Source organism: Panicum virgatum, chromosome 8N, assembly GCF_016808335.1.
Source record: "Panicum virgatum strain AP13 chromosome 8N, P.virgatum_v5, whole genome shotgun sequence".
Lineage (NCBI taxonomy): Eukaryota > Viridiplantae > Streptophyta > Magnoliopsida > Poales > Poaceae > Panicum > Panicum virgatum.
In genome coordinates this window covers 18,125,143-18,196,985 of record NC_053152.1, presented here as the reverse complement: position 1 = coordinate 18,196,985, position 71,843 = coordinate 18,125,143, and the positions used below count along the sequence as shown (strand labels likewise).

The window sequence follows — 71,843 nt, the reverse complement described above, 5'->3', positions numbered from 1 at the left end:
TCAGAAATTGCTTGCCTGAACATTCTCTCTTTTTATCCCAATGCACAAGACAAGCAGATGCTTACACATGTATATGCAATAACATCAAGGTTCAGACTACACGTATATGTCGTGGTTGATGTTGTCCGGCAGCCAGTTGGCGCCGCTGGGACCGGCGCTCCACCGGTGCACGGCGTCCCCCAGCGCCGTGCTCGCGTAGCTCCCCAGCGAGATGGACAGCCAGAAGAGCGCCGTGGCCGTGCTGCGCATGCTCTGGGGCGCCTGGTCGTACATGAACATGAGGTGCCCCTCGGAGGTGAAGGCCTCGGCCACGCCGTGCAGCGCGTACTGTGGCTAGGCGGACAGCGGGGACGTGCCGGCGTCCGCGGCAGCGGCCACCGCTGCGGTGGCGCTCCACGAGGCCGGGGACCAGGGTGGCGAGTGCGCTGAGGGCGAAGCCCACGCCCAGGCGGTGGAGGAAGGAGATGCGGCAGTCCATGGTGGTCGCCTGCTGCAGGGAGAAGGTCTCCTGCATCGACGACGCCGTGATTAACTAGTGTGTTTGGGAGGAGGGTATTATTGTTTTTTCCCCATAGTCTTTAACAGATCTGTTAGTGCATTTTGACAACAATGGCACGTAGGGGATGGAAAATTATAAATGATGGCATAAAAGGGATATGGTAATTTTTAATAGCACATAAGAGATGGGCTGTATTTTCCAATGGCATAGAAGAAATTGACTCTAGATAGATAGATAGGTTGTCTACTACACAGGGCCGGCTCATAGTTTTCCAGGGCCCCAGGGCCAACCCGATACTATGGGCCCTTTAGTCCAACTATTTTTTATTTGTGATGGTAATTAAAAATAAAATAGAAATAATAATAATATCAATATTACAAACTAAAATGGCAGTATATAAAACTAGAAATACCTGCAACCTGCTAGAGCGCTAGTGCTAGCGCCAAGACAGCAAAAGCTCGCGCGGGCCGCGGTGCCGCAACATCAGTCGGCCTGTGCGTGAGTGGGTCGGGCTCTGGTCTCTGGTATCGGTGTCTGGTGGAGAAGGAGAACACTCGGAGCCGGCCCCGGGCAAAAGCAGATGAAAATGAAACGACGAACTTCGAATTGCGATCGCGGTGCGGAAGAGCGGAAGTTCGGAAGACCGGGCGCTACTCGGACCCCGAGTGGATGTTAGGCAAGATGGGCCGAAAGTAAGAAGTTAGGTTGGTCTAATATATCAATTCATGTGAAGCGTCCCCTCATAAGAGAAGACTTAAATGTGTTACAAATATCAGTCCCAGGAGGCTGATGACACATTTATTACATCAGATGGTTCATTACCGTACAACTCTACGCGGTAGTGAGCAGAGAAGCGCCACTATCGCAAGGATTACAATCCACACACACGCATTGATATTAAATATGAAAAGAAAGTCATCAGAGTCTTGCGCCATGCGGTAACTCCTGCGGGTGACCCAAATCCACAGGCAAGGCTGGGTGCAGGACGGTACCCCTACTCAACGTCGTCAGGTACAAAGTCTGGATCTTCCTCTGTAAAAATAAAGAATGGGGTGAGTACAAATGTACTCAGCAAGTCCAACCACACCCACGAAGGGGGTATGAACAGAATATCATGCACATGATAAGTCAAGGATAGGGCTAGGGTTTGACTTGCGGAAATCAATATTTTATGCAGGGGTTCATTTGAAAGAAAGCATTTTTCCCAAAAACCAGTTTTCTTGTACCAAGTAACACGAGGGGTTGATCCCCACATGATCCAAGTTTTAAGCTGCTACCAGATTCCTCATCCGCCATAGCACACGGCACAGCTGCCGGACATATTTCCAATACAACTCACGCCAACCCATCCCACAATAAACACTAGTTATGTGACCACACCGTAACTCGCCCAGTACCGTGGGCACGACTATTCAAATAGATTCTTAACTCTGCAGAGGTGTGCAACTTTACCCACAAGCGGGGTACCGCAACTCGATCACCTTAGTGTCGGTGCAGATCCTAACAAAGCCATTACCCACCTTAGCTAGACCTGACTAGCCATCACGGGATGCACCAAGGGGTCATCGACCTTTCACCTAGGTTTAACCGGGGCATAAGTCACTCGGGGCTTATCCCTTCTCCTTAGTCACCCGTTGCTCTCAGCTCTCCTGGTGGCTATCAGACTAACTAGTGGGATTTATGCTAAGCCGTTGCCCATACAACGGTCGAGTGGTTTGCACGATAGTGGAGTTAGCTGAGATGTCACACCAACTCGGTCCTTAGTGGTGACAAGATGGATATCTCCCTTCCTTGCCCTGCCACACCGGCACGAGCACACCAAACGGCAAATCACAACGAAATGCCATCCATCCCGTCTAGACTCATCTTTCGAAAATCCACTTTTATCCCTTCCCACACACTCACACATTTGCCTATTATAAAACAGGTTGTATTGAGTATAATATCCTAAGCGTTCTAGTAGCGATTAACGTCCAAACAAAATCAGATATTAATCTAGGTGGTCAAGGAATGACCATAACAAATCAAGGGGTGGCTATCCAACCGTGTTTTCAGCAAGCAAAACATATGCAATTTTGTAAAACAGGCCAATAGGTTGTGTTTATAAAAACTAGGACAAAAGCATGCATCAAAGGATGGGATTGAACTTGCCATCTTCGAATCCTTCGGGGAGGTCCAGGTCGAAGCACTGTCCTTCGGGTTCGGGGTTGCGGAACTGGTCCTCGTTCACCTGCTCGTAGTACTGCTCGTCGACAGGCTCTCCTTCGTTCTCACCGTGGTCTACGACGCATACAAACAAACACACAATCAAGAAAAAAGAAATAAAAGTTTTATCGTTGAGCTCGAGTCGGAAATAATTAAGATATGGAGATAGAAGTAATATCTTTGGGATATTTCTCAATGGCATGGCCAACACTATATTAGAATAGGCGTGTTAAAGTTTCAAGTCAAACGAAGGTGGTTAGGCGCATAAAATGATAGGGCAACAAAGTGTTTAGGGTTAAATCAATGGTTCAGGGGCTTGTTTGTAAGTTTTTCTGGAATAGCAAGGGCTTGGTTATAATTTTTAAGAATATTTGGGCCTATTAGAAAGGTGCAGGGTTTATTTATTATTAAGTTTTTATGAGGGGAGGGTTTATTTTGAATTAGAATTGTTGAAAGGGTTTCTTTTGGAAAAAACCCATAGGGTGGAGGGGCTCTTTAACAACTAGCAGAAAGGGGAGGGGGCTATGGGCTAATGTGCCCCCCTCTCCTTCCTCCCGATCGCAGAACAGGGGAGGGAGGGCGGCTCGCCGGCGGCGGCCAGGGCCGGCGGCCTGGGGCTCGGGAGCGGCTCTGGAGTGAGGGGAAAAAGAGAGGGAGGAGGGAGGGTCCGATCCCCGGCCGCGGCTCGGCCCGAGGCGGCCCGAGATGGCCTGGCCCCGACGGCCGGCGGCAGCGGGCGACGGTGGCGCTGGGTCGGCGGCTCAGAGGCGTGGTGGCGGTCATGGAGGTGGGGGAAAGCACCGGGGGACTTCGTGGAGTCGATTACCCCGCTCACCTTGGGCAGGGGTGACGCGCAGAGGCGGGGTGACGGGAGAGGGTGGCGGCGTCTCTGGAGCTTGGCGAGGCGGCGCTGCAGGGCTAGGAAAGAGGCGGCGAGGGGCTGGGGTGGCCGTGGTGGCTTATGGAGCGGTGGACGGCGCGGGAGGGGGGGTCGCTTTATAGCTGAGGAGAGGCGGTGGCGAGTCCGGGTGTAGGTAGAGGCCGGCGAGCGGCGCGGAGCGCCCATTAATGGCATTCGGCCGTCCGCTTGTGTCGTGACGCGGCGTGTGGCGATGGCGTCGAGGGCGTCGTCGAGCATGTGGGGGAGATGCTGTGCAGGCACAGGGGTGATGGCGTGAGCGGTGAGGGCGGGATGCTACGCGCGGCAGTCCTGACGATGAGCGGCGCGGCGGGCGGTGCGGCACGCGGTGCACACGCGAGCGGGGAAGGGCGGTGGCGGTGCGTGCGCGCGGGGAGTTGGCTTGGCACGGCTGTGCGCTGGCGGCCGGTGCTGTGGGCGAGTGCGGCTCTGGGCGCCGCGGCGTGGCGAGCGCGTGCACGCGCACGCGCACGCGTGCGCACAGGCCGGCTTGGCGTGGCGCGTCGCTTGGCCAGGGAGGGGAGGCCGGGGGTGGAGCGCGCGGGCATGCGCGGGTGGCACCGAGCGTGGGCGTGCGCGCGAGGGGGAGCAGGGTGCGAGGCGGCGTGGGTGGAGCGCGTGGTGGCGGACTGCGCGGGAAAGTAGAGAGGAAGGAGAGAGGAGAAGGGAGGAAGGGAAAAAGAAAAAGAAAAATGGAGAAAAGAAAAGAAAATGGGAAAAAGGGAAAAAGAAAAAGAAAAGGGGAGAGGAAAAAGAGAAAAGGGGAGGCGCGTCGGCGCCGACAGCGGCGGTCGGTCGTGCGTGGCCGACCGGCGGTCGAGCGGCGCGGGATGGGACAGCAGCGAGGAAAAAGAGAGAAGTACGGTCAGTGGAAAAAGGGTGGAACGATGAATGAAGTCAGGTGTCGGGACGGCGGAAAACTCTGGGGAGGAATTAGGGTTTGAGCTCAACGATGAAAAATAAATTTTGAAAATAATTTAGTGTGTGATTTAATTAGTAAATTTTTCCGGGATGTCACAAACCTACCCCACTTAAAATGAATCTCGTCCTCGAGATTCGGCTGGCTCCTAAACAGATGGGGAAGTCCTTCTTTAGAGCGTCTTCGCGTTCCCACGTAGCTTCCTCAATTCTGTGTCTGCTCCACTGAACTCTGCAAATCTGTACTTCAGAATTTCTTGTCCTTCTTGTGACAGTGTCTAGAATCTTGACCGGTATCTCCTGATATCGCAAGTATGGCTGCAGATCTATTGCTTCTATTGGCACTTGTTCTGTTTCGGGTACCTTTAAACACCTTCTTAATTGCGAGACATGAAATATCGGGTGTATATCCGACATTGCTTCCGGTAGCTCCAGACGGTATGCTACTGCTCCGACTTTCTTCAGAACTCGGTACGGTCCAATGTACCGAGGGGCCAGCTTTCCTTGTACCTGAAACCCTCGGGTTCCTCGAATGGGTGAAACCTTGAGATATGCGAAATCTCTTGGGTTAAAACTTATTTCCCGTCTTTTCTTGTCCGTGTAGCTCTTCTGTCGAGACTGGGCTGCTTTCAGCTTTTCTCTAATCTCGGCAACTCTTTCTTCTGCTTCCTTTATGAGTGCGGGTCCGACTAGGGCACGTTCTCCAACTTCTGACCACATCAGAGGAGTTCTGCATTTCCTTCCGTAGAGAGCTTCGAACGGTGACATGCCCAAACTTGCTTGGTAGCTGTTGTTGTATGAAAATTCTGCTTAAGGTAAGCTTTGTTCCCAATCCTTGCCATAGGTAAGGACACATGCTCTCAGCATATCCTCCATGATCTGATTCACCCTTTCTGTCTGGCCATCCGTTTGCGGGTGATAAGCGGGGCTGAAATCCAACTTAGTGCCCATGGCTTTATGTAGACTTTTCCAAAACCTAGATGTGAACTGGGTCCCTCTATCTGAGATAATTCGGTTGGGCACACCATGCAGCTTTACTATGTTTTCCACATAGAGCTTGGCTAGTTTTTCCCCGCCGTAGTTGGTTCGTACGGGTATAAAGTGAGCCGATTTAGTGAGTCGGTCCGCTATTACCCATATGGAGTCGTGACCTTTCTGGGTCCTGGGCAAACCCACTAAAAAATTCATTCCTATCTCGTCCCACTTGCAAACCAGGATGGGTAGGGGTTGCAACAGCCCTGCTGGCTTCTGATGTTCGGCCTTGATCCTTTGGCAAGTATCACAACGGGCGACAAACCGTGCAATATCCGCCTTCATTCCATTCCACCAATATTTTTGTCTTAAGTCCATATACATTTTGGTGGATCCTAGGTGGATGGAGTAGGCCAAGTTATGGGCTTCATCCATGATTGTTTGCCTGAAGTCTCCTTTCCAGAGCACACAAATCCTGTTTTTGTACCACAAGGTTCCCTCATCATCTACTCTAAAATCCGGGGCATTATTTTCTCCAGTCTGCCTCCGGATTTCCATCAGCCCCTTGTCCAAACTCTGTGCCTTTCTGATCCTGTCCTCTAGTGTGGATTGGACGTTCAGCACTTGGCTAGAACCTCGTGGAACAATGTGCACATTCAATCATGCCATTTCTTCTCGTAGATGATCCTCCTTGGGTCCATAGGATTTCCGGCTTAGGGCATTATCTACCACGTTTGCTTTTCCGGGGTGGTAATGGATTTCCAAATTATAGTCCTTAACCAATTCCAGCCATCTTCTTTGCCTTAGGTTCAAATCCGGCTGGGTGAAGATATACTTCAGGCTCTTATGGTCAGTATAAATCTCGCACTTATTTCCAATCAAATAATGCCTCCAAATTTTAAGAGTGTGCACTACGGCTGCAAGTTCTAAATCATGGGTCAGATAGTTCTGCTTATGAGATCTGAGCTGGCGGGAAGCATATGCAACGACTTTCCCGTCTTGCATCAGTACACAACCCAATCCTTGTCGGGATGCATCACAATAGATGACAAAATCCCGATGAATATCCGGTAGGGTTAGTACTGGAGCGGTCGTCAGTCTCCGCTTCAATTCCTGGAAACTCCTTTCACACGACTCTGTCCAGGTGAATTTCTTCTCCTTCTTGAGTAGCTCTGTCATGGGCCAGGCTATCTTGGAAAATCCTTCAATGAATCTCCGATAATACCCAGCTAATCCAAGAAAACTTCTGATCTCACTGACGTTGGTCGGTTGCTGCCAGTTGGAGACTCCTTCCGCGGTCAGAATATGACCAAGGAAGGCTACTTTCTCCAGCCATAACTCACACTTGCTGAATTTGGCATATAGCCTATGCACTCTTAGCTTTTCCAAAACTACCTTCAGGTGCTGCTCATGCTCCTGAATACTCTTCGAGTAAATAAGTATGTCGTCGATGAAGACTACGACAAACTTATCTAACTCATCCATAAATATCTTGTTCATGAGGTTCATGAAATAGGCAGGGGCATTTGTGAGTCCAAAGGACATCACAGTGAACTCAAATTGCCCGTATCGGGTGACAAAAGCTGTCTTTGGAATATCATTTTCTCTGATCTTAAGCTGAAAATATCCTGACCTTAGATCAATCTTGGAGAAGTACTTGGCTCCTTTTAATTGATCGAAAAGGTCATCAATCCTGGGAAGGGGGTACTTATTCTTGATGGTAACTTCGTTCAGTGCTCGGAATCTACACACAACCTCATACTCCCATCCTTCTTCTTGACAAATAGGACTGGGGCTCCCCAAGGTGATGAGCTTGGTCTGATGAAGCCAATTCGTTGTAACTCTTCTAGTTGCTTCTTTAATTCTGCCAATTCAGAGGCTGCCATCCTATAGAGTCTCTTGGCTATAGGGGCGGTTCCAGGGACAAGGTCGATGACAAACTCTATATCCCTATCTGGTGGCATTCTAGGGAGTTCTTCCGGGAAAACATCTGGGTACTCATTTACCACTGGGACTTCATCTAAGGACTTGGCTTCCATGCTAAACACCATCGGATCTGATCCTCTTACCCGGGTATGGCAGCTTACTCGTACTCCTTCCGGGTTTGTCAGGTGTACCACCTTGTCCATACAACCTATGAGGCCATTGTGTCGGCTTAGCCAGTCCATTCCAAGGATCACATCTATTCCCTTGGACTTTAGTACTACTAAGTCTGCTAAAAATTCTACCCCACTTAAATTGATCCTTACCCGTAGACAACCTAGTTGACACTTGATGTCACCTCCAGGCGTCCGGGTTATTAGGGGTGTTTTTAGTAGTACTGTAGGTATTTTGTGCTTTTCCACAAAACTCGAGGATATGAATGAGTGTGATGCTCCAGAATCAAATAACACTGTTCCAAGGGCTGAGCTGACTAGGTACTCACCGAGTACTACGCCCTGAGCTCCTTGAGCCTCCTGTGCGTTGATGTGGTTGACGCGGGCTCGTCCAAATGACTGCTGGGGCTACCTCATCTGTTGACTGTTGTTGTTGGCGTTGCTGTTGTTGCGGATGGGCAGTCGGTTGGCACCCGACAGGACTGGCCTTAGTCCATTCACTGTATTGGAGAAGGTTGATGTAGCCGTCTTGTTCTTGGCATATGGGCAGTTGGCAATGAAATGCCCTGTCTCACGGTAGTTGAAGCAGGCCCTCACATTGCTGTTGTTGGTGGTGACCTGGCTTGCATTACTCTGCGGGGCCCTCATGGTGTTCTGGCTTCTGGGCTGGGTGTTAGGGGTCCGTGGTCCTGTCACTTGAGACTGAGTTCTGTACTGCATTGGGGCTTGGGACCTTGGTGTGTTGTAGCTGAAGCTTCTGGGCTTCTGGAAATGATCCTGCTGGCGGGCCTTGCTTTCCAGAAACTTACGCTTGTTATCCTTCCTTTCTTCGGTTTTGGCCCTTTCCGTAAGAATAGCCTTGTTCATCAGAGTGTTGAAATCCGGGTAGATTTGTGGGGTAAGCAGGGTCTAGAGTTCTGGGTTTAATCCTTTCTTGAACATATCCTGCTTCTTCTCATCGTCATTCACTTCTTCTGGGGCATATCGGGCCAACTCCATGAACTGATGGGTGTACTCTTCCACCGTCATGCTTCCTTGCTGTAATGCACGGAACTCATCCGCCTTGCGCTTCATGGTGGCCGAGGGAATATGGTAGCGGCGGAATTCCTTCACAAACTCTTTCCAGGTGATGGTGGTGGCATCTTCGGCAGCGGCACAATAATTCTCCCACCAGGCTAAGGCAGTCCCGGTGAGTTGGTGTGCTGCCAGAAGAACCATGTCCCGATCCTGGCATTCGAACGGCTCGAGCTTTCTCTGAATCACACGAAGCCAGTCGTCTACATCCAAGGGGTTGCTGGAGCCGGCAAAAGTAGGCGGCTTGGTCCTCAGAAAAGCTGTCAGCTTGTCATTCATGGCTTGCTCTCGGGGCCGCTTGTCGATGAGGGCATTGGCCAGTGTTTCTAGGATAAGGGTCTGGTTGTGAATTATCTGGGCCAGGTCTCCGAGGGGTGGTGGTGGTGGCAGTGGCACTTCTTGATTTTCCCCTCGGTTCTGACTCACTTCTTGTTCATCCTGGGGAGGTTCGGGCCATTAGGCTGGACTCCTGTACCAGCGACTATGGGGTTACGAATGCGGGAGGCCCTCGTAACGCTTCGGGAAGCCATCTGTAGATTGGGTAGAGTTTTTGTGATATTGGGATTAAGTGCTGTTTAAGTTGTCTAATTCGTATTTTTGAAAAGGCAGAATCTACCTTATGCCGATAAGCACACAACTAACAAGCACACAAACATGGCAAACAACAAGCACAAATAACTTCATTACCGCCAGGTAGGGTACAACACACGGACATGACTAAGACGCGTACTACACGTCCGGGTACAGGATACAACTTAAACCGTAAGGGTTGGAAGGGTACAACACTAGAATGGCATCGAACCCTTTACTCGCGGGACGAGCCTTCTTCTGGGGCGGATCGTGCTTCCAGGGGAACAGACGACTCGCCGTCTTCTAGGTTTCCGTTCTCCAGGGGTTGCGTAGCAGCTTCTCTTACGGCGGTGGCGGTAGATCCTTCAGGGTTCTCGGGTGGGGCTTGTGGGGTTATCACGAGCAGTCCCCATCCTATGACGGGTGTCCCGAGTAGAACATGGTCCTCCCTAATTGCCGGGATTGGGGTTCCACTTCTGGTCCATTCTTGCATACGCCGGTCTCGGGCTTGCCTGAGGCTCTCCTGAGCAACTGCTTCGCTGCTGACCGCGGCTGCGGCTCTTGCCTCGGCTTGGGCTGCTCGTACCTGTTGTAGTCTCACCGCGAGCTCTGCTTGCTCGGCTCGATGGGTCTGCTCCCTCAGAATGTTGGCTTGCTTGTCAAAGAGCTGATCCAAGCCAGCTAGGTAGGTAGCCACTTGGTACAGAGGGTCCTCTTCATGGCGGCGCCGTTCCAGACTTCTCATGCGTGCCTCCCAAACTGGGGTTCTGTTGGCCGGCGGAAAGAACCTCATTGGCGTGGGGACTAGATGTTCTTCGAAAATCCGGCACAGGTAACGGAGCGCCTTTCTGATGGCCAAGGGATAGGTGTCTTGGTGCCTAAATCCTGTAGCGGTCACTCGCCATGGCTGGATGTCGGGGTAGCGATCACTCCTGGCGAAGACCAGGATCACCCTGCAGCGGAGTGTACCATGGTGCTCGTACTCTCTGCTGTAGTACCTTGGGCGTTCCGTAACGCCAAGGCTTTCCAGGGCGTTGATCAAGAGGCTGGGGAAGCCAGGTGCAGCTTGGCAATCGCCCTGGGTCCACCCTTCCTCAGCCATCTGATAAACAAAGATTAGGCGAATCCGTTTTGCATAAAAACGGTTTGTGAGGTTAAATAGGGTTGGACCTAATGGGAAATGCTTGGAAAAAGGGGTCTCACTCCTAGGGGTCATGTCCTACGGCCAACCTATGGCTCTGATACCATCTGAAGCGTCCCCTCATAAGAGAAGACTTAAATGTGTTACAAACATCAGTCCCAGGAGGCTGATGACATATTTATTACATCAGATAGTTCATTACCGTACAACTCTACGCGGTAGTGAGCAGAGAAGCGCCACTATCGCGAGGATTACAATCCACACACACGCATTGATATTAAATATGAAAATAAAGTCATCAGAGTCTTGCGCCATGCGGTAACTCCTGCGGGTGACCCAAATCCACAGGCAAGGCTGGGTGCAGGACGGTACCCCTACTCAACGTCGTCAGGTACAAAGTCTGGATCTTCCTCTGTAAAAATAAAGAATGGGGTGAGTACAAATGTACTCAGCAAATCCAACCACACCCACGGAGGGGGTATGAACAGAATATCATGCACATGATAAGTCAAGGATAGGGCTAGGGTTTGACTTGCGGAAAGCAATATTTTATGCAGGGGTTCATTTGAAAGAAAGCATTTTTCCCAAAAACCAGTTTTCTTGTACCAAGTAACACGAGGGGTTGATCCCCACATGATCCAAGTTTTAAGCTGCTACCAGATTCCTCATCCGCCATAGCACACGGCACAGCTGCCGGACACATTTCCAATACAACTCACGCCAACCCATCCCACAATAAACACTAGTTATGTGACCACACCGTAACTCGCCCAGTACCGTGGGCATGACTATTCGAATAGATTCTTAACTCTGCAGAGGTGTGCAACTTTACCCACAAGCGGGGTACCGCAACTCGATCACCTTAGTGTCGGTGCAGATCCTAACAAAGTCATTACCCACCTTAGCTAGACCTGACTAGCCATCACGGGATGCAGCAAGGGGTCATCAACCTTTCACCTAGGTTTAACCGGGGCATAAGTCACTCGGGGCTTATCCCTTCTCCTTAGTCACCCGTTGCTCTCAGCTCTCCTGGTGGCTATCAGACTAACTAGTGGGATTTATGCTAAGCCGTTGCCCATACAACGGTCGAGTGGTTTGCACGATAGTGGAGTTAGGTGAGATGTCACACCAACTCGGTCCTTAGTGGTGACAAGATGGATATCTCCCTTCTTTACCCCGCCACACCGGGACGAGCACACCAAACGGCAAATCACACCGAAATGCCATCCATCCCGTCTAGACTCATCTTTCGAAAATCCACTTTTATCCCTTCCCACACACTCACACATTTTCCTTTTATAAAACAGGTTGTATTGAGTATAATATCCTAAGCGTTCTAGTAGCGATTAACGTCCAAACAAAATCAGACATTAATCTAGGTGGTCAAGGAATGATCATAACAAATCAAGGGGTCGCTATCCAACCGTGTTTTCAGCAAGCAAAACATATGCAATTTTGTAAAATAGGCCAATAGGTTGTGTTTATAAAAACTAGGACAAAAGCATGCATCAAAGGATGGGATTGAACTTGCCGTCTTCGAATCCTTCGGGGAGGTCCTGGTCGAAGCACTGTCCTATTTTAAGAATAGCTTGTTTGTAAGTTTTTCTGGAATAACAAGGGCTTGGTTATAATTTTTAAGAATATTTGGGCCTATTAGAAAGGTGCAGGGGTTTATTTATTATTAAGTTTTTATGAGGGGAGGGTTTATTTTGAATTAGAATTGTTGAAAGGGTTTCTTTTGGAAAAAACCCATAGGGTGGAGGGGCTCTTTAACAACTAGCAGAAAGGGGAGGGGGCTATGGGCTAATGTGCCCCCCTCTCTTTCCTCCCGATCGCAGAACAGGGGAGGGAGGGCGGCTCGCCGGCAGCGGCCAGGGCCGGCGGCTTGGGGCTCGAGAGCGGCTCTGGAGTGAGGGGAAAAAGAGAGGGAGGAGGGAGGGTCCGATCCCCGGCCGCAGCTCGGCCCGAGGCGGCCCGAGATGGCCTGGCCCCGACGGCCGGCGGCAGCGGGCGACGGTGGAGCTGGGTCGGCGGCTCAGAGGCGTGGTGGCGGTCATGGAGGTCGGGGAAAGCACCGGGGGACTTCGTGGAGTCGATTACCCCGCTCACCTTGGGCAGGGGTGACGCGCAGAGGTGGGGCGACGGGAGAGGGCGGCGGCGGTCTCTGGAGCTTGGCGTGGCGGCACTGCAGGGCTAGGAAAGAGGCGGCGAGGGGCTGGGGTGGCCGTGGTGGCTTATGGAGCGGTGGACGGCGCGGGAGGGGGGTCGCTTTATAGCTGAGGAGAGGCGGTGGCGAGTCCGGGTGTAGGTGGAGGCCGGCGAGCAGCGCGGAGCGCCATTAATGGCGTTCGGCCGTCCGCTTGTGTCGTGACGCGGCGTGCTGCGATGGCGTCGAGGGCGTCGTCGAGCACGTGGGGGGATGATGTGCGGGCACAGCGGTGATGGCGCGAGCGGCGAGGGCGGGATGCTGCGCGCGGCCGTCCTAACGACGAGCGGCGCGGCGGGCGTTGCAGCACGAGGTGCACGCGCGAGCGGGGAAGGGCGGTGGCGGTGCGTGCGTGCGGGGAGTTGGCTTGGCACGGCTGCGTGCGGGCGGCCGGTGCCGTGGGCGAGTGCGGCTCTGTGCGCCGCGGCGCGGCGAGCGCGTGCACACGTACGCGTGTGCACGGGCCGGCTTGGCGTGGCGCGTCGCTCGGCCAGGGAGGGGAGGCCGGGGGTGGAGCGCGGGGACGTGCGCGGGTGGCACCGAGCGTGGGCATGCGCGCGAGGGGGAGCAGGGTTCGAGGCGGCGTGGGTGGAGCGCATTGTGGCGGACTGCGCGGGGAAGGAGAGAGGAAGGAGAGAGAAGGGAGGAAGGGAAAAAGAAAAAGAAAAATGGAGAAAAGAAAAGAAAATGGGAAAAAGGGAAAAAGAAAAGGAAAAGGGGAGAGGAAAAAGAGAAAGGGGGAGGTGCGTCGGCGCCGTCCGCGGCGGTCGGTCGCGCGTGGCCGACCGGCGGTCGAGCGGCGCGGGATGGGACAGCGGCGAGGAAAAAGAGAAAAGTACGGTCAGCGGAAAAAGGGTGGAACGATGAATGAAGTCGGGTGTCGGGACGGCGGAAAACTCTGGGGGGAATTAAGGTTTGAGCTCAACGATGAAAAATAAATTTTGAAAATAACTTAGTGCGTGATTTAATTAGTAAATTTTTCCGGGAGGTCACATCTTGGTTAATATAAGTAAATTGAAATATTTTTTTTTAACATGGAACGATTTTTATTTTGCTGGAACAATAAATTGTTTTAGCATAAAAATTTATTCCATTATGTGTGATAGTTTGACTGTCAGTCACACGTGTGACTCCTAATATTTGCCGAAAGATCTGCGAGGCTAGCTACGTGTCTTGCTGCTTGCTCGTATACTCCGAGTTAGACCAAATAATACTACATACGATATACTAGATGTTGGGCCCCCTCCTCCGTGGGCACCGGGCCGTCGCCCCGGCTGCCCTCCCCCTTGAGCCGGCCCTGCTACTAAAGCACCTACACTAATGATGGTTTTTACCGGTCACTAATGAACTATCCTTTACAAAGGGAGGAAGAAGTGCACGGATCTAAACAGATATACTGTTAGGTTTTATAAGTGCTTGTTCAGTCCTCCCCGGCCGTGAATGAAGGGACCTGTGTGGTTGGTATATTTGCCAGTTTTGTCGTTGGTGCTCCAGTTTTATTTAATCAACACAATATTAGGGCATGCCTAACGGGTCGATAGGAGCTCTCTATAGCAGGTCCACGTCGAAGAGAGAAGGGGAGAGAGAGAAAGTGTCGCTAGGTCTGGCGACTCTCTACAGCACGCGGTTCGATGCTGACGGGCCCACCAACGCGGTTTTCGTGCCCCGCCGGAGAACGTGGCGTGCGGGCGAGCTCGCGAGAGAGAAGCTGAGGCCGACGAGCCATGGGTGGAGGCAGGCGAGCGGCAGCCGGCCGGAGCAGAGGCGGCGCGGCCCGGTGAGCCGTGTTTGGTGGCCGGGCGAGCGGCCGGCCGGCCGCGTGCGGAGGCGGCGCAGAGCCGCAGACCAGGCGAGCGGTCGCGGGCAGCGGCATCCGGCCGGCCGGGGGCGGCGCAGACTGGCGAGCCGGGGGCGAAGGCCGGACGAGCGGCGGCGCTTGCTCACCTGTCGCTTGCCGAGGATGAGGTCGCCCAGATTCGAGGAGATGGCTGCGCGATGGCGGGGAGCGGTTAGCTCTTGGACGGGGTCACGGCCTCACGTGGAGCAGGCCAGCGCGGCCCTTGCGGCGGCCGGCGGGGGCAGAACGGAAGAGAGCAGGGAGGCAGAACGGATGAGGATGACTGCCTGTTATTATTATTTTTTATTTGCTAGGGTTGCTGCAAAAGAGAGCTGATGGACAGGTTATCTTTTACTTTGTCTTTAGGTGACATGGCATGTGTTATAGAGAGTGTTGTGTCGTTACCTTTGCGGGTGCCCTTACATGGCGATGTGTAGTTGTTAGATCTTCTATCTGTGTAGTAGCATTATTTATATATTTATTACACTTGTTGTGGACGTCAGCATGAACAAATAGAAATTTAAAGGTCGGCGCCTGCAATCGGCTAGCTTAGCCTTAAATTAGTGTCGAACAAAGAAAGCTTTGTCGGACAGGGAGATGCATACATGATCTCAGTGTATCACTCGTTTTATCTGTACGTGCGGAAGGAGAGGAAATAGGGGAAAGTAGTCAAACCACGCCGGAAACTACAGGACTTGGACAGTGACCACTGTTTCTCCCGCAGTTGTTGGCGGCCACGTGCGATTGGTTCGGAGCATATGCAAGAGCTCGAACGGGCACTGGATTGGATACGGCTATCCGCACTCCCGTACGCGGGTACGCGGATACCGTATTTCCCCCCGCATCGGTCTCTCCTCTGTGACCTCCGCTATACAAGCTGAATAAGCCGCGTACGCCAAATTGAGTGTAGCAGCGAGGGTCCGCTACGCTCGTGCCGGCCCCACCTCCGCTCGCCGCTCGATGCCGTGCGCGCCATCCCAACCACCGCGCACCGCACCCTGCTCCCATTGCCGGTTCCCTTTGCCGCCGCTGCTGCCGCCGCCGCTGTGGATTCGACGGCAAGCGAGCGCTCGGGCTCCATCGGGGATTTTAGGCTCCGCGGCCGCCGCATTGCGCGGGCCTCCGCCGCCGCCCTCCTCCTCGTGTGTGCCTCAGGCCGCCGGCGGCCACCTCCGCCCTGTAGCGGGTGCCGCCCCGCACGCGGAGCTCCATTGCCTGGTGCAAGGGTGGCGGCGCTGGATCTCCGCCACCGCTGCCGCCTGCGCGGGCCTCCGCCGCCACTGCTCCCGTGTAGAGCCGAGGCGAGCCGCGTTGCCATGGACCCGCGCGTGGCCTGTTCCGCCGCATGCCCTGCTGCACTGGCACAGCAGGTCGAGCGGATCCGGCAGTGCGAGCCTTCGTCGGAGAGGTAGAGGGCGGACCCAGCCGTGCGGGCCTCCGCCGGAGAGGTAGAGGGCGGATCCGGCCGTGCGAGCCTCTGCCGGAGAGGGAGAGGAGGGGGGAGGGCGGTCTCGACGGTCGCGCGGCGGAGAGGGCCGGATCTCGACCGCCACGTGAGGGTCTCTTCCGCCGCGCGGCCTCCTCCACCGCGGTCAAGCTCGCCGGCATGGAGAGGAGGGAGGGAGGGAGGTGATGGGAATGGGATGAGGATTAGGGAGGGCCTCCACCGCCGGCAGCCGAACTCGCGCAGGCCCACCTGCCCCCCCCCCCTCGTCGCCACGCGCCGCCCGCCACCGCTGGGGAGGGTGGAGGGGAGCCGGCGGCGTAGAAGTTAGAGGAGAAGTGGGGGAGAGAGAGAATGGGAGGAGGGAGGGCGTCGTGTGAAATTAAAAAAGAGAGAGAAAAACTGATGCGTGGGTCCCACGGCTGGTAGTTGGTATAGAGAAGAGATATAGCGGATGGATGAGTGTAGGAGAAAGTAGTATAGATGAGAGAATCTCGATGATCAAAATTAATTTTTTTTAAAAAATATAAATTTAGAGTATGACGAATGCGGATAACTAAAACGCAGCTAACGTGCTCACGTTATTTAACTGCACCACTTCCGAGGGCGCGACCCACGCGCTGATCGAACTCCAGCTCGAGAGAAGCGAGAGCTCCAGGAGGGGGCAACCATGGCGGTGCTCGGAGGCTTGCTCGCCTCTGCCATCCTAAAGGTTGTGTGTGAGGATAGGTTTGGTCATCGGAGTCCGGATCAAGTTGCAGGCGAATTTCATCCACGACCTGGAGGGGATGAAGATGACACTGGAGTCTGTGGCGGCATTGCTCAATGACGCGGAAAGGCGGTCCATTGAGGAGGAAGCGGTGCGACTGTGGCTCAAACGGCTCAAGGATGCAATGTATGCCATCGAAGACATGATGGATGAGATTGAAGCCGGCACCAAACCGGCTGCATCCAAGGTATGCTTTTGATTCTGTATACAAGGTGTTACACCTTGCAAATTTGCAACCGTAGGCTATTTATATAGTACTCTCTCCGTTCCAAATTATAAGTCATTTTAAGAATTTTAGAGAGTCAAACCATCTCAAAATTTGACTAAAATTATAGAGAAAAACACAAAGATTTATGACATCAAATAGATATACTATGAAAATAGAACTAACAAAGAATCTAATGATACTTAATTGGTATCGTAAATGTTATTATCTTGTTATATAAATTTGGTCAAACTTGAAAAATATTGACTCTCCAAAATTCTTGGGATAATTTATAATTTGGAACGGAGGGAGTACTTGATAGCTCTGATCTCAAGCAGCTTTAGAGATAGTAAACTAATCATACTAATGATAATAGCAAACCCGAATCTCAAGCAATTGTAGTATTCTACCCGTGTCGTTACACCTGGTATTAAAAACAAAACCATATGCTAAATGTTCAAAGCAAATTTCATACATGCCTCATTAGTGAAATAATAGAATAATATCATATTCGAGCATTTAATTCGCTACAAAATGACTTGCGAGCATAAAAGAAAAGACTACAACATGTTGTCGATTCTCGCAGCGTAGGTTTAATGTCCCACAGCTAATCAATTGGGGCCATGGCAACCTAGAACTCCAAGTCTTCACGGGAAAAACTCCTCTATCTTCATTTGAGCAACGGTGATGGGCGCAACAGGTGGATTAAAAAAAGCCTAGCACATCGAAATGTAATGCGTGGGTTCTGACATGTGTGGCTTATACAAGAAAAACTTTACTTTGTGGACCATAGAGGAAAAATTTTAGTTGGTCAAAATTTAATAAAACACATAGTTACTATGTGAGACTCTCCCATTAACAGGGGTAGGGCACAGGTCAACCTACCCGTCCAAAACTTATGGTCAAACCACAATGATCCCACTATAAGGTGACCCTATACCATGGTCAACCTGCCGAGACTAGACCTGATCATGGACCGTCCGACCCGACATACATGATCTGACCCGCTCGAAAAAAACACGACCCGACCCGACCTGGAAAATGTATGGGATGGGCATAGGACAAAATTTACTACCCGCCATAAAAGTAGGGCTGTGTATGAGCTGAAATTTTTTGACCCGAAATCCGAAAACACCCGACCCAAAAATTATACATAAAAACTTAGGTTTTACCCGACCCGACCCGACTATGTGTCAGGTCGGGCTCTGACCAAACAATCTAGCCCGATGGTCAGGTCAAGCCCAGGCCGAAGGAAGAAACCAACAGGTTTCTTTTTACCTGCCTGACGAATGTATGGGATGAGCTCAAGATGAAATTTTTGATCCGCCATAAAAGTCGGTGTCGGTGTTTAGCCGCCAAGCCTACCTATAGATAGCCAAGGTGGCAGCAATACTACAAAAAATGACTTACCGCAACCTTTTCAAAATAGCTCCAAGGCGGGCAGGAACTTCAACCGCCTCGGTTAATGGTATCAATTAACCAAGGTAGTCATTTTTTTATTAACCGAGGCGGTTAAAAAACCGCCTCTCAAAATGGATTAATCGAGGCGGGCCCCTTAAAATGACCACCTTGATTTATGTAGATTAACCAAGGTGGTAGTTCTAAACTAAACGCCTCGGTTAATCGATTAACCGAGCCGACCACCCTATAGGGTCCGCCTTAGAAAATATCAAGGCCCAAAGAGGCCCAGAAGACCCATTACCAGGGTTCCATATATATATATACCCGCGTTAGAGTTTGGAACTCTCATCTCCTCTTCCTCCCTCACTCCTCTATCTCCACCCCGCATAGCAGCCCCCTCCCCAGCCTCCCTCCCGACTAGCGGCCCCCCTCATCAGCCTCCCTCAATACGCTTGGCGGCGGCGGGTGCGTGGGCGGCGCTGCAGCGGGCGTGTGGTGCGCTGCGGTGCAGCTGCACGCTGCAACGGTAGGCAAGCGCTCCGGCCTCCTCCCCAACCTCCCTCCCGGCGGGCCCTTCCCCAACCTCCCCACGCTTCGGTCCCCTCCCCAGCCTCGAGTGTCGTGCCCCGGCCTGGCCGGGGAGCTTGAGGAGCTACACGACGGAGACGCCGAGGAGGGTGAGGACGTAGAGGAGCAACACGGCGACGAGCTCCACCTACGAGCGGCGCGGGGATGGCGGGGCCGGATCTGGCAGCGGCAGTGTCGGATTTGGCGCCGGCAGGGGCCGGCGGCGGCATGCCGGACGCGGGGGCAGCGGCCTGCGGATGGGATCGGCGGGCCCGTGGATGGGCTTGCGGGCCTGTCCACTGGCTTTCTATTTTTTGTGTTTTTTCTATTCGATTAACCGAAGTGGTAGACAACCGCCTCGAAAAATAGGTCATTTACCATGACTTTTGGTCCCAGGCAGTTGCGAGAAACACACCTCGGTTAATAGTTATTGTAGTAGTGTAGGTTTGTAGGTAGGGTTTCGCTGAGGTCTGGAACTGATGGTGCAAGGTACACAAAACTTTAGACAGGTTCGAGCCGCGAGATGTGTAATATCTTACGTTATGTTGGTTATTTGTATTGCCTTAGAGTAGGTTTTCTTTTGAGGGGGTCCCTACCCACCCTTATGTAGTCCAGGGGGACATGGTTACATGAAAATCTAGCCGAATAGTACGCAAGGAGTCATACCCAATGTCTATCGGGTAGTTTCCTTATATTCGATTAGTTCTGCTCATGTACGGGTAGTTACAATAGGATAAAGTACATGACATGTGTTATCTCTTACTCTAGAACATTATACCCTTGTGAGCAGTCCCACTACCCATGTCTAGCATTCGGGCTGAGTATGTGCTGAAATTTTTGACGTGAAACCCAAAAACAACCCTACCCAAAAAATTATACATGAAAACTTAGGTTTTACCCAACTCGAACCCAACCACGTGCCAAGTTGGCTTGGGCTGAAAAATCCGGCCCAACAGTCAGGTCGGGTCAGACAAGGGCCGAAGAAAGAAACCAATAGGATTCTTTTGACCCAATCCGAACCAGACCCAACTTGATGGATGATCAGGTCTAACCAAGACAAACACAAATCCAAGTCAACCCATTGTGTGGTCCACCCTAACCATCCCAACAAAATTACCATATATCAATGTGCGGGCACATGGCACTCTTGAATGTAAGCATGGCTTTTCTAATAGTTTTTACATTGTATTAAGGTCGTACATTTTACCCATAAGTCATTATTTCCCTATTCCCTATGTTCATTACTCTCGCACACGTTTTGAGGTGAGTTGGCAGTAATCACTATGAAGCATTGCCCGCTATGGTTTCATCAGCAAGATGAGCATCCATTTCAAAGACATGTTCCACTCCAAGCCTTGGAACCCCTCTTGTGCCATGTGGCTCTTAAAACCCTCCTTTCCCACAAATTACAAACTGGAGTTACTCCATGTGGTTGTACTTTCTTGGGTGGCTACTCCATGAACCAAACCTTAGTTGTTGACTAAGGGAAGAGTTTCAATTTTAACTAAGTCCAAATTCAAACTTCACTCAAAATTTCAAAGAAAAGCTTATTAAACTTAAAATCACGCATGCAACATGCTATAGCTAAAAGTGTTCAAGTTTCTTATTAAATATTAATTTGGGTAAGATTTAGCAAGTTTGAATTTAATTTGACTTATTTGAATCGCTCACACCACCAAATAATTTTTTTTTATATTTGAGTTTCTTTTTTTTAACATAACAATATTCGACAAAATCTTGGATGTTACAACGCCAACAAAAGCTCAATTTTACAAGATGTTGTGGCCCAACATGCCTTGGTCCATCTCAATGCAACCTTAATGGGCCTACTAGTCTCTAATTTGACCACGAGGACTGGCTAATGGACCGCCATTTTGACCCTAATAATGTTACAAAGCCTCAAGTTTGACTAGTTTCCAAATTTTCTGCATGTTTCTCTATGTTGTTTCCAAAGTATAGTTGATCGGTAATGCTACAGATTATACGTCTGGTGTCTGATCATTGGTCTGACACTCGACATATGTTGCAACTGACAAGCATCAATGTTGTAATTATTGTTTCTTTATGTTTTGTAGTGCATGTTGCATGAAGCATGATATCAATGTTGCAGTGAAAATTTCCATTCTCGAATTGGATGTTAGAATTATCTATGTACATACTTCTTCTGATGTTGCAATCGTTGATTTATGATGTTGCAACTATTATTTATCAATGTTGCGACAAACCGTCTGATGAAAAAAATCTGATCGGACGTCCGGTGATAGTAGTGCCGATAGTTGATTTGTACATATTTTCCAACTAAATATTATTCCCATACACAAAACTTGGTTATTGTTAGGCACCAATTGGGATAAATAATTAAATATCATGAAAATATCCACTTAACTGAAAGTAAGCCCACACTCAAATCTTGCCAGAGGCATAACTTCGAACTTCTATGAAATATTCTGGAATCATAGCTAATTAACCCAAATTGTCATACCAAACAACCCAACTACCATTATAAAAAGACAAAGATTGAAAGCTAAAACTTACTTCAAAGTATTTATAGAGAATAGCCTCCTCAATCTTTCCATGAATTACCAAATGTCCACCACCATGTAAAGAATTTTTCTCTCCAGAGTGCTCCAAATTTTCCTAAGTAATTAAAAACATTAGACGAACTGGGGAATTCTAGTGGTGTCACTTATTGTTTATTTTACTATCCCCACCCTATCTAAAATAAGGTTGTGTATGGATCTTGGTAAGAATAGCATACCAATGTCTTTTCATGTTAAATAAATATCCAACAAAGAGTCACGCACATACAAATTTGTATCGGCAGCTAAATGACAATTTCTATATATGATTCGAGCGGGACTCCGTGAGCAATGAGAGTGGCCACGTCAGCGAAAATTCTACCGTCCCTCTGATTTCTAACCGAGGGTGAAGATCGGTTCTCACCGTGGCAATTCTAGCCTATGCGCGGCGGCGGCCTCCTCCCTCCCCGTCCCGATGGAGCCCATGGAAGGGCGGCGGAAGGCATCGTGCGGCGGAGGGCATGGCGCGGCGGCGCCCCGCCGGCTGCTCCGTCGGCGGCGGCCATGCCCCCGCGATGCGAGCGCCGAGCGGCCGCCGTGCATGACCAGCGGCGCGGCGCGGAGCAGGCCCGAAGGAGCAAGGAGCAAGGGCACGCGCGCGACGGAGCAAGGAGCAGACGGATCCTGGCCGCCGCCACCAGCCAGATCTGCGCCGCCCCAATGCTCTGCACGTGGATCCGCTCGAGGCGAGCCCCTGGCGCGTGCCGGATAAGGGGTACGGCGGTCCTGCGCCGCCGGCCGGCTGCCAGGGCTTGCGGCCCTTGGCCTTACCCGTCCCGTCACAGTTCTTCGCAGCCATGTGGCCCTTCCGTCGTCGGCGTCCCACCACCACATCCTCCTCGCCCAAACCGCCCACCCCGCCATTAGCCGCACCTTGATGCCGGTTGTCGACCCGGCCAGGCGGAGTATGGTAGGTGGCGCAGCCTTTGGCCGAGGTCCCGCGGGCTGCCCGCGGAGCTTGCTTCCGATCTCCTCCACTGTTGCAAGGTCAGCCATAGAGCTCCTCCCCCACCCTCTATCTCACCTGACATGCATCTGCTTTTTCTTTGCTCTTGTTTTTGTCAGTCCTTGTAGCGTGTGCCAAGAGTTGACTATTTTGTTTTCCTCCAGGAGGCGGAGCCTGTCGAGGGGTGGTGGCAGGAGGCAGATTTTGATCTGTTCTTGGAGAGGAGAGAGGAGCCGGAGTCTGTTGAGAAGGGGTGCTCTGCTGGGAGGTGGCAGATGAGCACCACGACCTTCCCAACAAGCTGCACCTCGCCGTGGTTGCTGAGAAGCTGCGGATGCTCTGCAATCTGCTAACCAACCGGGAGGTGTGCTTGAACTTGAGGAACAGCAGGACCAGACGGCGTCGGATTTGGCCATGGCCAACATCCGTAAAGGATTCTTCTATAGATGGGTATAAACTCTTTCTCTCTCTCTAAATTCGGCAGATGGAGCTGATTCTTGCATCCACCGATTTTGTGCTCAGATAAGGCATTGTTGGAGAGTGGAGAAGAAGTCAAATGTTCCATTGCTTATTAGGTACTATAATGCTGTAATTGGAACCTGAACTTCTACCCACTTTGTCTTTTTAGATTTGAGTTACAAATCCGTGTTTATTTGTACACATGGTTTTGAAAATTCTGGAAGTTAGCAATGTACTGCAATTACAAGTAACTGTGACTTGAGATGAGAACAGGGAAAAAACCTAGAGTTGATATTAGGATACAAGATATAAATTCATCGATACAGCTTCTAAAGTTCTGATAAAAGCTAAACATTCTAATACTGTCCAAGTACTTTATGTAAGTTCCAAGCTGTTAACAATCTGCAATCTGCATTTCTTTTATTGTAGTGGAATGCTATAGCAGGTAAGGAAACAGGTGGATGACATGCCCACGCTTGAAATGTGTGAAAGGGAGCCTTGCTATGACTATGTTGAATGATAAAATATTTGCAATTGGTGAAGGAGTTGGATCTGCAGTTTTTTCAGAAGATGAGATGTTTGATCCAGCACTTGGGAGATGGATGAATAGTCTGTCCACGCAGCAGAATGTATGATGCCAATCTCTCAGTCCCTAACACATTTGTTGTTTGGTATTTAGTAGAATATTCCATTATCTCTAATGTGATGTGATTTTAGGGCTTTACTATCTGTCTATTCTGTGTGATATTTTATAAGGTATGACCCAAAGGAAGGTTTCTGGGCCCTGCTTCCAAGTATGAACTGTTGCTGTACATTATTACTATGCCAGTTCATGTTTTGATGCACAGCTAAATCCCTAAAGATATATTAAAACTGCTACCTCCGATCCCCATTTCACCCTTGACCATGATTCCAAATGACAGTAGCTCTCCACTCCCCGCATCATCAAACCAGCAGGAATCTGGTACTCGCTACAGGCTCCGAAAGTTGCAGAGTTTACCTCCTCCCGGCGTCTCCGATTCAAGCACAAGTCAGCAACCAAATCAAGAGCAAAAAATACAGCTCCAACCATTCCAACTAAAGGTAACGTTCCTGCTCAATCGTAGGACATTTGCCTCTACTTCATTCTGTCCTTTGATATTTGATTAGCTTTGATGTTTCAACGCAAATGCGAAGGGGATACTTCTTTTATTCTTACCTAAACAGTGTTTCAAAAACATACCAACATTAGCCATATTGATGCAGCACCAGAAGACGAAATTTGTTAGGTGACCAGATCAGTTGAAGCTTCCCTTTCCATCCAGCAGCAATCTCACGGTTACACACTGAATTATTGTTATTCTAAGCTCAATATACTGTTTTCTGTAAATTTCATGGGCATAATCAGAATGCATTTCATCAGACAATTTGAACTACTAGCCAAACCTGAAGCAAACAAACTAATTCATGTACTAATCCGAGAACTACTTCAGTATTATGCCATCTAAGTTACTTTATATTGCCACCTTTCTGATATGTAGTGCAAATTTAATTTATAGGCACAGCTATTTCCTTCGCCTTGCTATTTTCAAAACAGCAAAGAGCCTATGGAGCCATACCATGTATTCAGGGCTTTTCTTATAGCAACAAGCGCTTCAACGATGTGGAGAAGGTTATGTTTTATCGTCATGAAAAACAAAAAACTTTTTATCACTCAAGGCACACTTATATAGACGATTGTCTTCATTGTCTGCTTACCTGAGTCAAAGGCAAACATGAAAGTCACTTTCATGAGAACTATGAAGTTACAATTTCTTCCTCCTTTCCTATTGACGGTTGCACAAATGATTGATATTGATAGTCTTGCAATCAAGTACTTACTCATTCGGGTGTGCCTAATGATCCAAAATTTCCTCTCCCAACTCTGAGTTGCAAAATCATTCACAAGGTAATCTCAACCAAAGTAAATGTTTACTCCATCTTCTCCACCCCTATTTTCCTAAACAGGCCATTGTTCTAACAATTAATTCGGTGTACCTTTATACAGGATGAGGAAAATGGTTGTCCTTGAAGATGTTGGGGATGTTCGCCACCGGCCGTTTGCTGTTGGATTCAGTTGTTCCTATCAATGTTAATACTCTTTGATGCAAATTATTTGTATCGTGTTATCTCCTGGAAGATCACTACACCAGTGAGAAACTTGATGTTAATGTTTGCATGTGCCGAACAATTAATGTTCTTAGGACTCCAGTATTATTTTAGCTTAAGGACATCCTATTTCACCGTGTTGTAAACTATGCTAAGGAACTACCACTTAGCTAAATATTTGACGCTAATGTCGCTCTTCTTTGCAACCGAATTTCGTAATTGTACTGCCGCTTGTTAACGTGATGCATTTGATATAATAGTTTAAAATTAAATACAAATTGTCTTACAAGGAATGATGCAAAGTTTACAGGTCCACGGAATGAGGTCAGTTATGATCTTATTAGGTTACACTACTAAATTAGAAATGTCTAAAACTTTAAGTCCGACCTTCCTTTTTTCATTTGCTCATCAGATCTTATAAAATATATATACTACTTTTAATTTCTCCATGTACTTTAAAACATCTACTATACCATATCATGATAATTACCACTAAGATGACAAATGAATTATGCGCGCGCAACGCGCGCGCAATCCACTAGTACCTTTTATTGTAAAAACCTTGGAACAAATGGTTTGAACTTTGGATACAGCCTTTTGAGCAAGCAAAGATGTAGGTATATAAAGACTTTTCTTGCTTGTATTTTTTTACAATTCCGTCCCACAGGATTTTTTTATGTTAATTCTTCGTCTGGATAGATAAATCTATAGTTTATAGTTTGATTAGCATCTCCATCTTAATCATTATTGTTGTCAAAACATAGCTAATTAATGATGTGGCTCCGGAAAGCTTAATGTATTTGAGAGGAAACATGTCGTATATTTTTCGTCAAAAAAATCATATCTTGTATTGGAGAAAAATCGAAGACGTGGAGTGGAACTTAAAAGGACTTGTTCGTCAGGTTTTTAAATCTGAGAACCTTCTTTACCCTACTGGTTTAGGAACCGTGAATGTTATAATATTATTCCCAATGTGCTGACAAGTACACAAAAATTCTTGCAGGTTGTAGCTATGATCCCCTGTCTCACGATTGGCCCCAAGATTAAAATGGCCAATAAGATGAAGGCAATGTGAAGAAATTTGGAGGACATCACAAGACAACACAAGGATTTCAGTTTCACACCTGGCTGTACCACCAACGTTGAACAAGTTACTGATATGCGGGAGACATCCTCGGCTGTTGAAGAAGCACTAATAGTAGGGAGGACGGAAGAGAAACAGAAAATATATATTGGCTTCCTTGTCTAAGAACCTGGCACATGAGATCACCATCCTTCCTATATATGGGTTTGGAGGCATCGGCAAGACAACCTTGGCAAAATTAGTTTTCAGTGATGCCCAGTTTAATGAGTACTCTCGGGTATGGGTATATGTGTCCCAGGTTTTTGACTTGAAAAAGATTGGCAACTCTATAATTTCACAAGTATCTAGTGGCAACAGTTACATAGCTGAAAAGCAGATGGTAAATAAGCGTCTTCAAGAGCTACTAGCTGGTAAGAAGATTCTGATTGTTTTAGATGACATGTGGAGGGATAACGAAAATGAATGTCAACTGGAAGATTTGAGGGCTATGCTAAGGGTTGGAGAAGGTAGCAAAGTGGTGGTCGTAGTAACCACACGTGACGAAGGTATAGCAAAGGAACTTTGTACCATTGAACCACACAAACTAGCTCCATTGACAGATGACATGTGCTGGAGTATAATAAAGCAAAAGAGTGCCTTTGAATCTAAAGATGGCAAAGAGCAGTTAGAGCATATAGGAAGGGACATTGCAATGAAATGTGCAGGTGTGGCTTTGGCGGCTCAATCACTTGGATACATGTTGCGGTCCATGACTTTTAATGAATGGAAGTTAGTGAGAGAGAGTGATATCTGGAATGTTTCTGCTACAAGAGATACATGTTCTGCACAACATACAGTTCTTGCATCCTTGAGGTTAAGTTACAACAGTATGCCACCATACTTGAAGCTATGCTTTGGCTACTGTGCAACCTTTCCAAAAGGTTACAACATAGCTAAAGGTGGTCTAATTCAGCAATGGCTCTCTCTAGGTTTCATCGAGCCACGAAGCTTATTATCCACTCGGCAACTTGGAGAAAATTATGTTCGGCAGCTTTTGGGGCTGTCCTTCCTCCAAATTTCAAAGTCACCTTCAGTGAGTCGATACTCCTTACAATTGAGCACTAACATTTTTATTTTTGAACTATTACGTGGAACTTACATAATGCATTCTTTCATCAATAGCCGGTTGTTTCATACCAACTGGCTGAAACTACAGGCCGACCCCACTACGTATTCCTTTATCATCCACATATAACAAATGCATGCACGGAGAGATGAATATATAGATAAGACACGGTTTAGCAAGCACAAATATAATTCCTACAAGTCATCTACTCTCTCTGTTTTAAGTCATAGGTCGTTTTTGCAAATCTAAATACATAGATTTTGTTATGCACCTAGATAAACACTATATCTTATATATAGATGCTTGAAAAAAATTATGCATCTAGATTTGCTAAAACAATTTGGAACGAAGAGAGTACTAGTAATGGCAATAATCAATCCACGTTAAGTTACACTAAGATTCCATGATAAAAGTTAGGGAAGTTTCTATTTAGATAAATTTGGTATTATGAGTGAAACATTGTGACATTTATTTTTATTTCTCGAACACGCAGGAGAGCTGTGCATCAATATATTAAGAAGAGAAGGGGAAAAGATCCCCAAAATGTTACAGATATAAGGGGCCTGCAACCCACCCTAAAACAAGATAAGAGACTCCTACAAAAAAGACACTCATGACCAGAAACACTAGACCAGAACCCCTAAGTAGTTGGAGCTGCTAGGGCGATGAGGTGAGAAACTCCTCGAGCCCCTGCAAAAGACCATTGCTGCATTTCTTCCTTGATAATCCTGATAACACTGGATGAATTAGGGGTGATTCCATCAAAGACCGATTGCGATGATTCCATAAGGATCAGGAGCCAAGAATGATGATGGAGTTCACCCCTTTTTGCACTTGACTTGAAACTCTGTTGCTTGTAGATGTCCACCAATCCTTGAAAAAACTTTCCCCAGCTTGTGGTGCAAGTGCCTGCAGGCCAAGGTCATGTAGCACAACAAACCAAATTTGTTGGCTGAAAACACAAGAGACCAGCAGGTGGTCAGTTGTTTCATTTGTTTAATCACAAAGTGGGCAAGCTGGGTGACGAAGTCCTTTCCTTCCAAGTCTGTCAGCTGTCCAAGCTGTCCAGCATTTCTTATGTGCCACTGTCCACATGAAGAATTTGCATTTACCAGGGGCCAAGCTTAGCCGAATTCTCTCCTAAGGACTAAAATGGATGGCCCTAGTGAAAAGTGTCTCATAAGCTGACTTTATAGAGAAGGAACCTGGGGTGGAGAATTTCCAAATGTGTGTGTCTTCTACTGCTGGCTGCAGCTCAAAGTTCTCAAGAAGATCCCAGAGTTGTAGATACTCAAATATGACATCCACAGTGAGAGCAGCTTTCAGGTCTGAAATCCACCTCCTAGTGTTAAGAGCATCAGCAACTATCCTTCCCCTTCCTCTGGCAGTTACAATTCCAAACAAGCTTGGTAGAGTATGTTCCAAACTCTGACCATCCATCCATCTGTCAGTCCAAAGAGGGTGTTCTTTCCATTCCCAACTACTGTAACCACTGCAGCATCAAAGAAAGCCTTGACCTGAGGTAGAGCTTTGATGGGGAGAAAGGCCCAAGCTTTTTCTGGTTCAGTCTTTTGTAACCAGAGCCATCTGATCCTCTGAGCCCAGCCTAAAAACTGAAAACGGGAGATGCCCAATCCCCCAGGAAGCATGGTCTAGTGACCTTAAGCCATGCAATTAGACAGTGACCACCCCTCACATCTTTTTTCTTCCTCTCCAATGTGACATATTTATAGTGATTGTTTAATTGTAAGCATCCTATTTCTTTTTGCAAAAAAAATGTATATGCGACTACTATCATAGTTCAATAGAGAAAATCTGACACCTTGAGCTCTATGAGGCAGATTGAAACACCTCTTGTGCTATTTGTAGTAATAAGGTATGAAATAATAGATCAATAAGTGCTAGGTTTCAAGTTGATATCTCTAAGGGAAATCATTTTTACAAATTTCAGCAGATAAGATCAAAATCAGGTAACAAAATTTGGATTCACAAGGTATTGGTAAAAGGGATGCAATAAGAGCTAACATGGCTCAAGCTAATGCTACAATAAACACATTTGGAATACAAGATAGATGTGCAATTCACACGGAAAAGTATATCATCAGGGAAATTTATCAGGTAATGGTAACTGAAGGTGATCATAAGTTCATAATAGATCAATAAGTGCAAGGTTTCAAGTTAATATATCTAAGGAAATCATTTTTACAAATTTCAGCAGATAAGATCGAAATTGAGTAAACAAAATTTGAAATCAGAAAGTATTGGTAAAGGGGATGCAACAAGAGCTAACATGGCTAAAGCTAATGATTCAATTAAACACATTTGGAATACACGTAGAGGTGCAATGCAAAAGGAAATGTATATCACAGGGAAAATTTAATTTATTGGGTAATGGTAACTGAAGTTGATCTTAACTAGATAAAAACTAACTAGTATGCCTATGTGCAATATATTATCTGTGGGATAAAAAATTATCCTTAAACTTCTAATATTTTATGCCTTAAAATTTCTAGCTCATACACAGGTTAATATATAGTCTAGTTCGCTTAATCTGAATCCTATCAATAGCTAGGAGCCACACTGTTGTGGGAGCTACGCAGGTTGTATGAATGGCTAGGGGGTGGCCGTGGTTTCGGCTCGCGCTGAGGGCGATTCGTCGACGCCGTCCTGGAGGCCGGCGTCCAGAACAGCGAGGGCAAGCAGTCGCACGCAAGGCGCCAGAGAGACAGAGGGAGATATCTCTATCCCTGGCTAATCCATCTATTACTTGAAAGAGGGTTCTTATACAAAATATCCTAACAAACTCTTAGCCCAACAAACCGGGACTCATCCTAGAATCTAGGAACCGAAATCACGCCGGCAGTCGCACGCCCAGCATCAGCCACGGTTGCCACGCTGCCTCCTCTGGTAGACCTTACCAACCATAACATCTCTCCCTCCGTCGACAAACAGCTCGTCCTCGAGCTGGAACGTTGGGTGCGCCTCGCGGAATGCGTCCACCGGCTCCCAAGTAGCGTCCGCCGCGGGAAGGCCGGTCCACTAAACGAGAATATACCATGCGCCACGCCGCAGCTGGGCACAAAGCGCCTTCTCTGGAGACTGTAGAGGGCACCCATGTTGGAGAGGTGGAAGAGCCGGCGTCGTAGCTGGAGGCGTACCATGAAAAGGCTTGAGAACGCCCACGTGGAAGACGTCGTGGATGCGCGCCCCATCTGGCAAGCGAAGACGATAGGCGACGTCGCCCACGCGGTTCTGCACCTGGTAGGGACCAGCGTAGCGCGGACTCAGCTTGTTGCGACGCCCCGGAACGAGAGACTGAGCCAGTCGATGCAGCAGCCGGAGCCAGACCCAATCCCCGACGTTGAAGTGATGGTCCCGGTGGTTGGCGTCGTAGTAGCACTTGGCGTAGTCCTGGTCTTGCTGTAGTCGGTCCCGAACGTCGGCGAGGAAAGCGTCGCGATCCTGAAGAAGTGTGTCCACCGTTGTTGTCTGCGCGGCGCGCCCAGTCGAGCCAAACGCGGGGGCGATCGCCGGTGATGCAGTGAAGATACATGGCGATGGTCTTGTTGACTGCTTCCGATTGCCCGTCCGTCTGTGGATGGAAGGCAGTGCTCATCTGAAGCTGCACGCCCGCACACTTGAACAAGTCACGCCACACATGGCTAGTGAACACCGGATCGCGATCACTGACGATCGAAGACGGGAACCTGTGGAGGCGCACCACCTCAGAAAAGAAAGCCCAGGCCACTGAAGAAGCCGTGTATGGATGGCCCAAAGCGATGAAGTGGGCGTACTTTGACAGGCGATCGACAACCGTGAGTATGATGCTCTTGCCATGAACCTTGGGAAGACCTTCCACAAAATCCATCGAGATGTCCGACCAGACCTGCGTCGGAACGTCGAGCGGCTGGAGAAGGCCGGCTGGATGTAAGGACTCCATCTTGTTGCGCTGGCAGGTGGCGCAGGCGCGGACATACTCACGATCAAGGCGATGGTCGCCGTCGATGATGAAGTCCGCGCGGAGTCGGTGTAGCATCTTCTGGATGCCCTCGTGGGCGTTAGTGTGGGCGAGCTGGAGGACAGCGGGGAGCACTGCAGATGTCGCCGGAATGAAGACTTGAGTGCCGCGGAGGATGAGCCCCTCCTCGACGCGCTACGGTGCTCCGCGCGTCTCGGTGATGGTGTCGCGGAGGTGTCGCAGGCTGGCATCGTCCTCCAGTTCCGCGCGGAGGTCGTCGAAGAAGCAGAACATCGGGCCCGAGAGAGCGGCCAAGTGTGGCTAGTCGGCTGCCATCCTGGACAGGGCGTCGGCCACCGTGTTCAGGCACCCCGGGCAGTACTCGACGGAGAAATCAAACCCGAAGAGTTTGCTGATCCACTGGTGCTGAGGAACCGTAGACAGGCGCTGGTCGAGCGAACTTCAGGGCATAGTGATCTGTGCGAATGACGAATGGTCTGCCCCGTAAGTAAGGTCTCCAAAGGCGAACCGCTTGGACGAGACCAATGAGTTCCCGCTCATACGCTGCAATCTTGAGGTGGCGGGGCGCAAATGGCTTGCTGTAGAACGCCAGAGGGCCGTCGCCCTGATGGAGGACCGCCCCAAACCCTGTACCAGACGCATTGCCGTCCACCAGGAACGGCTTTGCGAAGTCTGGCATGTGGAGCACCGGGGCTGAGGACAGTGCCCGTTTCAGGGCCTCAAAAGCACTCATCGCGGCCTCCGTCCACAGGAAGGCCTCCTTCTTCAGTAGGTGCGTCAACGGGGCTGCTAAATTCCCAAAATCCTTGATGAAACGCCGGTAGTAGCCAGACAGCCCGAGAAACCCGCGCAGAGAGCTCACAGAACACGGCTGTGGCCAAGTGGTCACCGCGGCCACCTTGTCACCATCCATGGCGACTCCATCAGCAGATATAATGTGCCCCAGATATGCCACGGAAGTAGTAGCAAATGCACACTTGGAACGCTTCACCTTGAGTTGGTGCGCCCGCAGGGTGTCGAAGACGGATCGTATGTGCTGCAGATGCTCACTCCAGGAACGGCTGTAGATCAGGATGTCGTCAAAAAATACCAGGACGCACTTCCTCAGAAAGGGCTGGAGGACGGCATTCATGAGACGCTGGAACGTCGCTGGAGCATTGGACAAACCGAAGGGCATAACTAAGAACTCAAAGTGGCCTTGGTGCGTCCGAAAGGCTGTCTTCTCGATGTCAGCAGGGTGAACGCGCACTTGGTGATAGCCTGTGCGCAGATCCAATTTCGTGAAGTAGCGGGCGCCATGGAGTTCATCAATGAGCTCTTCCACTACCGAATTTGGGAACTTATCCTTGACTGTCCGGTCATTCAGAGCTCGATAGTCGACACAGAAGCGCCATGAGCCGTCATGCTTCTTGACCAAGAGGACTGGAGCTGAATACGGTGAGGTACTGGGCCGGATGATGCCTTGAGTCAACATGGTGGCGCACTGTCGCTCCAGTTCGTCCTTTTGGAGCTGAGGATACCGATACGGACGGACGGACACCGGTGGTGTGCCAGGAACCAAGTGGATGCGGTGGTCACAATGATGTGGTTGTGGTAACCCGGATGGCTCGGCGAAGAGGTCACTGTAACCCTCCAGCAGGAGTGCCAAGAGGTCTGGTTCGGTCGCACTAACGCCATGGAGGCGGGCGGCCGAGGAGCTGAAGGACCAGGAGGAGTCTAGGCCATGCCAAAGCATGCGGCAACCTCAGCACCAGAACGCCAAGCAGAGCTCATCAAAATCCCATAGGATTGGGCCGAGGGTGCGCAGCCAGCGGACCGCGAGGACCATATCATAGCAATCCAGTGGGATGGTGTAGCAGTCAATGGAGAAGTTCTCGTCGGCGATGCGGATGTCGACGTCGTGAGACAGGCCAGCACAGGGGACTCGATCGCCATTGGCCACGATCACGTTCATGCCGGCGCTGTCACCAAAGCGGAGGCCAGCCAGCGAGGCCGCCGCGGGGCTGATGAAGTTATGTGTCGAGCCGGAGTCCAGGAGCGCTGTGAGGACATAGTTGCTCACCGAGACTCGCACTCGCATCGTGTCTGCAGTACGGATCCCGGCGATCGCGTGCAGCGGATCAGTGGCTCCTCCAGCGCGGGCTGACTGTCGGCCTGTGGAGTCGTGTCGTCGTCGTCGAAGTCCGAGACCTCCAGGTAGAAGAGGCGCTGACACTTGTGGCCACGCGCATACTGCTCATCGCAGTTGTAGCACAACCCTTGGCACCGATGTTCCGCCATCTCTGTCGGCGTGAGGCAGCGGAACGGCCGGGGAGGAGGCGCCGGCAAGGCCGTCGACGCCGCTGCAGGTGCAGGGAGAGCGGCCTGGGTGGCGGCCGGAGCAGTTTGCTGGGGACGAGCCGCAACGCGCGGCGGCCGGGCACATGGCGCGTTGCAAGTCTTGAGGCGCCTAGAGTTCGACGTCAACCCTGATGTGGTCTGGAAGGCCGCCCATGAAGAGTTGAACTTGTTGCTCCTGGGTAAGGGAACCGGCATGGGCCAGGCGCTGCTGGAACGCGTTGATGAACGCGTCAACGGTGCCCGAGAATGGAAGCCGCGCCAAGTCGAAGAGATGGTTCGTTCCCAGGGCTGGCCCAAAGCGTTGCTAGCAGAGGGCGCGGAAGGTCGGCCATGGAATGTTGTGAACGCCGCCGGCATCGCGTTCCAGCATGTCGTACCACTGCTGGGCGGCGTCCGTCAGATGAAACGAGGCGAGCCAAACCTTGGTGTGCTCACGCGTCTGTTGCCCGCGAAAGAAGTGCTCGCATTTGTTCAACCATCCCAGGGGATCGGTCTTGCCATCAAATGTTGGGAACGTGAGCTTGTGGAAGCGAGGGACGTCCAGGTCATTAGCGACGTCCATGGTGTGGAACGGCGTATGTTATTCGGAAAATACTCATCATTTTTTCATCTTCCAATCAAATAGTAGCATCTCTTATGAGTACATTTACCTTGAAATACAGCACTTCGGTCGGAATTTTTTCATCACAATGCTTGCAACATCAAAAAAATATGTATACAAATGACTCTGATATCTGAATTGCAGATGGAAAATTCCCACTGCAATATTAACATCATATTTCATGCATCATCCACTGTGCAACATAAAAATAATAATTGGAATATGGGTACTTGACTCTTGCATGCATGTTGGTTAATAGAATTGTGCCCGTAGTCTAAGACGAGGAGGGGGTGGATTAGCCAAACTTAAAACCTTATCCTATGACTCCAACTAAAAGTACACAAAACATAAACTAGATCATGTTATCTAGATGCGCAACTACAGTTCAACTACTGTGAAACTAGATCATGTTATCTAGATGCGCAACTACAGTTCAACTACTGTGAAATCCTCATCCCAAAATAAGTTTTGCAATCTATAGTCAATTCTAGTTGGATGCTACTCTAAAAATTAAAGCACACAAGTTGCAATTATGAAATGCAGAAACATAAAGGAGGGGATGAGGGGAAGCAAACTCTTGATGTAAGGATATATCCCGTGGTATGAGTAGGTACTAAGCCACCCATAATTCACGTTGTTGTAGTACTCAATCAAGAGTATTGCTTTTTTATCACCAAGTCTCTTCTAGGGACCCCTTGACTTGCCATAAAGGATGGGGGTTTCCACATCCCCCACACGCGATCGTCGACGCCGCTTCACATCAAGCCGGAGGGTCGAAGACTTGCCGGTGAGTCTCCAAGACTCCAAGGGACCGGCACACTGAGATACAGTCTTGAGGTTCACTCAAGAACCAGCACAAGGTAGCAACACCTTGCTCTCTCACTCTTTTAAAAGCTAACCTAGCACTAACACTCTCAAAGATGTGCTAACTATTGATGTGATCAATTGGAACTCTTGTGGCTTGGAGGGTTTCTTCAGGGTGTATGTGACTTCTCTCATCTGCATCAACCTCAAGTGAACTGGGGTGAGCATCTTATATAGGCTAGAGGGCAGCACATACTACTAGCCGTTGTTGCAAAACTTCATAAAGCGTTGGTTAAACCATTCATAGGGGTTGGTCTAACCAGTCACTCACAGCCTGTAACTAGCCGTTGAGCTCCAACTGTCACTGTTTGCTGACGTCATTGCACCGATGTTATGCATCGATGCTCGTTGGTTCAAATGGTCGTACTGGGTCTTCTCTGCCCCAATTGCCTCAGCTTCTTCCTAATGCACCGACCAATCATTTTTCCACAACGTCAGTTTAAGTGGTCGACTGTTTCCCTAAGCTGTTGCTTGACATGCTCTATGTACAATAGCACTACCAATACAATACGCCTCTTGTGTATAGTGTCAGTTTAACCGGTGCTATAGGAGAGTTTTTTTTTACTTGATTGCAATTGCACTATCTAATGCACCCACCCATTATAGAATCTTAGTGTCAGTTTAACCGGTCACCTGATTTCTGCAGCACCTTGTCCAACTCGTTGCAGTTGTCATTTGGACGCCTCAAAAATATTTTTTATGGATTCTCACTAGCTATGATTTGGACACCTTGACAGCGAATTGGATACTTTAACTATGGATTGGACTTCATCCACGGGATCTAGAAAATCCTACAAAGTTGAGCTCACAAATTCGTTAGTCATATTGATTATGTTGTCACACAATCCCCAAAATCACAAACTATGTCCTAATAGGGCCATATTGCTTATAGTCGGATGTACTAATTCTAGCATTACTGTTTTTTTTGCGTGTGGGACGTACTAATTCTAGCATTACTGTTTTTTTTGCGTGTGGGACGTACTAATTCTAGCATTACTATTTTTAATATGATAATTTTGTTGCATTTAAGACATATAGTTACAGATAACTGTATTCAAAGAAACATCACAAGACCATGACATCTTCCATAACGTCTAGTGTTTGACGAGCCTCAATAATGGAGCATATTAATCATGCATGGTCCTGTCTTTAGGCGACTATTAGATGGTTCAAGGTAGTATATCATATCCTGACCAAGAAGTACACAATACTTTTTCTTTGGGTCACTTCTTCAGTCACACGGCAAATGCACTTTGATTAAGATGTAGGCTTGTAGTAGATTTCCAAGAGTATTGATGGCCACGTCACTATGTGTCGACATTGCATTGGATAACTTTGCTACGCACACACCGAACCCATTCTGATCGGTTAGATTTTGTTTCTCTCTACAATATTCATCCAGAGCATAACTTACATGAAAACGATTTCTAGCATACCATAGCTCATAATATACGATCAAATGCAGGCCTGCACTGTATAAGGGAACTAGAGAGCCAACCAGCATTATTTTTGTTGCTTCAAATACTTCAATGTCACTCTAGCGACGTAGTTTAGATGTGTGCGGTGCAACTATTGTTTTTATTATCTCTTTTACTCACGCCGAATTCTATTTTTGTCCAAAGTGTTTTTTAAACTTTGGCCAAGCTTAATCTTTTCAATTTATTTTAATTAAATCTATCATAAAATATGTCTTGATAGTGTATTTAGTTGATAGCGGAGATGTCAATATATTTTTGTATAAAATTTGTGGCATGCAAAAATTATAAACTTTGATTTAAAATAAAACTAAAATGCCTTATATTTTGTAAGGGAGGCCGCGAATCACACACAGTGTCCTAGCAAGCAACAACAACCACGACAGATGATCGATTGGTACCCCTACTATTATCTTGAGCAATGTGCAGTAGAAGTATGACCAGTTTATTTTGCAGGCACTTATCCTGTCTTTGATAAGTACCGGCACTCTTTGGAGCACCCAACACCTTGTCGCTGCCTTTGTCCACTTCCACTCTTGTGAGTTTTGACCAACTCAACTGACGAAGCCGCAGCCATGCCAAAGCTGGAGGCCATATATATGCTCGTCTCCTCCGTGCTCTCAAATACTGAATCCTATCTATGGCATTGGAGGCAAGGGTGAGAGAGGGCACTCTGGTCCTTTAAGTTTTTCTTTGCTCCAGGAATTAATCTGCATGTTGTATCCTGCCACGTGCCTCTGCATCATTGGAGGTTGCTCAAAACTGGCAGGGACCGAGGCCGATCGGTCTGACTGGTTGGGCTGACTGGTCAGATCGGTCTGGCCTGTTGCAAATCTGAAAAGGGTAGATTTGTATTTAGAAATCATTTGTAACCCGATACATGAAGGGATACGTCTTCCCCAGCCTACAAATATAAGGCTACGGCCGACAGAGGGTAATTCCAATCGATTCAACAACATTTGCGTTACTTTTTATCTCTCAAACCCTAACCCTTTTTCAACCCTAATTTGTTGTTATTCCTGCGTCACGACAATGTTTGAAGACATTCTGAGTGGCCTGCCAATCTCAGAGCAACCCTAGATCTTCGATCTCCAATGGGGTCCCTCTCAAGCTCGAGGTTGTAGGTCTTTGCGAAGCTCCTGCTTGCATCGGTCTGACCGGTCGGCATAACCGGTTTGCCCAGGGTTTCGCTGGTTCTGATTGTTTTGACGATCTCCCGCGCGTTCTAGTGCATTCAAGTACTTTTTGGCCAAATTTCATATCAACACACTTTTTAGCGACTCGGCTGGAGATGATTGATCTTGGTTATTTAAAATTGATCTAAGCTATTCCCCAAAGAAGATGGGTTCCAACTCCGAAATCGATTAGAACAATATCATCGCGGAAACGATTGAGGATCTCAGCGAGGAGGAGCACAAGGCGTACCTGATCATCGAGGAGCACTTTAAGGCATAGTTCTTGAAGGGCTTCAAGAAGGGTCGAGGTGACATGGTCAAGAGGGTCGAGGAGTTCGTCATGCCATCTTTCAAGTTGAAAAACAATCGGGTTGAAGTGATCCCCAATGTAACCCTCAACCCTCTTATCTACTTAAGCAATTATTACTCATGATGGATAAGAAAATATATGATGCACAAGTAGCTGTGGGTGATATGCTTGCTTCTATGTCCAATGAGATCTATGAAAGGCAAAAAAGCTTTAGACAATGCTTATTCATCGGATGTTATGAAACCTAGTTCATTGGCTACGCCACCACGACCATCAGAGCCATTCTATGGCATGCTGTTGAACTCTTTCCCAAGGCAAACACTGCCACCTTCATCGGTCCAGACAGGACCCGGTCAGACTGGTACAGGTGACCGGTCCAATTGGTCAGACCGGTCAGATGGCCGGTCAGACCGGTGCTATGGTGCAGAGCCCACTGTCACCAACGCCACTTGTGTCGATTCCTAGTTCGGTTGCCCCTGGCCGAACCAATGAAATGGTTGCTTATACACCACCTCATACTGTGCCAGCGAGCAGTGCACCACAGGGATCCGGTCCTTATCATGGTGCAGAGAAGAGTTGCCAACCAAAAACCCACCTTAGGTTAGTTGTTGAACAAGTACACAAAGGCCGTTCAAAAGGATCGGTGCTAAAAAAGAGAGCGCGATCACCGCTGCGTAAAGGTAGACCTTTCATCTCCTAGGAGAGAATACAACAGTCGTAGGGGTGAGGTCACCACACTGTTTACTGCCCAGAAGGTGTATGATACCATATAGTAGGTGCCGCTGATGTCAAATGCTACATGTCCAACATCATCAGAGGGAAGAAGGATTCAGGAGGCCTGTGCATGACTGATTGGGACCACTCTAATCAAATCCGGTGCAACACGCTCGATCAGTTAGATCGGTCACCACTTACCGGTTAGACCGGTCTCATAAGAGGCCGGCCAATGCCCCTTCTCCAAGACTGGAATACAGTGTCAAGGAGAAGAAAGAAGAAGCACAACCCACCATTAACTCGGGCAACTCCTGTCCAAAGGCTGATCATGGCAAATGGTCATTAGGCAAGTAGCAGCAACATAGCAGATAGATACCATAAGCGCAGGTGGTGCTCTCTAGGATTGACGCATACCAAGATAAGGAAGTTGAAGCGCCTGCGCAACAAAGAGAGGAAGGAGCAAGAAGCAGAGAAGCTGAGGGATGAGTACTTCAACAAGTACAGACCCATGGTCCGTCAAGGCAAGGTATGGTAGGTCAAGTCAGTTGACCAGCCTGCAGAACCGGTTGGACTGCCTCAACCGATCGGTTTGACCGCCCTAAGCAACCAGTCAGACTAGTTGAGCCCAACACAGGGTGGCCTGAAGAATTGGCAGTGCTCATTTCAGCTTCTTGTGATGGTGAAGTTCTCCTCCAGCACAAGGAGATGATGAACTGGTGGATTACGAAGCATCTCTGAAGAGAAGCAACATGGAAATTAATGTTGTACATTTGTCTTCAGGTTACTTTGTGGTTTCGGAGGAGGAGGTTGCGCATCTCAAGTTTGGCTTCGTGATGCTGTGTTCTAGAAGCCCAACGAATCCGATAAACATTTGAAGGCTCTCTGCATGAGGGGGCATATTAATGGAAACACGATTTCACGGTTGCTCATTGACGGTGGGGCCATTGTAAACCTAATGCTCTCGCTGTTCGAGAAGCTTGGCGGGAAAGACGAGGAGCTGATCAAGACTAATATTATGGTCAACGGCGTTGGTGGAGGTGATCCCATTGGCGCCAAAGGAGTTGCTTCCATGGAGTTAACCGTTGGAAGCAAGACGCTTGCCATAGCCTTTTTTTTGTGTCGGAGGTGCAAGATAATTTCAGTTTAATCTTGGGACGGGATTGGATGTATGCAAACCAGTGTGTCCCTTCTACCTTGCATTAGTTTCTAGTTTAGTGGATTGGCGACGAGGTTGTAGTAGTCCATGGTGAAACTTCATCTTTCATTGCTACAGCCGATTCTAAGTCCATTGGTGCGCACAACAACATCAAGTGCTTATCGGGCTTGGATCTGTTCGATTACGAATTGATCAGCTGCAGGAGAGAAGGTTTTGTTCCTACTGTGTTAAAGCTGATGGAGAATTGGCTAAATCATTTAATGTGATCAAGATGAGCCGAGTAGGTGACTCTGGCACGACCGGTCAGATGGACTGCACCGATTGGTCAGATGGTCTAGCTCAGATCGGTGTCCAGGCACAACCGATCAGATTAGATTCCCCGAATGGTCAAGCACAGACTAGCTGCAGCAGAGGATTGATCACTATCATGTGCGTATGAGCGATATGTGTGAATCCATGGAAAATTTTGATAATTAAAGCTGGGTCAGGGTTGCACATCGGCTGATCCTTTAGAAAAGTTAGATCTTGGTGATGGTTCTATTGCTAGGCCGACCTTTGTAAAAAATTTATCGGTTGAGTATAAAGCCGATTTGATTAATTTATTGACAGAAAATTTTGATTGCTTTGCTTGGGAGTATCATGAAATGGCTGGGTTGAGTTGTGATCTAGTTAAGCATCAGTTACCCATTAAAGCCGGTTTCAGATCTTATAAGCAACCTGCTAGGCGTTTCAATCGTGTTATATATGACCGAATTAAAGAATAAATTAATCATTTATTAGATGCTTGTTTTATTTGGTCTTGTTGCTATGCTGATTGGATCTCTAATATCGTGCCTATCAAAAAGAAAGATTCGGGAAAAAATCAGACTTTGCATTGATTTTAGAGATCTTAATAAACTAGTCCCAAAGATGAGTATCCTATGCCTATAGCCGATATGTTGATCAATGAGGCTTCAGGGAATCATGTTATTAGCTTTCTTGATGGTAATGCCGGTCACAATCAAATATTCATGGACAAAGAAGATACATCTAAAATGGCCTTTAGATGTCTGGGATTTGTTGGTTTATTTGAGTGGGTAGTCATGACTTTTAGTTTGAAGAATGCTGGTGCGACTTATTAAACAACTATGAATTTGATCTTCCATGATTCGCTTGCTGTTATTTTGAAGTCTATATTGATGACATTGTGATTAAATCGGCCGACTTGGATCATTATTTATCTGATTTAAACCTTGCTTTTTGGAGGATGTGCCGGTATGGTTTGAAGATGAATCCACTCAAATGTGCTTTTGGTGCATTTGTTGAAAAGGATCTGGGCTTCATTATTCATGAGAGGGCATACTGATTGATCCAAAGAGAATTGAAGTCATGAGGAAAGTTGTGGCTCCTACCTGTAAGAAAGATTTGCATAAGTTTTTAGGCAAGGTGAATTTTTTGAGAATATTTATATCTAACATGTCTGGTAAGATTGATGCTTTTACTCCTATAGTTCCATTAAAAGATGAAATCGAATTTACTTGGGAGGCAAAATAGCAAGAAGCTTTTGATAAGATAAAAAATTATTCGTCTTCACCACCGGTAGTCATATAAATATGGCTGCTGAAGACAAGGTCATTGGGGCTGTTTTGACTCACGAAACCGAAAGCAAGCAGTATATCATAACTTATATAAGCCGACGACTTATTGATGCGGAGACGAGGTATGCTTTTATTGAGAAGTTATGTTTGTCTCTATATTATGATTGTACCATCTTAAGGCATTATCTACTATCTGGTACTTGCATAGTAGTATGTCAAGCCGATATGATTAAGGATATGTTGCACAAGCCGATTTTGTGTGGTAGAATCGTCAAATGGGCTTATATACAAAAAATGTTGTTCAAGAAATCAAATGCAAACTTAAGTTCATGAGACAAACCTCCAATTCGCCACGGTATGGCCTGCCCACAGGGAACCTTTCCCAAATCCAAATCTGCAACAATTATGCACATCCACCAAGGTTGGAGTCATTTCCAACCCGCCTACAGGCGTCACAGAGCTGTCGATACATCCAAGCAAGTGTTGCCGAGCCCCAGCTGTACTGTGCAATATTCTCCCACTGCTGGCCAAGAATTGGCAAGACCATCCAAGATATAGTGTTCTCGGAACCGTCGGGAAACAAGAACCTTCCAAACATGTGCCACAGCCATGCACGTGCATGGCGCTCAACGACCTCCTGAGGTGCTCCGGGAGGACAATGGTTGAAATGCTGCTTCAACCAATGCGAACTGACCCCTAAGGTCTTCCTGTCCTTGACTCCTTCAGGTGGTGCTGGTGGACGTATGCCAATGTGAGCCTCTACCTTATCTCTCCATCCATCACCTTGAACTATGCCAATTACTGCATTGCCTTCTAAAGGTAGTCCAAGAATCATAGCAACATCTTGCATAGTGATGGTCACCTCCCCGCAAGGCAAATGGAACGTATGTGTCTCTGGCCTCCAACGGTCCACAAAAGCACTGAGCAGAGGTGCATCCATCACTGGGAGGCCCGCGCACACAACCGGTGCGAGAGGAAGCATCCCGGCCCGGCAAAGGTACGGCACATACCGCTCATCCCATCATAGTGGGGAGTGGGTACGTGGACGAAGGGGCTGCAACGCCTGTTTTGATAAAAAAGATTCGTTAGAGGACAAAAAAACACAAATATAATATGATTAACGAATTACAATGAAAATTTATTATGATATTTATTGAGGTCGAAAGACTAACCTCGCCTTGGTCAACTAGGATGTGAGCCCTGTGCTTGGAGTCGTAGAACGTCTCCAGTAGGTGGTATGTGGGGTGCGCCATCCTGCAATGAGGAATAAAAACGTCATCAGTACGAACCAGCATAAAATGAACCAAAAATTAATTAAAATGATCATGGTAAGTAAAACAATAAATATAGACAATCAATCAATTTTATTGCAACTGTAGAGTAACAATGACCTCTATTGAAACTTGTATTGCTAATTACTATTTATACTAAGCACAAACTACTATACCTCTCCTCGTGTGCTATGCCTTATCCTCTTTCTTGGGTTAGGTTGGGCTGTTCTTTTTCTTTTCGATTTCTTTTTATTCTTACACTTGCAATGAGAACAAAATCTATGGCACTTGGAGCAACGGTTCTGACTCCTGTCCTCATCGAAATCACCGGTGCCATAGTCCGTACTAGCCCGACCTTGCGACTCGTCCATGTCACCTTTGAGCCTTTTCTTCCGCCTCCTTCCTTTTTTAGGTTTCAACAGTGACGCATCCGACACGTACTCTAGTCCCTTGTACTCGGGCCATTGGGACGGATCGAGGTAAGGCTCAAAACTGGACTCCCATATGTTGATTGTGTTCGACCGAGCGTAGTATGGACTCAAATAAGTGGGGCTTTTGAAACAAAGTCCTCGAGCTCTACATGCCGTTATTAGTTGCGAGCATGCAAGGTGTAACAGCTGTGGTGTCATGCAAGTGCACTCGCCAGATCTGAGGTCCACTTTGTAATGGCATCCTCCATGACTCTCTCCTCCTATCTTTGTACCACCTGCACCTCTAACACCATAAATCATTCTTTCAGGTCCGTAAGGCGCTGCAAGTTGGTTCACCGATCTATCCTCAACATCCTTAAGGTGTTCCTCTGCTATTAGTCCCCATTGTTCACCCTTATCCAACAAACTCCGGGCTTTACCCCATCTATCAATGAAGTACTCGTTCAACTTCTCGAATGAGTACTCTACAATGCCTGCAACAGGTCTTGACCGAATACCCCTGAATATATTGTTTAATGACTCAGCGTTGTTTGTGGTCATGATACCGTACCGCTTCCCCCCTTCATCATAAGCAAGAGCCCATTTATCCTTGTCCACCATCTCGCCTGTCAGCCACTCCTTGGCCGTCTCATTCATTTCCTTCTCCAAATCTGCCAGTTTTTCTTCAAAAGCTTTCTCCGTGCGCACTGAATAAAGCAACTTTAGTTTCCTAATTAGTTCCTTCTTTTTCTGACATCTCCACATGTTTGCTGCAAAGTGTCGCATGCACCACCGATGCACAAGAGGGGGAAATCCATCCATGTGCTCTTTAGCGCAGTTTAGGAGGCCATGGTGCCGGTCAGATATCATACAAACTTGCCTGGAGGGACCCAATACATACCGCCGCACCAGCTTCATGTACCAGGACTAGCTATCATTGTTTTCTCCTTCGGTCAAAGCAAATGCTAACGGAACTAGTTGCTTCTCAGGATCCACGGCAACTGCCATCATTAGTGTCCCCTTGTATTTTCCCGTCAAGAATGTGGCATACACGAGGATAACAGGTCGGCAATGCTGGAATGATTCAGCACACTGGGGAAAGCACTAGAACACCCTTTGTAAAATGTGCTTGTACACTCCGTTGTGAGGAATCATCATGTTTCCCGTGTGTATGAACCACCTAATCCCTGGATTGTAGAGGGACATGCCCGTCAAGACTCTGGGCACCCTTGCATATGACTCTAGCCAATCTCCCCACAACAGAGCTATAGCATGCTGTTTTGCACGCCATGCTTTCGAGTACTTCACCCGGTAAGAACACATGCCGAAAATTGACTCCATAAGCGAAGGAACTGATGTGTCGCTGTCCTTCCGAACAATACCAAGAATGCGATGTGCTAGGTAATGTGCTGTGCACTGTGCGTGAACTTGCTTCGGTCTCGAGGATGCACATGTGTGAGGCTGTCTTATTCTGGTGATTTTCCACTGACCACTGCCCCTAACAATCCGTGCCCATACACCCCATACGCACCCCTGCTTGCATAGCACATCGTACCGTACTCTCTTGTCCGAATGAACCACATTAAATGGCCGATGATGACGCACTGCATAATCAGCCAAGAAAAACTGCAACTCTGGAAGTGAATTGAACTTCATGCCCTTGTGAATCTCTGGACTGTCACTATCAATTACAGACTCAGTTTCAAAAATATATGAGTCACAAATGGCTCTATGGATCCTGCTAAGATCCTTAGCATTTGAAATCACCGGGACTTCAACGTGGGCTAGCTTCATCATGCGCAACTCTTCAGCGGTATAACTAAATCGTGCATCAGTGTTATTAACAGCCCGACCTACAGACCCATCCCTACACTCCTCATCACCACTTATTTCCTCATCACTAGCGCTGGATCCATCACCGTCATCATTTTCCTGCTCTACTTGGGGCACACTAGCATTACCCTCCGGTTCTTCTTCCCCAGTGTCTTCCTCATCATCGTCGTCATCACTACTATCGTATTCATTGTCCTCTGAACCTAAAGAAACATCATCATCCTCTCCAGCACCCCTGTCATCCTCCTCCTCGAAGGTACCATTGTCGAAATGATCGGAAGCGACGGCCATATCATAATCCGGAACAAATTCTCTAGCACATGTGAGATTTGGGACATCTTCTACAATGGTTGACTCTTGAGTTATATTCTCAATACGAAATGGAACTTCATCTACTCTCCCAACTGGTTCTTGTGATCTAGATCTACGGGTTATTTCAACAACCACCTCCCAACAAACCACATTTGCACGCGCTACTATATCCTTGTACTTCCTCCAATGCATCTGCGATTCCAATGTCAACATAACATAATGTTCTCTAGCTTTACCACAACCAAATCTGCCCCTCAGAGATATTTCATCTATGCCACAACAATGCTTTGCAACAACTCGGTCTACCAAATCCTTGAACGATGGAGAACTATCGAAAAGTTCGACATCCTCTATCATTTTCTCAAACTCTCCATTTTCCTTAACCATACCCCCGTGAAAAAACCGAACTAATTCATCCATCTACAATAAAAACAAACCGTTTTACCTTCGTCAACTATGCAAAGAAAGATTCACATAAGAGACATTAACTAAGTGAGTGTGTATCACCCATGCCATGTATCTAGAAATTTGAGAAGCCAAAACATAAAGCCTGAAGAGCATTAGTATAACTCGTCCAAGCATTATATGGAACCAACCTCTACGTATATTCAAAGATATAAAAATAAGAGACAGATCCACTAGTCTAAATTAAACTTGACATCTAAGTTGGTAAAGAATAATCTGAGCTCAACAAATTTCATTTGTACAAGCACCACAAAATTTTCAAGCTGCAGCTTAGTGCTTACTACAAGTGCCACTACTCCAACTATTTTAGACTAATACTCTCATTCCCACTAACTAACCCTAACAAATTAACTATTTGAGATATGCAAGTCATTCCTCTCGTTAAATTCGGGAGCAGAGAAGCTGCTTCTCTGAGTAACACCTAAACATCCATTCATGAACATACTACCATATGCAACATATATCTACAAATCAATGAACAAACCTTAAGTAACATAAACCACCAAAATCCACAAATGTACACGGTAAATCGAATGGAAAACAAGGGCAATACCTTCGGGGGAGGGGCCGGAGCCTCCCCCCCCCCCCACTTCTCCCCCCTTAAGCGACGGATTTGGGGGGATCTGGGTGTGTGTGTGGGGGGGGGGGGGCAGATGGCCGGCAGCGGCTTGAGCAAGCCGCTCGGCCTCGGGCTGGAGGGGGAAGAAAGGTGTGACACCTCAGGTGTCAGTTTAAGCAAAGCCAAGCAATTAACATAACTTCACACACAAATGAGCTAAGAAAGCTAAATAAAACTTCATCAAATTGCTTTTGCAACTCTGTGTGTAAACGTATGTGTGTGAATGTCTTTGAGTGCAATGTGCTTGAAAAACAATATTTGGTACACTTTTAAACTTGACTTGACATGAGTGGGAATAAGGCACTAAAGTATACCTTTCATAATGATCTATAAACTTTCTATACAAATCAAATTCTAACTGGACAACCATCAAATGAAATGACCAATGGAACCATTCTTTGAGTTATGAAGAGCTACTAATTCAAACAAAATAATAAAATGAGGCCACAAATCATCAACTCAACACACAAGTAGTTTGAAATCTTGAAATTTCTTTAAGGAAAAGAAGACAAAACATACTTACTTCGGAGGTCTAGTAAGAAAATGTTTAGTTCTTTCTTAAATGACAAATTGGAGTTGTGAACAAACTGAAATTTTGAACAAGGGACCATAAACATTCCTTTAGCACATAATAATAATAAATATTTATAGGAAACAAGAATGCATCCTTGTATAGGAGTATGTGTGGATATAAACTTGTTCCTTTAATAATTGTAGAACTCTCATGCTCAATTTGTCACAAAAATTTAGTATAAAGACACACGCGTATTTTTGGGGCACATAGTTTAATTTAAAAAGACTTTTTTCTAATTCAAAATTTAAACAAATCAAATAAACAGGAGTTCAATTTCTAGTAATAAGGAAGTTAAAAATAACTTTCAAACCAATGCAATTATGCATATGAAAATGAATAGACATATTCACCATGTCAGGTTAAACAAAAGTTTAGTTGAAGCCTAGAGGTGAAAGTGAAAAAAATCACATGAAATGATAAGTTCCTTAATCATTAAGTCTTTTTGTAATGTAAAAATATTTTTCAAACTATTGCTCAAATGGAAAAGTGCATAACAATAAAGTTGTAGATCTCGACAAACTGAACAAAAATGGTATTCAACACTTTTTCATTTAAGGCCCAGAAGAGGGAGAAAAATTGAAATTACAGAACTGAATTTTGAACTTCCATTTATTTAGGAAATTGCCATCCCCTGTTTCTTCCTCGCTCCTCCCTGCGCCCGGCCTACCAGCGGCGCCGTATGCCGGCGCGACCACCTGTCCCGGCCACTTGGCCGCGCCCCAGCTAAAACCCGCTCCTGCGCCCCCAGTTTGCATGAGACCGCTTCCCCCTGGCACCATCCGAGCTCGCCACGCGCCCCCACCCTTCCTGTGCTTGCCACGACGCCATGGCCGGCCACCGCTGCCCGCCAGGCCGAGTTGCCCCGGCCACGCCCTTCCTAGGCAGTCGTGCCCCAGTTCACTCGCGCTCAGTTCACCGTCCCCCTCCTTCTGGCCTATAAAGGGCAGAGCCCAACCCCTCGCGCGTGCCCAGCAAGGCCGCCGGCCACCTCTTGCACTGCCGCTCACCGGCCACTCGGGAAACCACCGATTCGCCCCCTTTTTCCCCCAAACTGAACTCCCAGCAACCTTCCTCGCCTCCCCACGAGCCTCCCAGACCCAGCCTTTGGCCCCTCCCCTCGCCGGACCACCGCCGGCGCGGCCAACCTCGCCGCCGAGCACCGCTGCTCCGTGGAACTCCACCCTCTGCTCCCACATTGCCAAAATCAAGTGCAACACGACCTTCCTCACATCCTACCAAAGCTTCCTAGCCAGACCATCCCACCCCAACACCGCCGGAGCGCCGCCACCGCAGCTCAGACCCACCGCCGGCCGCCCCTCTCTGCGGACCCGCCTCCTCCGACCCTCTCCCGACGAGCCACGACCACCCAAAGGTAGCTCTCGAGCTCCTCATCCTTTCCCCCACTTTTCCCTTGCCGCCGGCAAGGAAACTCGCCAGAATCCGGCCGCCTTTACCCTCCTCTGTTATGTTCAGTCCGTCCAGGGACTCCTGTGGAGAAGAAACAAAAGTGCAGGGGCTAAAGTGCAAAAGGTACATGAACTTCAAAACAGCAAACTTGTAAAATATGTATAAAATCGTAGAAAAATCAGAAAAATACAAACTGAACTGTTCTAGAATCTTTAGAGCAAGAACTACAACTTTTGTTACAGTCACATGTTCATATTTTGCTTCTATATTAATCCATGAATAAAGATAGTTTAAATAGCTCTTGAACTCCTCTACCCACGTGCCTCCCCGTTGCAGTCCCGGTAAGCCCTGCCTAGCAGAACACCACCGGCAAGATGCAACGGCGGAGAAGGCCGGTGAAGGACCCGGTTGTAATTTCTTTTTCTGTTCGAGGGTGTGTTTGCATGTTTTCCAGGGTTAAGTAGTGAACTTCTAAAATACATAACAAATCACAGAAAAATCGTAAAAATACAAACTCAACTGATCTGGAATCCTGGTAATAAGATCTACAAGTTTTGTAACAACCAAATCTGCAGAAACCCTACCAAATGTAATCTATAAAAAAGAATAAGAAAAACAACCAATGCATGTTCAGGAAGTTCTTCTCAACAAATGACCATGATTTTTGAGTATGTTGCTTCTGATGGAATGTTAGGCTCATGATAAAAATATGGCACACAACTAAAACTGTTATCTTGTTAGAACAATCAAGATTCTCAAATCTATTGATGACTTTCATGATTTAATGCTGGAAAATATATACATGAACTTGCTCTGAAATTTTTCCTACATGCATGTGCAACTGAGGCCATGTTAACTCATAAATTCCAGGACTGTTAGAGTTCATTTACTATATACCATGATTAATGCTTGTTTAATCAACTTAATTCATATTATATAGTTGTTATGTTCAGAAAAATCTATAGATATTTCTGAAGTCTTATTTTGGTTGTGCAATCATTCTTGTAAAGTTTGAGCTATAGTTACTGAGTATTACTTCATTTAAAAATCATGCTTAGTATGTCATGGCTAGGTTTGCTATTTTTGTTATGAGTAGACTAAACCATATCTGATCATGATTTTTGGACATGTTCTTAGTTAGGGTATATGATTTCTAAAATAAAAAGTTCACATGCAGTACTGATCAGATTGAACCATGAAATAATATGCTAACTCATGTAAAATTAAATGCATAATTAATTTATCTGGTATATATAAAGCTTGATAATTTTCATAGAACATTTACAGGTTATATGTAGGCTCTGGTAAAAATTTGAGAACCATATGCCTGGTATAACTCTCTGTAAAATTAATCTTAATTAATAGCTTGCTATTTTTGTCCATTTTATAACCTCTGATACTTATGGAAATAAGATCTGAAAATTTTACAGTATTGAGTAGATGATAAATAGATGCTTCTGTAAATTTTTTAGAACCATAATCCATGTCAATATTTCTGTGTAAAATGGTGAATTAATTAGAGTAATCTGCTTACATGAATTTTCATGATTAAATGCTTTATGGTTAGATGCTGAAATTTATACAGCAGATGATAAATTGTCTGAGATGTTTTACATTAAATTTTCATCACTAGATCATAAGTATATTTTCTGTTATAAAATTGTGAAAACATGCAATGTTTTAATGCTGAAAATGAAAACCAACCCACACAACCATTCATAAAGAAACATAGTGGTGAATACTACTCCATAAATGACTGCCCAGTAAATAAGTTTACAAAGATCATCTTTAAGTTATTATGTTGGACTACAACTTTATCGTGAAGGAAAGAAATCATTATTCATGTATAACTCATAATCTTGCATTGCATATAGAAACAGTTAATCTTGCGGACGGTGAATACGAGCTAGTTCCCGCGGATTCTCTTACTCAGGAGATTAATTTGAACTGCACTAACTTAGCTCAAGACCTAGGCCAAGCCCTAGAAGTTTCTCTGCCTGACAGTGCCCAAGAAGGCAAGCTCCGGTGCATAATCCCATTATTTTCAGAGTTATTATTCATCTAACTATTCATAATGTGTTGTAATAATTTTATTTCCTGCATTTAAGTTTTCTAGGCGTTGATTGAAAACCATAGACCCATGATCCCTAAGAACCTATGTTTGACCTCCGGGTCTTTTTATCGACTAGTTGCCCCGCTAATTAGGGACGGTAGAAGTTGAGGGGTTTCCTATCTCTCGCAAGTTATAGGAATTTACTGACTTTAAATTCCTGCTGAAATATAAGGACAACGGGGCGGGGTTGTGTAGTTGTGATACCCCGCTGGTGTAGTCAAATTGGCTAAGGTCGTGGTGTGTGGCTCATTTCGTTAAGCGTTTGAAAGTACTAGCCACATACCAAGAAATATGGTAATCGGTAAGCTTAAGTACCTGATTGGACCAGCAAGTGGAACGATCTCGCACCCCCTTGGTAGCAGTAGGTTTATTTTTGTCCGGACGTACGGGTGCAGAGTGGTCGAACTCTATAGTCGGGGGGGGGGGGGGGGGTGTCCCGGATCCACGACCTGGAAAGAAAGGGGAAAAGTAGCGTGGGCGGGAGCGAAGTTGATCCCCATGCATGTGGTCTAGGTTCCCCTGGCCAGGTTGAAATTCGATTCAAAATCGTCCACCTCTCACGGCATGAGATTGCTTAATGTTTTCGGTCACACAGAGTAACAAGTGGAACAAATGATGATAATACTGCTGTATGATTAAATGGTTGCTCTACCATGCTTGAGTAGAGATAGTTGCAAATTTAGAAAGGTTAATCCAACTAGAATATGGCTAAGTAAAACCTGAAAGTAAGGATCAACACTTAGCGGCATTTTTGGCAAAACAAACCCCCCAAACCAAAAAGCCTTGCATGTCTAGCTATTGGACTAAGTTATATCCGGTGACGGGTAAGTCTTGCTGAGTATTAGTATACTTAGCCTTGCTTGTGGCACTATTTTCAGGTACTAACTTCGACGATATGATTGCGAGTCTTATTTGGCCTTGTACTTTGCCTCCGGGCTGGTCTGTCGAGTGGGATGGTCCTTCAGCCGGTGCTGACCACCCTCCTGCTGAGTGACGCTTTCGTACGGGCTTTATCGATGCGCCACGTTATTTCGCTAGTTATCTTTTACTGCTTCAGCTGAACAATGAGACTTGAATAATTTGAGTAGTTGAACTATGTAGTACTTTACTATTCTGAACCCGGTTTGTAATAAATTTATCTTTCGCTGCAATCACTCTGAGATGTATGAGACGATCTGTGTTGTAATCTCTGGGCTCACCTTCGTGTGGGTGTTGTCTGTGCGATCCTGGAATAGCGTGGCTTTTATCGAGGCTTCACTCGAGGAACTACCGGTGCGTGCCGATTTGGGTCGGAGTTGCCTAGCAACGAAGATCAGTGCACCCGGGCCCAGTTAGTTTGGGTGGTTCCGCCACAAAAGGGAGGGTGGGGGAGGAGGGGGCCTGCACGGGCTCAGGGACATAGCGCCTGTCGCGCCACCCCTACTGGCGCCCGCCTGGCGCGACAGGCCTGTCCACGTCGACAGCCTGCGTGGCGCGCCGCTGCCTGCGCTGCTAGCGTGGCGGCTCTGTCGCGCCACCTGCATTGGCGCGACAGAGACTATTTGTAGCGCCAATGCGGATGGCGCGACCAAACAGGCTATGGGGCGAAAATATAATGCTAACCTGGCTAAACTTAAAATATTATTAAAAAAGGTTAAAAATAAAAAAAATTCAGGAACAAGAGGTTAGGAAGGCTACCGAACTTGTCAGGGAGTTTTTGGAGCACATTACAGCCTGACATGCCTAGATGACGTAAAGAAATAAGATTGCCAATTGACTCAGGTAGCTCATAAAATTTAGAGCATGCTGATAGGTTGAGGAACCAGAGTGCAGAGAGCTCCCCAAATGACACGTGTAACTTATTGAGGCTGCTATTGCCAGATAGGTCCAAATAACAAAGGTTAAGAAGGCTACCAATATTATTAGGCAAGGTTTCAAGTGCGCAGTTAGACAGAATTAGTGTCTGCATATTCTGAAGTTTATGCAAGGATTTCGGAAGTGATGTAATTGGCAAGCCCGAGGCATCGAGGTACCTTAGCAGCATCAGTTGATGAATGGAAGAGGGCAACGATATGTTGCTGGGGACTGATTTCCCTTGGATGGAACATTCACTTATGTCCAAGACATGCAAATACTTGCATTTAGAGAATGACTTATCTTGAAGCTGCAATCTGTCGCACTCTGTAAAGTGGAGAGATCTAATTTTACTTGGAATTTTTTTCCGATCAATAGACTGCTTCTGATAATTGATAAACTGCATATGTCGGCAATAATTCTTCTCAAGGCTGTTCTGAGTCAATTCTTTGGGATCATTTAGAGCAAATAACTGTTGGCCAAGCATTATCGTTGCAAGATCATAAACCAAATCATGCATCGTCACCTTGATGGGACCTTCAGCATCCTCTGGAGCATTCTGCAGACAGATCAGTTGTTACTACAGTTAGTAGCGAGAAAGATTATCTTGATGGTAACAAACGAGCTGATTCTTACTCCTAGCTGTTAAACCTTGAGTGAATTTCACAAAATAATAATACTAGCATCGATCTTCTCAGATCTTTTTGCTATCTAGGTGTGTTCGCGTTCTGCTTAGGATGGGTGACTCTAGCCTTGAGCTATTTTAGCTTTTTCTTAGCTCTCCTGCATCATTCAAGAAAAAAAAACAATTTTGCACTGATCCTGATAGACCCCAAGATGCTTAAATTGGATTTCTATTTCCACTTTTAGAGAATCTCAAGAAAAAACTGGATACCAACAAGTTTTCTCCCAATATTTTCACTCCACCTGTCCCGTGCATCCACCACTCCTGCTCTCCAACGCGTCAGTGCCATACCTCTCTTGTCCAGCTCTGATTCTCCCAAAATTTTCATCCACTGTTGCTCTTGTTGTCCCCTAAGCCAGCAGCACTACAGCATTTTTTTTCTCCGTCCTTCACTCATAGGGCTTATTTGCATTGCCTTGAGACAACTTGTATAAACCAATAAGCTCCCCAAGGCGTTTGATTTCGAGCGCTTAGAGCTAAGATGCTTGCCAAGCCAAGGGTGTGGCGGCAGGGCATAAACCAAACAACTCCGATATACATCGCATACCAAATAGACACCCACAATAGCATGTGGGGGTTTTTGTCTATGTGCCTATTTTTCCTCTCTATATGATCCATTTGGTTTGGGTATACAAAACATTTTCATGTTTCCTTAATGCTTTGTTTAATATGATTGTTTTATTTTTCTCATTTATATCTTGTAGTATTTCTACATATATTATGGTATGATTCTTCTAAAGTTCTTAGACACGTCCCAGCTTGTTTGGATCTTTTTGCTACCATCAAATTCTTCTCCAACAAATTTTTATTGTTTCGATTAGATATTATGTTCCATATTTTAAATTACAAAACATCTAACCTAGTCCTTATTCTGATTGGCTCCTTGAGCCTAGTGCTGGTTGTAGCCAAGTTGCACTAAGGATCATTTAATTCTTTTACTACAAACTTGCACACCCCTCCTACATATTTGGGAAAAAGGTCATTCCTTTCCATCTCAGATAATGTTCGCTAGGGTCCTCATTGCCATTAAGGTTCTTGGGTTTTTATGTTTCCAAAACGAGCTTGAGGTTCTTGAGTTATCACTAGAGTATATTGGTTTTAATTCTTTCATCATGTTACAATTAAACATTTCAATCAGAATATTAATGTGATCATTTCCTTCTACCTTCTGATAGTGTCTTTCTTTCTAACTAACAAACAATCATCTATTCAGAAAATAAAAAAAGATTCATAGCCTGAATGTTCAGAATTCTGTGATTCATTAGTCGCCATTCGATGAAGTAAACAAAAATTTAGCCATAGCTGGTCAATTTTTAACAATAAAAATCAGTTATTATGACTCTAGTTAGTTATATTAAGTAAATATCCCAACTTAACATTCCCAAAAAAATTTGGGCGATTGGCACATTAGCTGCTCATATAGTTGATGATGCTTTCTTTTCTTTTACTGAAATACTATGGAGAAGTGGCAAAATAGTTCGTGTGTTCATTGTGTTTCCATGGATGTGGATTGCAGTGATAACTGTGGGTAAGACCACCATGCCACTCAATTTATTGTTAAATAAGTACTAACATAGATCTGTTGACAATCTTGGAGTTTAACATCGGTAGCATTGTATCATGCAGAATGAATCAACGGATGGAAAAGAGATTATTCTACTGACCTGAGAAGTCTTGGAAATTTGAAGAAAAGACATCCCCAACAAATAGTCAACACAGTGTTTGCCATCGACGATTGATTGAATATATCCAAGGGCTCTCCATTGCTGGATGAGGTTGTCACTAGCGATAGTAAAGCCCTTGGCGTAAACTGCACAATATGTGAAGCACAACTTGAACTTTAACGGCATGTAGTAATATCTCAACATGAGGCGCTCCAAAGGCTCTTGAAACAAAGTATTTTCTTCCATACCCAAAAAGATCTTCTTGTCCCTTATATCTTCCCATGCCTCTGTAGACTTATGTTGGGATAACAAAAATCCAAGAGATCGTGCTAGTAGTGGTAGACCTGCACACTTCTTGGCGATTTGTCTACCAATTGCTTCTAATCCACATAGATCCTCATCTTGCCAGAATGGTGTTTGTCGCATCACATTCCAACAGTCATCATCTGATAAAATGCTTAAATTGATTTGGTCACTCTTGCGCATAGGGCAGATTATTCCTTGACTAGCTAGAGCACCAATATCCAATTTATCCACTACATGTTGCATTCGTGTAGTTAATATGATCTTGCTTCCCTTCCTACCATATTGCAGCATATGCTTTAGTTTTTCCAAATTATCCACACCTTCCTCCCACATATCATCAAGAACAATCAAATACTTTTTGGTAGGGAGCATACTTTTCAACATTTCAGTAATGGACTGCAAATTGCCATCTTTTAGGGTGATGTACCATTCGCTTGGCTCAATACTGGTTTGTTTTTGTCTGTTTGTGGGTCTAGGACAATTTATGGCCCAAGTTGCCAGGTGAAGCCCACAAACACACCTCATGGATACCGCTTTGAGGGCCAAGTTCGTGGGCAGACCGAGTCTAGTGAACAAAAATGCATCCTGCAGGTATGGCTGCTCTCCACCTCTTTGTTTTTTTACTTATATTGTAATACCAAGCTACTCCACTTCACACTCTATTGACTTTCAGAATAAAATACAGGCAAGGAGGAGCTAGGCATATCATGCTATGCATGGGTTAACACATACTCTTCGAAATTATGTGGCCTCAAATGAACTGGAGTAAGGAGATGTCACCAACTTCTTTGTTCTCTTCTTTCTTGCCCAAGTTTTTAAAACAAAGTTTTTGGTTTTGTAAACTGATAAAGTGTTGTTGGCATTGTAGAGTGTTTCGGCTTATTGATATTCCATATTTCTAACACAGATGACACTAAAGGTGATGTTTGTGTTCAAGAACTGAGTAGGTCTGTGCTCAAAGTTGTAGATGGTGTTTCAAAAAAAATGTTGTAGAACTTGGTATTAAATTTTCATTTAATAGTAGTCCTGAGTTTAGTTTTACTCTAGGAAATTTTGTTCACAAACACCGTTCAATCATGGAATTGGACGATACACACCGCCTAATCGACAATTTGCCCAGTACCATTATAAAGCCATGGTTCTTTGCTGCAAGACACCGCACGCAATAAAATTTTCATTTTTATGGTTTGGGAGAGAGAAAGATGCGTGCATAGACCATATTGCCCTTCCAAGTTATCTTCTACCTCTAGACTCCACCTTTCTCTCTTATCTCCATCTTTGTCTGCAATTCTCCATCGATCCATCAAGCAACTAGCAAAGGCCAAGCAACGTGTACTTACTTGGTACTCATCCATGGCAGAGCCATGGCCTGCCGCATCACCACCGTCATCTGGTGCAGTGACAACGGAGCTGGAGCTGCCAGGGTTTCTGTTAAATCCGACGGAGGAGCTGCTTGGGTTCTAGCTAAAGTAGGTGGCTCAAGTTCGACATCATCCCCACAGTGCACCTGTATCGCCATGACCCTTGGGAGGTCCCAGGCCTGGCGCACATCGACGAGCGGGAGTCGTACTTCTTCGTGCCCCGACACACCATCGACGGCAGCAGCTGGCACATTTGGATACGATGCGCCTCCCTACCTGCTACCCATGCAGCGGCGGCCTCGACATCATCAATGGCGGTAGCGAAGGCGGACGCACCATTTGTGATGACAATGGTCGCCTCCGACCGTGAATCCAACCAGCTGCGACCTCTACGATGCCCCTACCCTTACTAATGGTGGTGGTCCCTGTCCCTTTTCAGATTCGGACATAGATGAAGCAACCCTGGCAGTAGCGCGTCACACCCACACGGATGATGCCCGACAGCTATGGCTCATCCCACCCCACACGGACGTCACTCTAGAGACTTCATGCCCTGGCTTCATGTCCCGTCTTTGTGACACCTTCGACCCATTCCTGCTACTATTCATGGGGGTGTCTGTTGCCTGCTGGTTCCTACTACCGTCTGTGGGGAGTGCGGTGGGCAAGCGGGGTTGTGGACAGGAGCGGCGATGCACAGTGTAGACCTGAGGGAATGGAGGAGAGAGAAGTGTGGAATCTAGAGGTAGAAGACGACTTGTAGGGGCCAATGTGGTCTATTCACGCGTCTTTCTCTCTACCGAACCATGAAAATAAATATTTTATTGCATGCGGTGTCCAGCAGCAAAGAACCACCGTTTCATAATGGTACTGGCCAAATTATCATTTTGGCGGTGTGCATCGGCCAATTCCACGATTGAACGGTGTCCGTGAGCAAAATTTTCCTTTTACTTTTGGGAGATGTCATTTCCTTGCTGATTTATTCATGTATAAGGTTACCGCAGTCAAAGAATGATTACTCACTACGTGTTTCTGTGATTCTATCTCTTATTTTTGAAATAAAGGCAGGAGCTCTGCTGCTCAGTTCAGATGAAAGAATTGTATGTACAAGAAGGGTAGCCGAACATGGTATCAACACAGGGCACACAAAGGGCTGACTCACCCACATGATGTGGAAGAGCACAAAACTGTCATGAGTCCTGCGACATCCCATGGCAGACCCTAGATGATCCTAACGAAGACAGGTAGATGGTCTGAAGCGAAAGGCCGCAACAGGTCATCATTGCCAAGCTCAATATGAAGAGCAGCTCTGACTTCCAATTTTGAACCTCTGCCCCGCCCCCTGCTTTTGCCGACCTCCAAAACAGTCTAGTCAATGAAAAAGGGGGGTTCGCCTCATATTATCGTTGCCGAGCCACATCCACTGACGTAGCAGCTCTGACTTCACGCTGCAAGTCCCCCCTCCACATGCATACCGTGCGCCGAGAATCGAAGAGCATCAACCGAAGGTGATGTTGTGGCCATGACAAACTTCAAAAGCAACACCTTCTAGAAGGGAATGATGTCAGGGACGCCACTGTCGCTTGTCCGAGATGGACCGGGCTTTCGCCCATGGAAGATAGTGCTGGGGAAACATGACACCCTCATCAGGGGAAGTGACACCCATGGGTGTTACCTTCACTGAGGCTTTCGCCCAAGATGTCCCCCAGCACATGATCAGGCCAAGACCCCAGGTCATAGGATGCTGTCTCTGCCGTCGTCGTTCCCTGACATCCCATAGGAACCCTTCCAGAGGGGCATCGACACACCGGCTGCATGCAGCAGCTATAAAGATGCATTGCTGCCACCCCCTCCGGCCAAGCACACAGTGTGACACCCTAGGTGTCTGCACAGTAGTTGTGTATCTATTTTATGCATCATGTGCTTGATTTGCTTGAAAAAAATATTTTTGTAAGTATAAAAGGTTATATGTGTAATTATGATATTATGCAAGGTCCTTTCTATAGTTTAATTTGAATAGGGTGTGCAATTATTGCTTTTGTGGAGGGTGTATTTGCAAATTTTAGTGCAATCATTGCTTGGCAGAAAATCTTACTTTTTAGTCTGCATTTGAGTTGAATTTACATGGGAAAAGACAAAAGTCCTTTGAATTCAAAATCCCTCTATGTTTTCAAAATTAGCTCTTTATCCTTTGGTCAAATCAATTTTTGCACAACATCAAAGTTGTAGATATTGAAAAGTTGAACAACTTTCATGTTGGGCACTTTTTCATTTGAGCCCTAGTTTAAATGTTATTGCTAGTTTATAGTTGGGCCCCTGGAATTTTTGGAAATTGAAAACTAGTCCTTTTCCCCTTCCTCCAGCCTGCTTCCTCTGTTTCTCTCACCGCCGCCGCTGTGCAGTGCCGCCCGTCACCGTGGGCTGGCCAGAAGCCACCTCCAGCTTGACGTGCCCCTCCCACGCGTCGCGGCCGACCGTCTCCACCGCCCTTTTGCCTCGCGCTGGCGCTCTCCATCTCGTGCCACACACCCAGGCCGACCCACCGGCCGCCACCTCGCCTCGTGCAACACACTGCCGTATAGCGAAGCCATTGCAGGCCATCATTGCTAACCTTGGTACCCGCAGCTAAAAAGGCTAGCCACCGCCAGCCACCGTCGGTCGAGCGATCCCCGCCACCGTGGGTGCCGCCCCTAGCCCAACGGACCCAGCCGTGAGAATGGAGAACCCGACGCTCCAGGCCTGCTGTTGACGGCAATAAATTCACATTCTAGCCGTCAACTTCTCGGGAATAACAAAAGCTTTAAACTATGTTCCATTAATATTTTATTTATTTCTAATGAGTTCCACAAGTTTTGGATAAGTTTTGATTCCAGGAGCAGGTGTACCAACAATGGACAGAAATGGGCAAAATCCCAGGCCGGGCGGCCTCTCCTAGGCCGGCCGGCCTAACACCTCCAAGAACATGGTCCCGGCTTCGAACCAGAAGCAATGTGACACGATCATAATGCCCTGAGTCGTGGGTTAGGACTTGGTTTGATTGGATGGATCGGAAGGCTTGCACAAAGAACAAAAGGGACACAACTCTGAACTAACTAAGGTCTAGGGCTGTGATTCACCACCGAGGCAAGTCACCAGAACGCAGAGGAAACATCGGCGCAACAGAGGGCCGAGTTGGGCCAGAGGGAGGTTGGCTGGCCTCCCCTAGGCCGGCCGGCCTACAACCTCAAGCGTTCGGGCAACGCAACGACTACCGACCTCCTGAAGCAATCCAGAACGTCCGTGCAAAGGCGGTGGCCAGATGGCCGAAATCCCAGGCCGGCCGGCCTAGGGGAGGCCGGCCGGCCCCACTTTGCAGTGTCTCATGCCCCGGATCGCGTGGAAGACAAGCACACCGACCTTACCTGCTTCCAACTGACGCTACGGGGATTAACCGCCAGATACCGACCTTGGAAGGGCTATAAATAGAAGCACCATCCATCACTTCAACACACACCATTGGAGCTCTTCTCTCTTCACTTGTACTTTCTAGAGTAGGTTAGTAGCTTGGGAGTTAGAGTCGAGTCGAGCTTGCTCGGGATTCCGGACTCGTCGGAAGTCTGGTATAGCTCTTGTATCTTTCTTTTGATATTATCAATATAAGTTATCTTCTTTACTTTTCTGAGTCAGCTTTACTTTCCACTGTCATTTATTTACTCGAGTCTGAGTGTTCAGCTTGAGCGCGGAAGTTATTCTTTAGCTTAGACTAAGTTATCTTTCTTAGTAATCGGGAACTTATCTTACGGGTTTTCTCGCCCGGACTAGAGTATCTCAAGTTAGTGCTCTAGGTTGAGGGGGATTTCTCTCGAAGGCCTCAAGAGAAATCCTAACACCGAGTGCAGACGTGGTGTCTGACCTTAGTGTTAGCTAGAAAGTGTGTTCCACCCCACGAAACCGTTGTGGTAGTCGGTAGGTGGTGACAGCCCTATCCGTCCTTTGTAGTCCACCACGTTCGGGTGTTTTCATAGCAGAAGTGCAGGTTGCTGTTGGACTCCCCTCTCATCCCTCTCTGAAGTTCTTCCTCTTCCAGCCGCCAAAGTAAGCTCTGCTTTCCCGAGAACTAGTTAGGTGTTTAGTCTGATCTAGAGAGGCTAGCTCGATAGTTCAGAAGTGTATCAGGAGTCTTATCTCACTCGTTGTTCTCCCAGCTGCTACCTCTCTAAGGAATTGAATCTCCGTGTATCACTCGGTCATTGTTTGGCCATTTATCTCACTCACCTATCTGGCTTACCCTCGTCTAGTTAGTCGGATGATTAACCTAGTACGGTTATCATTCGATTTACAATACTCTTTACCATAGTGCTTCCCTGAGGAAAGTTACGATACCCTGGAATACTCCAAGGTGAAGTGCTACAGTGGTGATTCTGTGCGCTTGCAGAATATCTATTCTATCGGGCATAAGAAATGCCAACAAGCATTTTTGGTGCCGTTGCCAGGGAAGCAATTGGCTAAAAATATCGTAGATAGTTTTATGAACTCTACTAGTTTGTCACCGCTAACCCTAGCGGGCTTACCATTGCTCTCTCTATCTTTTGATCAATGCAGAGCAGTGCATGACCGGTTTTGACCTACCAAGTAACTTCAACCCAAATCCAGAAAGAATTGGGAGAATCCTGAGACGTCGCGTCGTCCCACCTTAGAAGAGACTCACTTGGCCCTTTAGTTCACCCTCCAATTCAGCATCCTCATCCATGGCTCAGAAGACTCTTTGTCAGTTTTCTGCCTCATCTAGTAGCCACATTCCTACTGGATTGAATGTCAACCAAGCCGGCAATGACGGCTTTGAGCTGAAGACTGGACTTATGAACATGGTCCAAGCAAGTCCGTTCTGCGGAAAGGCATCCGAGGATGCCAACGCCCATCTCCAGAACTTCCTAGAGGTGAGTAACACCATCAACCCCAGAGGAACTAAATTGGATGACGTCCGTCTTCGCCTGTTCCCGTTCTCACTGCTCGGGAAAGCCAAGACGTGGTTCTATTCCAACAAGGAAGCTTTCACGACATGGGAAGCTTGTTCGAATGCATTCCTAGCCAAGTACTTTCCAGTGGGCCAGACCAATGCCCTCCGGAACAGGATTACCGGAATTCAGAAATTACCGGACGAGAGCATCCCGGAAGTCTGGGAGCGTCTCCAGGAGTACATTCAAGCATGCCCACACCACGGCATAGAAGAGTGGCTGATCATTCAGAACTTCTTCCACGGCTTGAATCAGCAAGCCCAGGACCACGTTGACGCAGCAGCGGGTGGTTCCTTCCTTTCTCTCGATGTTGCGAGCGCAAAGGCGCTGATTGACAAGATAGCTTCCAACCAAAGTTGGAAAGGAGAAAGGCACCCAGCCCGTCCCAGAGGCGTGCATCAGATCGACACAGTTGACATGTTAGCTGCCAAGTTGGAACTTCTGATGAAGAAGCTAGAACCTCCGCACCAGGAGGTTAATCAGGTTTTGGAGTCTCGTATAATATGTGAAACATGTGGCGAGACTGGGCACTCGGGCACTTCGTGCCCATTAACTCAAGAGGACGCGAACTTCATGAGGAGCAACAATACTCCCAACTCAGGATTTCGTCCTCAGTAGGGTTGGAACTCCAAGCCCAACCTCCCCTTCGGTCAACAACAAGGTATGAACTTCAATAACAGTTTTCAGCCCACATTAAAAGACCTAGTGTACGGCCAAAAGCAAATAAAAGATAATATTAGTAAGAAATTTCTTGCTAATGACAAGATCCTAGAATCTATGGCTGCACAACTAGAGGGATTTAATTTTGTTATTAAGAACTAACTGAGCTTTAATAAGATGATAGAAACTCAAGTAGCTCGGCTTGCATCCTCATGTCCTAACATCAACGCGGGGAAACTACCCGGGCAACCAGAAGTACCCCTGAAAGAAAATGTTAGTGCGGTGACCATGCGTGGTGGTAAGACCACGCAAGAGCCACCTTTTCCACAGGATGCATGGAAGCAGCGAAAGACCGTAATCGCTAGCCATACCGAAGTTGAAGACGAAGCGCAGGAGGAAGCTGTCGAATCCAACACTTTTGCTACCCAGGAAAACCTTGTGGAACCCCCTAGAACTTCACGGGACTATCACGACACAACTGCCTTACCGTTTCCGGAGCGGATAAGGAAGCCAGTGGGCGACGAACAATTCGGCAAGTTCGTCGAGGTAATAAAGAAGCTATATGTGAATATACCGCTTCTTGACGCTATGCAGGTATCCACGTATGCCAAGTATATCAAGGATAGTCTTGGAAATAAGCGGACGTTGCCCACCACTGAGGTCGTGCAGTTAACCAAAGAGTGTAGCGCTGCTATACTCGATCCTCTCCTGGTGAAGAAGAAAGACCCAGGCTTCCCCACCATCACCTGCTCGATCGAGGCTCAACACTTTTCCAATGCCCTCTGCGACTTGGGAGCAAGCATCAGTGTCATGCCAAAGGTAGTTTATGACAAACTTAACCATCATGCACTTGCCCCTACTGTCGTGTTTGCAGCTAGCGGACCAAATGGTCCGTTATCCTGCGGGAATAGCAGAGAATATCCCGGTGAAAATCCGGAATTTCTTCATTCCCGTCGACTTCGTCGTACTCGACATGGAAGTCGACGCCAAGACGCCGCTCATCCTGGGCAGGCCATTCTTGAGCACAGCAAATGCCCATATTGATGTTGGAGCTGGAGAGATTCAGCTCAACATTAATGGTCAGCAGGAGAAGTTCGCCTTCAAACCGAAGGTTGAACAATGCTCACTAGTCAAGGAGGCCCATCGGAAAAAGAAGCCCGAGAAAGAGGCAAAGAAACTGTCGCTTCCGAACATTGAAGCCCTCATTGAGTTCGTGGAATGTTTGCGGATTTAGGAGGAGTCACGAATTCAAGAGGAAGCAAAGCACATCAAGCTTGACAATCAGAGGAATGCCAAACGATGGATCCAGTGTAAGAAATTTCTGGAATCATTGGAAACTAAGGTTGAAACACAACCCACACCCAAGAAAGTGTGGCGGAAGAAAGTATCATCGCCCAAGACTCCATCTGGCGACGACAATCAAACCAAAGGAATGGAGAGTCCGGCTCCGGACTCAAAACCCGAGCCCTCGCCATGAGGTACGTGGCACATATCCATCATCGCATTGCATATAGGATAGTTTAATTTTCCTTGCATAAATTTTCTCATCTTGCATAATCATGTTTGAAATTTAACCAATGAATGTTTAAAATTTGAAAGTTTGCATCCATAAAACTTCACAATTTTTTTTTCGTAAATTGTTGGCCGAGTACCAGGCCGGCCGGCCCCACCTAGGCTGGCCGGTCCCACCCAGGCCAGCCGGCCCCACCTTCTCTCCTCTCGTAGGGGACAACAGGGAGTGGATTCTTGGAGTAAAGAAAAAGCAAGGGACAAGAGGGGGGGAGCACGGGAATGTGCAGAGGCACGCCGAACGGCCTCATCAGGGCCGGCCGGCCTCTGTCGTCAACCCGAATCCCATCATCACCGACGCCGGCATGATCGCCGGCATGATCACCTGCAAGCCTAAGCAATAGACCGTCGGCGTGGCTCGATGGCCGCTGCTCAGAGGCTGACCGGCCTGGCCCTGGCGCCGGGCTATAAAAGCCAGCAAGCTCGGTGTCCCTCGGTGCACCAGAAGCTCAGGTACACTTGCCTCAGCCCGAGCTCCTTAATCCCCTCTCCCTTTCTTAAGTTTCTTTGCCTAATTGAGCTCTTTTGAGTTGATTAAGTAAAGGACTTAAGTGCTAGTTCGCCCCAAAATAAAATTTGAGTAGGAATTAGTGAATTTCATAAACCAGAAAACACAAAAATATTTCCCCTCTAAATAAATTCATGGCACGCTGAACGTTGAACGTTTGTGGTGGTTTAAACGCCCTGCAAGAACGACTAACAACTAACGACTAAACTAACCCTCTTCTTAACCCCTTGTTCCCTTCGGGTATTGCTTGTACTAACCTTTTGCAGGCACCATGATAACTCGAGCCAAGGAGAAGGTCAAGAAGGCATTCTCGAGAAGATCGAGAAGCTCGCGGAGTTTGTCTTCTTCTCGGGATAGCATGTCGGTCGACTCCGGTCACCGTTCACACGCATTCCGGGAAGAAGAAGAAATTCCCAAAGTCCCACGAAGCCGTTTCCGCATCAGGATCTTGACAATGGTTGAGCAAATCGTCTTCAAGAATGACTACGAGCGGCAAGCACTCGAGCTGCTGAAGAGGCAAACTTATGCCCATGCCAAGAGATTCGAAACCGCTTCCTCATCACGACGGGACTCTTGCAAGATATGAACCAAGCATTCACTGGCATCGGATGGAAGAACTTCGCCGACATCGTCGAGCCAGGTTCGCATCTCCTGACCATGGAATTTCTTATGTCTCTTACCATTGAAGAAACCAGCACTGAAACTAAAATTTACTTCCGGTTCTTTAACGAACATTTTGAAATGACTCTCCAACAATTTAGTGTTCTTTGGGCTTTAATAAAAGATGCATCTTAGACCCAAACACCCTTGTTGAGCGTTATCAATATGACCGTAGCTCTTGGTGGAGTGAATTTTCTAATGAACCCATGAGTAGCAAGAACAGCATAGTCTCCATTTATAATCCTACTCTAAGGTTTCTTGCCAAGTGGCTCGCCATGGTTGTGTACTCTCGCATAGACCTTCGCCTCTGCAGCTTGCCTAAGCTGTAGTGTCTGTACGCTATGGCGAACAAGATTCGCTTTTCTCCTGTCCGGAGCATGCTTGCTCTTTGGCAGAAAATGATTACGGGTAAAAGCCCCATCGACATAACCCCACTGGTCACTCGTGTGGCGAGGTATGTCAAAGCGATGGACGACGCCGAAGTCACTTTCTTGCCCGAGACGGAAGCGTACAGATACGAGGTCAGTCTTGAGCATTTTGTGCAAGGGCACATGATGCGAGAAGGGCCAGGAAATTCTCTCTTTATGTGTTACCCCGGGTATGATTGGGAGATCGAGCTTCCATGCCCGAGACTCTCTCTCTACTCGGTGCAAAGTCTAACATTGCAGATGGAGAAAAGAGAACCCGCACGACAGAGTGTTGCAGGTCCACAGACGAGGAGCAGGACCCGGCGCGAGCGGCTAGAGCAGGTGCATCACGACAGACACCCCCGGTTCATGCATCAGCACAACCGGGGTCGTCCACGTAGAACATGAGCTTCGAGGAGGCGTACGGGCATTACAACTATGACCCGTATCAGGCCGGCAGCAGCGGATTCACCGGTGGACAAGGACCGTACTACTCCACAGGTATGCATCCGTCTTATGGTCCACAGGTGGGTCCCTCATCGTCAGCACGCTTTAACTATGAGGACCCAATTCTTCGGAGCATCACGGACGTTTCGAACCGCATCAGCACTCTTGGTACACAGCAGCAGATGCATGACTCCATGGCACACAACACCCAGCTCACTCAGGAGAGCTTGGGGTTGACCTCCGCTTTGCAGTACGACGTCTCGAACGTCTACATCCACCTTGGGTTTGACTATCAGCAGTCCCAACCATACCAGCCGTACCAGCCACCTGAACAGGAGAACAACGACGACGAGGAGGAGAACGACGACAACGAGGAGGACAAGGACGACGATGAGGAGGACTGAGGTTCATCGAAGCTTGGGGGGTCACACTGCCAGGTAAGTCATCGCACCCGTTCTTTCTATTCAGTAACCATGCCAAAAAAACTTAAATAGTAGTAATAAATAAATAATCTCATAACAAAAATCCGAAAAATATTTCCATGCTTTGAATAAAATTTATATGAGTGGAAATCCGTGTAAGCTCTTACTTTGGAAATGATGAACAGTTGCTCTGTTTAAACCCTGTATGTGCCTCGTTTACAGCTTTTTACTCTCCTAGTACCTGAACTAGTTGGCACATATTAGTTCCACTGAAAAATCTGGTTGCGTGGAGGCATGAGTTCGAATTCTAAAGTCTAAGTTGTTGCGGGATTTAAGATAGCCCAAACTGGAATTTAAACTGCTTGCTCTAGTAGGGAACCCCTCGGAACTCTTTTTAAAATTCTGGTAAAGGTTTCCCATGGTTAGAATGACCCATCCAGAGCCTAATATTTCATAAACCGTTTTGAGCTATCTGAAGTTACTTTGAGCTGTGTCGAATGGTGCATCCACTTCGGGAATGGTACTTGCCATCTACAGGTCTTCATCCCCCATAAATTCACCATTTGCTAGCCCAAACATAACTGGCCTGTCAGTCACCCATTCCGGGTATTGACATCCACTTTCGCCAGTTATACTCCCCCGCAATCACAAGTTCCAATACCTCCACGAGAGCTTCCCAATCAAAACTCCAAAGAATTCAAGTTATATCAGCAAAAGAGAGTGGAGCTATCTTCTTTTTAAAAAAGAAAAAAGAACAAAAGAGAGAGAAAAAAAGAAAGAGAAGCCCACTCTCCATCCCAACAAGTTGCAAAATTATGGAGTTCAAATAATTCAAATGGGAAGCTATCCACTTCATTCCTTCATACCCTCCAAATATCCAAATATTTCCATGAGACCCGAGTTTGGCTAAGTACCAGCCCCGGCATGGATCACCCTTCGCCTGAGCAATACAGGTAACCAAGGTATGCAAACATCTTCCTACCCATAAACTCCACATATCAGCTTTAGAGATTGGAAGAATACGGTCAGATATCTCGACCATAGGTGAGGATCATACACTTTGAGCGACTCGAGAGTACAATTGGGAAACCTGAATCTCTTTTGAAAAATTCTTATAAAAATCCGAGCTGGGAACCTGAACCGGTAGCAGGGAACATTCCGGTGAAGGTTGTTCAGTCCAACAACCGCCCAAGACCGAGGGATGAAAAACGAATACACCCCATCTTCCAGAACCTTAGGTACGAACCAACTTTTCATAAGTACAGATGGAAAGAGTAATATGCTGTACACAAGGTACCTGCAAGGGGGTAAACATTGATGCAACTCCTGATCCACCGAGCCTCAGTTTAAGCTTTGCTCGAGGACGAGCAAAAGTTTCAGCTTGGGGGGTGTTGACGGCCATAAATTCACATTCTAGCCGTCAACTTCTCAGGAATAACATGAGCTTTACACTATGTTCCATTCATATTTTATTTATTTCTAACGAGTTCCACAAGTTTTGGATGAGTTTTGATTCCAGGAGCAGGTGTACCAAAAATGGACAGAAATGGGAAAAATCACAGGCCGGCCGCCCTGGCATCTCCAAGAACATGATCCCGGCTTCGAACCAGAAGCAATGTGACATGATCATAATGCCCTAAGTCGAGGGTTAGGCCTTGGTTTGATTGGATGGATCGGAAGGCTTGCAGAAAGAACAAAAGGGCCACAACTCAGTACCAACTAAGGTCCAGTGCCGTGATTCACCACCGAGGCAAGTCACCAGAATGCAGAGGAAACATCGGCGCAACGGAGGGCCGAGTTGGGCCAGAGGGAGGCCGGCCGGCCTCCCCTAGGGCGGCCGGCCTACAACCTCAAGCGTTCGGGCAACGCAACGACTACCGACCTCCTGAAGCAATCTAGAACGTCCGTGCAAAGGCGGTGGCCAGATGGCTGAAATCCCAGGCTGGCCAGCCTAGGGGAGGCCGGCCGGCCCCACTTTGCAGTGTCTCCTGCCCCGGCTTCGCGTGGAAGACAAGCACACCGACCTTACCTGCTTGCAACTGACGCTACGGGGATTAACCGCCAGATACCGACCTTGGAAGGGCTATGAATAGAAGCACCATCCATCACTTCAACACACACCATTGGAGCTCTTCTCTCTTCACTTGTACTTTCTAGAGTATGTTAGTAGCTTGGGAGTTAGAGTCGAGTCGAGCTTGCTTGGGATTCCGGAGTCGTCGGAAGTCTGGTATAGCTCTTGTATCTTTCTTTTGACATTATCAATATAAGTTATCTTCTTTACTTTTCTGAGTCAGCTTTACTTTCCGCTGTCATTTATTTACTCGAGTCTGAGTGTTCAGCTTGAGTGCGGAAGTTATCCTTTAGCTTAGACTAAGTTATCTTTCTTAGTAATCGGGAACTTATCTTACGGGTTTTCTCGCCCGGACTAGAGTATCTCAAGTTAGTGCTCTAGGTTGAGGGGGATTTCTCTCGAAGGCCTCGAGAGAAATCCTAACACCGAGTGCAGACGTGGTGTCTGACCTTAGTGTTAGCTAGAAAGTGTGTTCCACCCCACAGAACCGTTGTGGTAGTCAGTAGGTGGTGACAGCCCTATCCGTCCTTTGTAGTCCACCACGTTCGGGTGTTTTCATAGCAGTAGTGCAGGTTGTCGTTGGACTCCCCTCTCATCCCCCTCTGAAGTCCTTCCACTTCCAGCCGCCGAAGTAAGCTCTGCTTTCCCGAGAACTAGTTAGGTGTTTAGTCTGATCTAGAGAGGCTAGCTCGATAGTTCTGAAGTGTATCAGGAGTCTTATCTCACTCGTTGTCCTCCTAGCTGCTACCTCTCTAAGGAATTGAATCTCTGTGTGTTACTCGGTCATTGTTTGGCCATTTATCTCACTCACCTATCTGTCTTATCCCCATCTAGTTAGTCGGATGATTAACTAGTACGGTTATCATTCGATTTACGATATTCTTTACCATAGTGCTTCCCTAAGGAAAAATACGATACCCTGGAATACTCCAAGGTTAAGTGCTACAGCGGTGATTCTGTGCGCTTCAAAAATATCTATTCTATCGGGCATAAGAAATGCCAACACCTGCGCAGCCGCCCCCACCATCGCCGACACCACTAGCGCTGCCCCCGACCAAGGGGTGCTGGATCCGGCAGATCGGGCACCGGATCTAGCCACCCAAGCCCAAGAGCAGCCCAGGCTAGCCCCGCCAGCGCAGCCATGTGAAGAGGAGATGGGACTGTTGGAACTTCCCAGGAACGCGTGTTCTGCCCGCTCTCAATCTGATTCGCTCGCTCTCACTCTCGCATGCGCCGGCGGACCGAGGAAGAAGATGAACAGCCTGTATCTTGGCCTCTCTGTATTACATTGAACTCGACAATCCGGAGCACATGAAGTACATGGACTTTTGTAGGCCGGGGACGCATCAGGAGCTCTCCTCCACGTCCTTCACTCCTGCCGGACCCGCTCAGCCTTGCCCAGGGAGCCACTTGCTCGCTCCGGACGTGGCGGCCTTCTTCGCACAGACTTGCGCCTACAGCCACTACTCCTAACAACTCCAAGACTCGATCAACACAACAGTTGGCGCACTTCCGCACAATCTGCACCTAGATCTGGACGGCAATGACCTTGCCAACCGACTGGACCCGAGCTCGCCGAATGAGCTCGACACACGCATGGTGCGACACACACGCGCACAGCACAACACACACGTAGGCACGCCAGAAACACACCTATGGCGTGTTTATTCTAAAAATCTCCCCCTAAACATGACTCCCCCTAACCTACGACGTCGCCGCCCATCCTAACGTACAGGACTCCGGCTCTTCATAGACCATCGCTGGGAGCACACCTTCTTTGTCTCTGGGGCTGCCGCACACTCGCCGTTGCCTCGATGCTGCTCCTTCCATCGTCGTTGTCATCCTGCGGCTGCCGCTACAGCCTCCAGACGTGATGCGAACCACGCAGCATGCCTCCGTGGAACGCCGTGGCCTTCTTCTCCCTCTCCGGCGACACACGCCACCGCTTCATCCCTATGTCGCACGCCACTGCTCCACGGCCAGAACGACGCCCCGCCTTACCAAGACAGGACCGATGCGCGATCCACTATCTAGCCGCAGCGCCTTGCCTTGCATCGCCACGGGCTCCCTCACGCGCACCGACACACGGCCCGGTGACCTTCAGCGTTCTGCCACGTACAGGCCACCGTGAGCACTCCTCTGGTCCTCGCATCGCCGCCGTCCGTGCGTTCCTTGCCGCTGCGCTGAGCCACCACTGCCTCGCCGGCCGCGCTGCCGGTCGCTTGCCACGCCCGCGCCGAGAATCACGCGCGCGCCCTGCCGCGACCCTCCCAGCCGCCTCGCGCCGCCACTCACTCCGTGCGCCGCGCTTGTGCCTGCGCCCATGCGCCACCACCGGCGACCCCGCAGCACATCACGCCCACGCCCTGCTACGCGCCCCAGCCCGCAGCTCCGCCAGCCGCTGCACCAAGGCAGCCTCAGCGCCACACATGTCCACAGGCTGACACACGGCCCGGAGCATCACGCATCGCAGCCGTCAGCGAGCACCGCCGGTACACCTCGGTCGAGGGGAACAGATCCCCCAACTATCTAACCTTGCTCTTGATACCAGTTGTTGGAACTACGTAGGAACGCGTGTTCTGCCTGCTCTCACTCTGATTCGCTCACTCTCACTCTCGCACGCGCCTGCAAACTAAGGAAGAAGATGAACAATAATTTCGACGACGATCACTGCGGAGCCACTGCTCCTGTATCTTGGCCTCTCTGCCTATTGCCATTGTCACCCAATATTTTGACTCTGATGACGTGAGCGCAGTCCTAAATAAAAGTTGGTGCCGCTGTTGAAATGAAGGCAACTATGAACTTAGTACGACTTATTTCAGAATCAATTGCCTCAACGATTCATGTTTACCAAAATAATATCACGGTCCTGCTTGAGTTGCCTATGCACGGGCATTTTATTTTTGCCAGGTTAAAACAAGGCCTAATTTAAATGTTGTTATGGCTAAAGTGATACACTCAATTTTTATTTTAACAATGAGACCACACTATCAATTTTAAATTCACAGATATGATGTAACGCGTTCGCAACTTTTATTTTAAAATTAAGGATTAGCAAGGTTCCGCTTCTCTTCCCCAGCAGCATTCTAAAGCTTATTAATTTGGGAGTGATCAGATGGGCAAATATCAGTTAAAAGCATATAAGTGGAACCGAGAGTTTTAAAAATGGGACAACCCTCACTTCGGAAAAAGAAGAAAAAATGAAAATTAATTAAGAATATTGAAGTTTAGCATCTGTACCTTGGGTTGGTCCTGCTTAATGAGTTCAATAGCGTCGAACTCATCCAGCAAGTCCTCAATGTCGTAGGCTGCAGCCTTGAAATCCTTCATCCAAACCCGCATGATCTCTCGTCTCTCTCCTTCATCCTGGCCCTCCCTCCGGTCAGCATGGCGCATCAAAGCTTGCAGCTTCACCATGGTCCTCTTCAAGCCATCCACGTCGTCCTTGAATCTCCACAACAGGGTAGCCTCATCCCAGACAAGCTCGGCAAGCTTGCTGGCTATCAGCCCGCCAACGGCGCTTGCCATCTCGTGGCCGGCGCCGACCAGAACAACTCACAAGGGATGCTGGCTGCTGCAGTGTATGTGGGAGCTTCTTGGGTGGAGGACTGGTGCTCCCGATGTTAATCCAACACCCTGCATATAAGGTTGTCTTTGGCACCTGCTACTGAGCAGCTTTGCATCGATACCTTGAGTGTACTCTGTACACGGTCCTTTATTCAGTACATTGACACCACGCAAAGTTACATGTATGAATAGATGTCACACCCGGTTTTAAAAACAAAACCGAATGCATAACTATATGTATACTAGGATCAAGTTTCATACATATAGTAACTTCATAAGTGAATAATCAGTAACAGTATCACGAAAAGAGAATTACAACAACTATAAAGATTATCAGAGATACACAGCTTATCCTGGAAACGAAGACTCCAAAC

The 71,843-nt window shown here is 47.5% G+C and overlaps 3 protein-coding genes across 3 annotated transcripts; 1 reads left to right on the top strand and 2 right to left on the bottom strand.

The window, feature by feature from the left end:
• The first annotated feature begins 22,651 nt into the window (after window positions 1–22,651).
• Window positions 22,652–28,944, top strand: LOC120685840 (putative disease resistance protein RGA3). The gene is made up of 4 exons (XM_039967951.1): window positions 22,652–22,798; window positions 22,871–22,923; window positions 23,237–24,734; window positions 24,834–28,944. The coding sequence occupies exon 4, from the start codon at window positions 26,395–26,397 to the stop codon at window positions 27,250–27,252; it is 858 nt and encodes a 285-aa protein (XP_039823885.1). The 5' UTR covers window positions 22,652–22,798; window positions 22,871–22,923; window positions 23,237–24,734; window positions 24,834–26,394; the 3' UTR covers window positions 27,253–28,944.
• A 23,080-nt stretch (window positions 28,945–52,024) lies between these two features.
• On the bottom strand, window positions 52,025–55,249 carry LOC120684855 (putative disease resistance protein RGA3). Its single transcript, XM_039966720.1, has 3 exons — window positions 54,501–55,249; window positions 52,121–52,710; window positions 52,025–52,040 (listed from the first exon to the last, which is right to left on the bottom strand). Exons 1-3 carry the CDS (start codon window positions 55,188–55,190, stop codon window positions 52,025–52,027), a joined length of 1,296 nt encoding a protein of 431 aa, XP_039822654.1. The 5' UTR covers window positions 55,191–55,249.
• Window positions 55,250–69,757: 14,508 nt separating this feature from the next.
• Window positions 69,758–71,430, bottom strand: LOC120684854 (probable disease resistance RPP8-like protein 2). The gene is made up of 2 exons (XM_039966719.1): window positions 71,143–71,430; window positions 69,758–69,898 (listed from the first exon to the last, which is right to left on the bottom strand). The coding sequence occupies exons 1-2, from the start codon at window positions 71,428–71,430 to the stop codon at window positions 69,758–69,760; spliced, it is 429 nt and encodes a 142-aa protein (XP_039822653.1).
• Window positions 71,431–71,843: the final 413 nt, after the last annotated feature.

What these genes read in the sequence shown, in the direction of transcription:
- LOC120685840 (XM_039967951.1), top strand. Translation starts at nt 26,395, where the DNA reads ATGGTAAATAAGCGTCTTCAAGAGCTACTAGCTGGTAAGAAGATTCTG.
- LOC120684855 (XM_039966720.1), bottom strand. Translation starts at nt 55,190, where the DNA reads ATGTTGAAAAGTATGCTCCCTACCAAAAAGTATTTGATTGTTCTTGAT. An exon ending in AAATTTCCAAGACTTCTCAG is followed by an intron (nt 52,711 to 54,500) that starts GTCAGTAGAATA and finishes ATCTGTCTGCAG; the next exon opens with AATGCTCCAGAGGATGCTGA.
- LOC120684854 (XM_039966719.1), bottom strand. Translation starts at nt 71,430, where the DNA reads ATGGCAAGCGCCGTTGGCGGGCTGATAGCCAGCAAGCTTGCCGAGCTT. An exon ending in TTAAGCAGGACCAACCCAAG is followed by an intron (nt 69,899 to 71,142) that starts GTACAGATGCTA and finishes TGTCTTGGTAAG; the next exon opens with GCGGGGCGTCGTTCTGGCCG.